A 72,089-nucleotide genomic window follows, 5' to 3' on the forward strand; every position below is an offset into this window, starting at 1 on the left:
ATAAGAAGATACAAGAAAAGCTGTTAGCAGATGCCCCAGATTTGTAACAGGCTGTGGATATAGCCAAAAGTATTGAGCACACAGCCTTCTGCATGAGTGAGATGAAGGATGCTGTTGAAGTAAAGCAAGTGCGTGATGATGAAGTAATGAAGGTATCTGCAAAGCATGAAAAAAGCAAAAGTGTATCAATGGGAAGTTCTGTTCATAAGGCTGAAACCCAAAAGTTAAAGTGTTTCCGTTGTGGCAATCCTAACCATCTATCAAATAATGTGAAGTGTCCAGCAAGGAGTGTTATATGTAGGAAGTGTAACAAACAAGGACATTTTACCAAGGTGTGTCATGAAATGAAAAAAGATGTGACCCATGTTATTTTTGATGAAGAGGAACCCCGAGGTGACATTGTATTCCAGGTGAATGAGCTTCTTGAGAGCTCTGAGTGTAGTTACCCTGAGTGTGAAATTTGGCTTGACAATGTACCTTATAGTGTATATGCTGACTCTTGCTCACCTTATACACTCATAAATGAAACCACCTTTAAGGCAAGGTCTGTTGACAAAGAATATGAGCTATTACCCCCAGACATTAACCCAGGTGGATACAACCATGACACCATACCCTTGGTAGGAATGGTCATTATGCACATAAAATTCAAGGATAGAGTCACTGTGGGCAAAGTATATTTAACCAAGAGGGGATCGTGTTTACTGGGGTGGAAACATCAAAAAGACCTTGGCATCAAGTTAGATCCCAATGCCTCTGAGCCAGTGTACTTGGTGGAGCAACCAAGTGTAGGTACAGAAGTGTGTCAGGACTTCCCCGAGGTATTTTCAAATAAGTTAGGACTGCTGAAGGGTTTCCTCCATAAGATAAAGTTGAAGAAGCATTGCAAGCCCACTGTACATAAAGCAAGGTCTGTACCGTTAGTGGCGAGAGATTCTCTGAAAAGTGAACTGGAGAAGTTGGAGTCCATTGGGGTGATTGAAAAGATTGAGAGCTCAGAGTGGCTTGCCCCATTGTAGTAGCTTCAAAAGGAGGTGGCAAAGGGATTTGTTTGTGTGTGGATCTAAGGGACCTCAATGCAAACATCCGGGTGGAGAGGCATCCTCTCCCCAGAATAAAGGAGATGCTTAGCGTGTTACAAGGTGCAAAATTCTTCAGTGTTTTAGACCTCTCAGCAGCTTACCACCAGGTCGCCCTTCATCCGGAGTCTAAAAGCCTGACTTCTTTTATTACGCCCTTTGGAGCATACCAATACAATCGTATGCCGTTTGGATTGGCGTCTGCGGCTGCCATGTTCCAACGAATTATGCAAACAAAACAGGTGATGGACAGAATGTGGATCAATGTCACACATTCACCCCAGTCCAAAGATCTGGGCCCAAATCCATCGTTTTTTTGCACTCCACACCACCCTGGGTTAGACAATGGCGATATGCAAATCAGCTCTGACCCTGTGCCCCATGGGAACAGTCCAGTCCGAACTACAAAAGCCATGTCCTTCCCAGAACGGAATCAAGCATCCGAGGACCGGACCGGTTTCGAGGTAACACCTCTCATCAGCCCGGCTAGCTTGACTCCAGTGGTGTGGAGTGCCTGGGACCCACGTCTGAGCATCCCCAGCGCACTTATGGCGGAATTTGCAAACAAAACAGGTGATGGACAGAATGTGGATCAATGTCACACATTCACCCCAGTCCAAAGATCTGGGCCCAAATCCATCATTTTTTTGCACTCCACACCACCCTGGTTTAGACAATGGCGATATGCAAATCAGCTCTGACCCTGTGCCCCATGGGAACAGTCCAGTCCGAACTACAAAAGCCATGTCCTTCCCAGAACGGAATCAAGCATCCGAGGACCGGACCGGTTTCGAGGTAACACCTCTCATTAGCCCGGCTAGCTTGACTCCAGTGGTGTGGAGTGCCTGGGACCCACGTCTGGGCATCCCCAGCGCACTTAGGGCGGAATATGCAAACACAACAAGTGATGGACCGAATGTGGATCAATGTCACACACTCAAACCAGTCCAAAGATCTGGGCCCAAATCCATCGTTATTTTGCACTCAAATCGCTCAGCCACCTTCCAATATCCAATATTCTGCCTGCACTCCGGAGACGTCCAGAGCCAAGAGACTGCTCCGGGTTACTGCCGCAGACTCCAGGCCACCCCAACGTGCTTCTCCAAGCCTCTCACCCAAGTTCCCACAGGTTCGGTTTAGCTACCACTCTTGGGGTCTTCAATAGAGCCACCGGGCCCATTCTCTGTCCAATTGGAGGGGCCACCACAACCAGTGTATTTCAGTGTGACCAGCCGTGTACGTCTTGTTGGTGCACAGCTGCGTGTCGTCTGCCCCCAGTGGGTTGCGTTCACCCTTCTGCCCACCAGGACTGCAGCACCGTGCCTCAGAACTTCAACTGGCCACCAAGTTCAGCGCATCAAACATACAGCAGGGTTCCCACTAGGCTTTCACTCAGCCCAGCGTGTGATTTTAGTCTCCGCTCCATTTCTGGAGACTCTATTGCGTATCACAGCTCCACTCTGCTGTCCTAAGGCTGCGCAGCTTGATTTGTCGCCGCAGGTCACCGGGGTCCATCAGTGCTCCCCCAGCTGCAGTGTCTTGGGGTCCAATCACAATGGACCCATCCCCTCAGGGCCGAGGCCCACAGCCAGGTTGCCTCCCCGTCGGACAGCTCAATCGTGTCTCATCGTGGGTCCAAGCACGGGAGTCCAAGCTCTGCCTCCCGGCCAAGCTGCATGTCGCCGGCTGAACCGTGACACTCCCAGGTGTACCGGCCAACTCCTCACAGGCAGTGTGTAGGTAGGTTTCCGGTGCAGCCGGCCCGTCACTGTCAGCCTGGGCCTCATAGTTGCGCTGTGTCCACCACCACGTAGTTCCCGTGGGCCCGCCCAGTCCAGCATTTGAGTCCAGGGCTTCAGGCCACGCTGCTGTGTTCGGCCGTTATTCCACCAGCCAGGCACGCTGCATGCCAGATCTTCCTAATGAGGCAGAGCTTCAGGTTTCAGCAGCCAGCAATGTATGCAGTGCTGCCAGCTCACCGGTTGGAGACCTCTTCTTGCATGACCTCCCCAGGGGGGGCCTCCTCAGCACAACGATGCACCTCTGGCACACCGGGGGTCCCAAGTAGCCCACCTCGCGGTCTCCTTCAGGCGGTCCCAGTGGGCTTCATCACGCCCCAGTCCCGAGGCCAGCAGCCGGCACCACAGGCGTCTTCACTCTTCCCCGTCGGCTCGGTCCACGGTCCAAGCAAGTATGCGCCTGGAGACAGGGCCCAGATGCTGCTCCTCACCTCAGGCCCGCACTCATAGATAGGAGTCTGGGGTAGGCTCCGGTGAAGATATCGCTCAAGGGTGGAGCTCCCGTCCACTCTACTGCACATGGCCATCTCTCACCAGCAGGGTCAGGGCGCCTGTTTACAGCTCGTGTGCTGCTCCGTGGTGTTCTGTGTCGGGGACTACCCCATCCGGTGAATCAGGCCAGGCTATCCCCTCCTTTTTATTCAGCTCATTGCTGGGGTGATGCGGAGCTCAGGGCTCACGTGTCCGCCATCTTCGGCTGCTCGCCATGCCTCCAAGTATGTATAGATAAGTGCTAAAAATATGGGCTTCAGGTGATTTTGCTTATTTTGGTTCTGTATGGGACATCAAAATACCAGTGCAGGTAGAAATATGGTCAGCTGGCAACCCTAATCACAAGACTGAAAGTTTGTTGTAGGATTAGTAAATTATTTATTTCCTCCACATTCCATCCCTGATTTATGCCATAACAGCAACAGTTTATCCTATATCTGAAACCCTACGACAGCCGTCAATACAATGCCGAGTTACTCCAGGTGTCTGGGAATACATCCTCCATTCAGACAACTCACTCCTCATTCTCACCCCTCACCCTTCACTTTCCCAATCACACTGCACTCCCACTGCTCACCATGCACTCACTCCATTCACCCTCCTCCTACCCTGCACGCACACAAGCACGCCGCTTACACTGCACACATATGGCACTCAACTAACTTGAAACTTTCCCTGCTTACATAACACTCACAGCGATTACAGTGCATTAATGCCCCTACCCTGAATGCACAGCTTCATCCTTCTCTTACCCTGCGCTCACATTAGCACGCTGCTCACCCTGCACTCCCAGCGACCACACTGCACTCATGCCCCATGCCATGAACATACTCTGCCCCCCCACATACCCTGCAGTTACATGAGCACACCTCTCACTTGCACTCACAGTGATCACACTGCACTCACACCATTCACCATGCACTCATGCTTTTCACCGTTGACTTACACAAGCACACTCATGCACTCATGCACTCATGTAACGCTTCAATCACCTGTCACTTTAACGGCTAACTCTGTAATCTCAATCAAACAAGCACATCACTCACCATACATTCGTTCCTTTCACTCTGTACTTTCTCCTGCACTCAAATTCATCTATTACATGACTCACCCTTCAGTCACTCCCCTCACCCTACTCGCACACTGTCACATCCCTCACTGTGCACTCATAAGCATCCTGTCTCTCACACAGTTCACCTTTCACTGACATGGGCACAGCACTCACCCTGCACTCACACCACGCTAACAAGCACAACACTCATACTGAAGTCACACCTCTCACCCTGTACTCAGACAGACAAGCCTCTCAGCCTGCATTCATACAGGCTCTCTGTTGTTCATTTTGCCTGCACACGGGGACAATAGTCTGCCAAAATTCATAGGAACACACCACTTACTCTGCACTGACTCCTTTCATCATGCACTTACCAGGGAAAACAGCGTTTACATCGCATGCGCTACAACCCATGCGATTACAACGTGGTCGTTACAACGACTGCGTTGTTACAACGCAAGCCATTACATCTCAAGTCATTTCTACACCACCTTTCCTACTGTTGCACACGCTAGAGTTGGAATTGTAAATCATACTATTCCTAAGTCCAGCGCGCCCCTACGTCTAGTCGTAGAAATAACTTGCGATGTAATGGCTTGCGTTGTAACAACGCGGTCGTTGTCACTTCTCTCATGGATTACTACAAAGGCATCCACAGAATACATACTCTGTCTGTAGTACTAGGTGCTTACTTTGTTTTATCTGCAACAACAGGACTGGTGCAAGAGGGGAGCGTAGACTAAGAATGTGGGATGGCACAAGGGAATGGCACATGATCCTAAGTCCAGCACCATACCCCAAAGCCTCAGCCAGAGGCCTGAGGCTTTTTGGTATGATGCTAAATTAAGGATCGTATCCACCTTCAGCGGGGAACATCCTTTACAACAAATGTTTTACAACGCGGTACCATTACCATGCAAGTTTTACAACTAAAGTTGTTACAACAACTTTTGCTGGAGGGCGCTCTAGGGTAGGGAATAGTTTAATTTACTATCCAACACCTTCCCTACTATCCATGGGGACTGGAGTTGGAATAGTAAATTAAACTATTCACTATCCAGTGCCCCCAACACAAGTATTTGTAACGACTTAAGTTCAAAATCCTGCGTCGTAACGGTACACGTTGTAAAAGCACGCGTTGTACCGTCATACATCCCCTTCAGCCATTCCTGGCTTTACATTCACCACAGTGCTACCTTTCAGGACATATAGTTTTGCTTACATTGTAAGTTGGGTCTCAAAAACCCACAAATGAAAAGTGTTACTGAAAAACGTGAGTCGCAGTGTAATTGACAGCGCTTGAATGAACTCTCCAGCGAATATTTTCTGAGACAAAGCTTAATAACGCAAAGCGTATATGTGAACGCGTCCGCGTTGCGCTTTTTGTCTCGCTTCGTGAAGCCAATAGACTTTACTTAGAAGCAGCGGCGAGGGCGAATTACCCAGCTGGGATAGTCGGCGAAACGTGAGCGCGACGTTACCACGACTTATGATGAAGATAATGTGAGGTGTATCCAAACATTGAGAAGGCGATCTGTGTTCCCTGAAGTAAGCCAGTTGTGTTGCGGTGAGGCTTTATGAGGGAAAGTGCCGTAATTGAACGCGTATGAACTCTGTCAGCGGTTGAGAGCCAGGCGTACCTCGGAGTTCTGTCCTCTGCGCACAGTGGAATGTATGAGCGTGTGCGAGTGAAATTCAGCCAGGAGAGGGCGAACCAAGAATATCTCGACGCACGAAGTCAGTCAGAGTTTGACAGCCAGGGGTCCCTCGGTTTCCAGTCAGCTGAGCATAGGAAGCTAGTAGAGTGTGCGAGCGCATTCCAGCCAGGAGAGGGCACACGGAGAATATCTCGACGCACGGATGGTGGGGCGGGTGTACTCTTGGAAGTGTCCGATCGAGGAGAGAGAGCGTGGGCACATTTGAGGTGGAGGCTTTGTGTTATTGATCACGCTGATAGGCACAGCTGAAAGGAAGCCTATTGGTGTTAAAAAAATAAAAACACGCTGACAGGCACAGCTAAACGCAGGAAGCCTGTCAGGATCAACATCCCTGATAAATCACGCTGATAGGCACAGCTTGTTGGAGGACTTTAGATGAAGTGTTTTGACATTTACATTGGAAACTGTGTGCGCTGATAAGCTTAGTATTAATTCTAAGTAAACTTTTTCAGCCTGTATTCTTGCAATCCTGTGAAGGGTGTGGAAGTGTAAAAAGGAATGTAATTTTCTTGTTTCCCCACAAGTTTGCGAATTTAAGTGTTATTGTATAAGTAATTGAGTCTGTAAAAGCTGTAAAAGCTGTACCCTTATTGCCGCTTTCCTTCACCATCCCTCTTAAATACATATTGTCAGCGTTGCTCAAATTTTTACTCAAATTATGGCAACTGCGATGTCAATGTCCCAACCACCTCCCTTCCTAAATGAAGACGGGGAACCCCTCACTCCCTGGAAAAATTGGGTAAGGATATTTGAATCCTATTTAATAGCTATTGGTGGGAATAGATTCTCATCTGTAAGAAAGCTACACATTTTGCTACCTAATTTAGGAAAGCATGCTAGAGAGATATATGACAATTTACCTGACATTGCTAGCGATAGCAGCAGTGGAAGTGTGGATGGTGATGCTCCACCTGATATATATCAAGTTGCTTTAATGAAACTAGAAGCTCAATTTGGGAAGAAAATTAATGTGGTTTTGGAGAGACACAAATTCTTCTCAAGGTCTCAAGGGAAGTATGAGAGAGTGGTAAATTATATAGCAGTACTTAGAGGCCTATCTTCCACTTGTGATTTTGGAAACCTTACTGATTCTCTGATCAGAGACCAATTGGTTAGATGTACATCAGATAAGAAGATACAAGAAAAGCTGTTAGCAGATGCCCCAGATTTGTAACAGGCTGTGGATATAGCCAAAAGTATTGAGCACACAGCCTTCTGCATGAGTGAGATGAAGGATGCTGTTGAAGTAAAGCAAGTGCGTGATGATGAAGTAATGAAGGTATCTGCAAAGCATGAAAAAAGCAAAAGTGTATCAATGGGAAGTTCTGTTCATAAGGCTGAAACCCAAAAGTTAAAGTGTTTCCGTTGTGGCAATCCTAACCATCTATCAAATAATGTGAAGTGTCCAGCAAGGAGTGTTATATGTAGGAAGTGTAACAAACAAGGACATTTTACCAGGGTGTGTCATGAAATGAAAAAAGATGTGACCCATGTTATTTTTGATGAAGAGGAACCCCGAGGTGACATTGTATTCCAGGTGAATGAGCTTCTTGAGAGCTCTGAGTGTAGTTACCCTGAGTGTGAAATTTGGCTTGACAATGTACCTTATAGTGTATATGCTGACTCTTGCTCACCTTATACACTCATAAATGAAACCACCTTTAAGGCAAGGTCTGTTGACAAAGAATATGAGCTATTACCCCCAGACATTAACCCAGGTGGATACAACCATGACACCATACCCTTGGTAGGAATGGTCATTATGCACATAAAATTCAAGGATAGAGTCACTGTGGGCAAAGTATATTTAACCAAGAGGGGATCGTGTTTACTGGGGTGGAAACATCAAAAACACCTTGGCATCAAGTTAGATCCCAATGCCTCTGAGCCAGTGTACTTGGTGGAGCAACCAAGTGTAGGTACAGAAGTGTGTCAGGACTTCCCCGAGGTATTTTCAAATAAGTTAGGACTGCTGAAGGGTTTCCTCCATAAGATAAAGTTGAAGAAGCATTGCAAGCCCACTGTACATAAAGCAAGGTCTGTACCGTTAGTGGCGAGAGATTCTCTGAAAAGTGAACTGGAGAAGTTGGAGTCCATTGGGGTGATTGAAAAGATTGAGAGCTCAGAGTGGCTTGCCCCATTGTAGTAGCTTCAAAAGGAGGTGGCAAAGGGATTTGTTTGTGTGTGGATCTAAGGGACCTCAATGCAAACATCTGGGTGGAGAGGCATCCTCTCCCCAGAATAAAGGAGATGCTTAGCGTGTTACAAGGTGCAAAATTCTTCAGTGTTTTAGACCTCTCAGCAGCTTACCACCAGGTCGCCCTTCATCCGGAGTCTAAAAGCCTGACTTCTTTTATTACGCCCTTTGGAGCATACCAATACAATCGTATGCCGTTTGGATTGGCGTCTGCGGCTGCCATGTTCCAACGAATTATGCAAACAAAACAGGTGATGGACAGAATGTGGATCAATGTCACACATTCACCCCAGTCCAAAGATCTGGGCCCAAATCCATCGTTTTTTTGCACTCCACACCACCCTGGGTTAGACAATGGCGATATGCAAATCAGCTCTGACCCTGTGCCCCATGGGAACAGTCCAGTCCGAACTACAAAAGCCATGTCCTTCCCAGAACGGAATCAAGCATCCGAGGACCGGACCGGTTTCGAGGTAACACCTCTCATCAGCCCGGCTAGCTTGACTCCAGTGGTGTGGAGTGCCTGGGACCCACGCCTGAGCATCCCCAGCGCACTTATGGCGGAATTTGCAAACAAAACAGGTGATGGACAGAATGTGGATCAATGTCACACATTCACCCCAGTCCAAAGATCTGGGCCCAAATCCATCGTTTTTTTGCACTCCACACCACCCTGGGTTAGACAATGGCGATATGCAAATCAGCTCTGACCCTGTGCCCCATGGGAACAGTCCAGTCCGAACTACAAAAGCCATGTCCTTCCCAGAACGGAATCAAGCATCCGAGGACCGGACCGGTTTCGAGGTAACACCTCTCATCAGCCCGGCTAGCTTGACTCCAGTGGTGTGGAGTGCATGGGACCCACGTCTGAGCATCCCCAGCGCACTTATGGCGGAATTTGCAAACAAAACAGGTGATGGACAGAATGTGGATCAATGTCACACATTCACCCCAGTCCAAAGATCTGGGCCCAAATCCATCATTTTTTTGCACTCCACACCACCCTGGTTTAGACAATGGCGATATGCAAATCAGCTCTGACCCTGTGCCCCATGGGAACAGTCCAGTCCGAACTACAAAAGCCATGTCCTTCCCAGAACGGAATCAAGCATCCGAGGACCGGACCGGTTTCGAGGTAACACCTCTCATTAGCCCGGCTAGCTTGACTCCAGTGGTGTGGAGTGCCTGGGACCCACGTCTGGGCATCCCCAGCGCACTTAGGGCGGAATATGCAAACACAACAAGTGATGGACCGAATGTGGATCAATGTCACACACTCAAACCAGTCCAAAGATCTGGGCCCAAATCCATCGTTATTTTGCACTCAAATCGCTCAGCCACCTTCCAATATCCAATATTCTGCCTGCACTCCGGAGACGTCCAGAGCCAAGAGACTGCTCCGGGTTACTGCCGCAGACTCCAGGCCACCCCAACGTGCTTCTCCAAGCCTCTCACCCAAGTTCCCACAGGTTCGGTTTAGCTACCACTCTTGGGGTCTTCAATAGAGCCACCGGGCCCATTCTCTGTCCAATTGGAGGTGCCACCACAACCAGTGTATTTCAGTGTGACCAGCCGTGTACGTCTTGTTGGTGCACAGCTGCGTGTCGTCTGCCCCCAGTGGGTTGCGTTCACCCTTCTGCCCACCAGGACTGCAGCACCGTGCCTCAGAACTTCAACTGGCCACCAAGTTCAGCGCATCAAACATACAGCAGGGTTCCCACTAGGCTTTCACTCAGCCCAGCGTGTGATTTTAGTCTCCGCTCCATTTCTGGAGACTCTATTGCGTATCACAGCTCCACTCTGCTGTCCTAAGGCTGCGCAGCTTGATTTGTCGCCGCAGGTCACCGGGGTCCATCAGTGCTCCCCCAGCTGCAGTGTCTTGGGGTCCAATCACAATGGACCCATCCCCTCAGGGCCGAGGCCCACAGCCAGGTTGCCTCCCCGTCGGACAGCTCAATCGTGTCTCATCGTGGGTCCAAGCACGGGAGTCCAAGCTCTGCCTCCCGGCCAAGCTGCATGTCGCCGGCTGAACCGTGACACTCCCAGATACCGGCCAACTCCTCACAGGCAGTGTGTAGGTAGGTCTCCGGTGCAGCCGGCCCGTCACTGTCAGCCTGGGCCTCATAGTTGCGCTGTGTCCACCACCACGTAGTTCCCGTGGGCCCGCCCAGTCCAGCATTTGAGTCCAGGGCTTCAGGCCACGCTGCTGTGTTCGGCCGTTATTCCACCAGCCAGGCACGCTGCATGCCAGATCTTCCTAATGAGGCAGAGCTTCAGGTTTCAGCAGCCAGCAATGTATGCAGTGCTGCCAGCTCACCGGTTGGAGACCTCTTCTTGCATGACCTCCCCAGGGGGGGCCTCCTCAGCACAACGATGCACCTCTGGCACACCGGGGGTCCCAAGTAGCCCACCTCGCGGTCTCCTTCAGGCGGTCCCAGTGGGCTTCATCACGCCCCAGTCCCGAGGCCAGCAGCCGGCACCACAGGCGTCTTCACTCTTCCCCGTCGGCTCGGTCTACGGTCCAAGCAAGTATGCGCCTGGAGACAGGGCCCAGATGCTGCTCCTCACCTCAGGCCCACACTCATAGATAGGAGTCTGGGGTAGGCTCCGGTGAAGATATTGCTCAAGGGTGGAGCTCCCGTCCACTCTACTGCACATGGCCATCTCTCACCAGCAGGGTCAGGGCGCCTGTTTACAGCTCGTGTGCTGCTCCGTGGTGTTCTGTGCCGGGGACTACCCCATCCGGTGAATCAGGCCAGGCTATCCCCTCCTTTTTATTCAGCTCATTGCTGGGGTGATGCGGAGCTCAGGGCTCACGTGTCCGCCATCTTCGGCTGCTCGCCATGCCTCCAAGTATGTATAGATAAGTGCTAAAAATATGGGCTTCAGGTGATTTTGCTTATTTTGGTTCTGTATGGGACATCAAAATACCAGTGCAGGTAGAAATATGGTCAGCTGGCAACCCTAATCACAAGACTGAAAGTTTGTTGTAGGATTAGTAAATTATTTATTTCCTCCACATTCCATCCCTGATTTATGCCATAACAGCAACAGTTTATCCTATATCTGAAACCCTACGACAGCCGTCAATACAATGCCGAGTTACTCCAGGTGTCTGGGAATACATCCTCCATTCAGACAACTCACTCCTCATTCTCACCCCTCACCCTTCACTTTCCCAATCACACTGCACTCCCACTGCTCACCATGCACTCACTCCATTCACCCTCCTCCTACCCTGCACGCACACAAGCACGCCGCTTACACTGCACACATATGGCACTCAACTAACTTGAAACTTTCCCTGCTTACATAACACTCACAGCGATTACAGTGCATTAATGCCCCTACCCTGAATGCACAGCTTCATCCTTCTCTTACCCTGCGCTCACATTAGCACGCTGCTCACCCTGCACTCCCAGCGACCACACTGCACTCATGCCCCATGCCATGAACATACTCTGCCCCCCCACATACCCTGCAGTTACATGAGCACACCTCTCACTTGCACTCACAGTGATCACACTGCACTCACACCATTCACCATGCACTCATGCTTTTCACCGTTGACTTACACAAGCACACTCATGCACTCATGCACTCATGTAACGCTTCAATCACCTGTCACTTTAACGGCTAACTCTGTAATCTCAATCAAACAAGCACATCACTCACCATACATTCGTTCCTTTCACTCTGTACTTTCTCCTGCACTCAAATTCATCTATTACATGACTCACCCTTCAGTCACTCCCCTCACCCTACTCGCACACTGTCACATCCCTCACTGTGCACTCATAAGCATCCTGTCTCTCACACAGTTCACCTTTCACTGACATGGGCACAGCACTCACCCTGCACTCACACCACGCTAACAAGCACAACACTCATACTGAAGTCACACCTCTCACCCTGTACTCAGACAGACAAGCCTCTCAGCCTGCATTCATACAGGCTCTCTGTTGTTCATTTTGCCTGCACACGGGGACAATAGTCTGCCAAAATTCATAGGAACACACCACTTACTCTGCACTGACTCCTTTCATCATGCACTTACCAGGGAAAACAGCGTTTACATCGCATGCGCTACAACCCATGCGATTACAACGTGGTCGTTACAACGACTGCGTTGTTACAACGCAAGCCATTACATCTCAAGTCATTTCTACACCACCTTTCCTACTGTTGCACACGCTAGAGTTGGAATTGTAAATCATACTATTCCTAAGTCCAGCGCGCCCCTACGTCTAGTCGTAGAAATGACTTGCGATGTAATGGCTTGCGTTGTAACAACGCGGTCGTTGTAACGACAGCGTTGTAATCGCATGCGTTGTAGCGCATGCGATGTAACATCACATATTCCTCACCAGTTACTCTCACAGTTGACCCTTCACTCTCACCGCTCATGCTGCACCACACACAGGCACACCACTCACCCTGCATTTACACACTCACACCAACCCGTACCCACTCCTCTCACTCTGCATGCACTCCTCTCACCCGACACTAACATGGGCCCTCCACTCACATTGTATTTATGCAGCTCACCCAACACTCACATCAGCACATTTTTCACCCTACACTCACACCACTCAAATTGCACGCACTCAAACTATTCACCATCAGCCAGCACTTACATGAGTACTTCTGTTACTCTGCACATATAAAAATGTCACTTCTCTCATGGATTACTACAAAGGCATCCACAGAATACATACTCTGTCTGTAGTACTAGGTGCTTAGTATGTTTTATCTGCAACAACAGGACTGGTGCAAGAGGGGAGCGTAGACTAAGAATGTGGGATGGCACAAGGGAATGGCACATGATCCTAAGTCCAGCACCATACCCCAAAGCCTCAGCCAGAGGCCTGAGGCTTTTTGGTATGATGCTAAATTAAGGATCGTATCCACCTTCAGCGGGGAACATCCTTTACAACAAATGTTTTACAACGCGGTACCATTACCATGCAAGTTTTACAACTAAAGTTGTTACAACAACTTTTGCTGGAGGGCGCTCTAGGGTAGGGAATAGTTTAATTTACTATCCAACACCTTCCCTACTATCCATGGGGACTGGAGTTGGAATAGTAAATTAAACTATTCACTATCCAGTGCCCCCAACACAAGTATTTGTAACGACTTAAGTTCAAAATCCTGCGTCGTAACGGTACACGTTGTAAAAGCACGCGTTGTACCGTCATACATCCCCTTCAGCCATTCCTGGCTTTACATTCACCACAGTGCTACCTTTCAGGACATATAGTTTTGCTTACATTGTAAGTTGGGTCTCAAAAACCCACAAATGAAAAGTGTTACTGAATAAAATCCTTGGTTGCCAAAGAAGTCCAGCATTTCATAAGATCAGTTGGATGCTGTGATATTACATTAGAATGTGGTTTAGGTCTTTTCCTATACTGCAACTGCTTGATCCACACGTTCAACCAAATATAAGCCCGTACAGCTATTTTAAGGAAGTGATATTTTCATTCACATCATACTTGTAACAAACATTGACAAGGCAATATATTATTATTTTTGAATAGAGAATATGTTTTTATTAAACTTCACTAAAAAGAAATGCAGGTATAGCAGAAGCAGTAGGGCAAGCTTTCCTAACACAGATCGACTAACGGAAGTGTGAGTGGCAGTGTGTCTGCATGTGAGTGTGACAGTAAACATGTACGTAAGAGTGCAAGAGATATAGTGGAGAATATGTGTGTGTGAGAGAATATGTGTGTGTGAGTGTTAATGTGTTATTCGTTTAAGTGTGCTCCTGGTTTGGCATTCTAGAAGTTATTCTTGCCTTATGAACAAGGGCACTAGCATATGGATGGGAGGTGTTACCCATGGCAAACTGCAGGTCCTGACATGCTTCTATTAAGACACCATCATTGGCTGTGCACTGTCATATTGAATATACTTTTTGCCAGAAGGGCCTCACCCATGAAAGGATGTTGACTTTGGTGTAATGGAAGTAATTTCTGATTTAAGACATTTGAAAAAAAACGAGATCTGCTCCTAGAAAAGGCAAGGTTTCCCTGTTGCACCATGAAAGTACTGGAATATTTCATGAATGCCCTATAAGGGTCTGCGGCGTTTTAGCAAATTTGATCCCAAAAATTGTAAAACATTCTCAGAGGAGAAGTCTACGCTTCCTTAAATCATCCACAAGAAATCAGTTAAGTTGTTTTGCTTGCTTGAACTTGGGGAAAGTATCACACCCCACCACTTACATAGATCTTTTTCCTCATATAATGGCTATGAGATGAGCTCTAACCCCATTTCTGGAAATGCTTGGCCTGCCCCATTGCTGGGAGCAGGACTGGCTGTAGGGCAGTGCAACCAGTGCAGCTGCACCTCACATTGAATTTGGGGGGATGGGGCTGTGTTTTTGTCTAGTGGCAGTTTTAACTTATCGTAAAGGATCACAGAGGGTTAATGAGCCTGTTGCAAAGAATGTGCACCATGCAGATCAGGGAAGTGAGTGTGAGTGAACTATGAGTAGCATTATAAAAATAATGAATGGTATGTCAGAGAGGCTATGGAGAGATGGAGTGTGCTGTTGGAGAGTGGCAGTGAGGGAATACCTGGAGGTTTTTCCGGGGGAGGAATCCACCAGAGCTCAAGCCAGACCTGGCTGGGATTCTGAATCCCGCCTAGTCTAGTTACACCCATGGCTGCGTTCATGGTGCAGCTATAATCCTGAGTTACTCAGATTTTTGAATGAATGTTTGTGCACATATCTACGCTGATTGTGTGATTGCAGTCTGAGTATAAATGCTAGTGACCTCGTAATATGTTTTCTCTAAGACTCACAGGCCAAAAGTGGCTTATAGAGATGAAAGGGCAATGGGTGTGCCATGAAAGATTTCCAGAGAATGACAAAAACCCCTCAAGAAAATCTCTAAAGCAGATGGTTGGAACCATGGAATAGGTGAGAAACTTTATTCAGGCCGTATATGAGGAATTAGGAAAACCAGCATCTGACATCAGCCGCATTGACTCAGCTAGTGTCCTAACGAATACCCACTGAACATCTCACAGCACATTCAGGGAAGGGATATGGAGGGGAGCACAACAGAAGCAAAGGGAGGTAATAGATGAACGAAAAACATAGAGAAAAGCATTTAAAATGTAATGGTCTCAGCATTATTAAAGGTAGAGCTATTGGCATTGCTCATGACATTTTTTTAAAAAACCCATAAATAAATGGTATTGTCATTTACAATGGCAATAGGTGAGCATTAGAGAGTATTAGAGAGTATTCGCGGACACAGAGCCACACACACAGAAAGCCACACACACACAGAGAGCCACACACACAGAGCCACACACACACACACACACATACCCACACACACACACACACACACACACACAGAGCCACACACACACACAGAGCCACACACACACACACTCAGAGAGCCCCCCCCCACACACACAGAGCCCCACACACACAGAGCCCCCCCCCCCCACACACACATAGCCCCCCCCACACACACAGAGACCCACACACACACAAACAGAGAGCCCCCACCCACACACACACACAGAGCCCCTCACACACAGAGAGAGCCCCGCACACACACAGAGAGCCCCCCACAAACACACACAGAGAGCCCCCCCACACACACAGAGGGCAATGGCAATAGCTGTGCATTGATGTGTGTGTGCTCATACTGCTCACATCTCACTAGTGGAGAAGCTATGGCATGAAGCATGCATGCAAAGGGACATGGGGGTGGGCGTTCTGATGGACTTGAAACAAAACAGGAGTTACAGGTGAACCGAAACGGGGCACAGGAAAGGTGCCCAGTGCACATCAACACCATTCAAACAGCGCAACAGTGCGAAATAGTTAGAAGGAACAACCCCAGAAGACGTGCAGGGGAGACAGTGGGAGCTTACACCGAGAAGAGCGACTCGTCACTACCCCCGTACAGCATTCACTACATATAGCACCAAGCCCGCTGGAGCATAGCTCCTCGGGCGCAAAAAATTAACGGAGAACTGGGTGAAAGGCCCATCTACACTCCTCTATCAAAATACAAAAAGAGTCACTAAAATGCGCAGTGAGGCCACGGCCCTCTAGTAAGAATGGCGAAAATTGAGGAGACCGGCCCCCTATAAAGATAGCAAGAGTGCCTTCTGTGGGCGCTTTACCGAAGAAATTAGCACAAGTTATAAGCAGAACAGGATACACAGTGGTAGGGGGAAAAAGACTCTGACCTGATTGCGCCTACGAACGACGACTCCGCCACAGCCGAACCCCAGCCTCGCGAGCCTACAGGAACTTCCGGTGCGCAATTGGCGTCACACAAAGCGTGCTGGAAGAGGCTGAACTACAAGTTCCAGGAAGCGCCACTGTAGGATTTGGCACTGCCTACCATCCACTGAACACATTGAAGAGACAGAAGAGCCGTGCGGGCGATATATGACAGGAAATGTTGGGGCATATTATCAAGGGGGTTTATCTCCGCTTTTTTGGCTTTAAAAGCCAAGAAAGCGGAGATAAAATTATCTCCCTATTACCAAGCTGTCGCTAACACCAGTTAGCGACAGCTAGTAGGAGATAGCGACCATCTTGGGCCCCACTTTGCATGTCAGTGATATTTATCACTAATGAGATGCAAAGTGGGCGTGCCAAGATGTTAGAGACTGAAAACAGTCGCTAACATCGCTATCTCCTATTACCAACTTTTGGAGATATTCGCGCTAAGCGGGAATATCTCCAAAAGCTAACACCTGCCCTGAGCAGTTCTTAGCCATGTTATCCAATGGGAGGTGGATAACATGGCTAAGAGCATTTGCTCGATAATGCATGAATATCGCTGACTTTTCAGCGATATTCATGCATTTCGGCCGTTTTTTATCGCATTTGCGATAAACCTTGTTAATAGCAAGGTTTATCTGCGATAAAAATCGCCGATGTGCGGCGATAATTTTTGTCTCTAAACAAGTTAGAGACAAAAATTATCGCTAGTTGTTGGTAATATGCCCCGTTGTTTATTGTTTGTATGGACTTACTTATAAATATACCACGTATACATGAATCTTCACCGAAGTCTTTCAACAGTCTGTGGCACCCATTCAGCCACAAAGCCACCATAACTGAAAATATAGCCCCTTCACCAGGAATGACTCATTGAAGACACCGTGTCAATCAGTTGATTTTCAAAGGAGGGTGAGGTTTAATGCAACTGGGTGTTCCCAATAGGTAATGAAGAACAAGGGCCGGACGCGGTCGGGCATAAATGGCTGCCGCAAAGCTCGGAAATTTTCGGAATCGGGGGCGTGTTTTTTGTTGAGTGACGGATGACGTCACAGATAGAAAGAACCTAAAAAACACGCCCCCGAATCCAAAAAAGACGGGGCTTAAAGGGAGTGACGCCCCTCTCCTCCAATGGCTGGCCAGCATTTACGAGGCCAGCCAATGGAGAAGAGGGGCGGGTTCAAGCCCCCTACACTAAGAAACATAAAATCTCGGAGCTCCGCCCACTGCTTATGCAGTGCGACGGAGTCCTCAACCTAAAAAAACAACATAAGTAGCATGTAACAAAAGCTGTGGGCAGAGTTTTTTTTAACTCTAGCTGGAGCTCACCCCTACTATTCTTGAGAGGGCCTAGGCTCCCTTGTTCATGGCCTTACCTCACTGAGACATTCTATTAATTCAGTCAAAATGCGCTGTTGATGAGAGAGCTTCTAATGAGCTGTTAGGATCTCTTGAGGTGTCAATGAAGAAATACATGCAGTCTACGTGGAGAAAATCTCCTCCCAATAGACGCCTGTGAGGGTGGCGTCCCAGCCAATCACAACGCTGCCATTGCAGCGTTGTGATTGGTTTAGGGGAGGGGAGGAAAGCTTGCTGCTTCGTGTTGCAAAGGACCATGCGGGCCGACGACGAGGGACCGGCCTAGCAAAGGTACATTTTTTATTTTGAAAATTAAGCCTCCCCCCAGGGCGACCCCATCCCCCTACCGCCTCTGACCTGCGAGGCATGCCGGCTGCGACTGGCAGCACAAGAGTGGTGGTGGCAGCATACCGTGTAGTGAGCAGTAGGAGTGGACAGGTCCTTTTCAACTGTGTCACTAGAGTGAGGCCTACACACGTAGGGCCTCTGCGCCGCTGGAACGTCACTTTTTTTACGTTCCAGTGGCGCAATGTGCCCCAGCATATTTACAAAGTCATGCAAAGTCACTTTGTGTGGCTTTTCAATGCCTTGTATATATGTGCCCCTTTCACGTAAAACACTGTGTGAAAGGGGTGTTACAAGAGTGTTGCTGTGGATGTTCCCACGCAACACCTATGGAATCTTAAGCATTCCCATATTTACACCAGGGGTGGTGTTTGTGAGGCGCAAATAGGAGAAATGTTTATAATTTCTCCTTGTTTTTATCTTTTTTCTATGTGTGCTGCATGCAGCACATACAGAAAGAGGAAATCACCAGAATTGATTGATTTTGTGCAGTAAGGTGTCCCTTCCTGTAGAAAATATCAATCATTGCCGCAACGCAGACATCCTTTCACCATGGTGCAAGGGTGCCTGTGTTGGCGCATGGCAGCCCATTGCGCGCTGGCACAGGGAAATGGACTGGAATGTGCTGTATCTCATAGATACAACACTTTTCTGCCCTTTTGTTTTGACGCAGGGCAGTAAGATTCCTTGTGGGGCTGCCCTGCGCGAAGAGCTCATAAATGAGTTCCTTACTTTTTAAAGTTCTGCTCCTTGGCCTACATCAGTTAGATGTGAAGTACTGCTTAGTGCAGGGGTGGTGACTCAGCCCTGGATGAGAGCGCATGTACTGGGTGGATGAGTACCTACAAAAGTACAGTACATGGAGGGTATAGTGTTGTGCAGCTTGCACATGATGAATGTGTGTGCTGGCTGCATGTGTGCTTGTTAGTGGCTAGAATACTCAGCAGTGTGCACGGAGTGAATGTGCATGATGAATATATGTGTGTCTGTGGTGGCACAATGCATGGGGGTAACAGTAATGGATAGTGTGTGTGTGTGTGCATTGCACATACACTGAGTGCAAGTGTGCCTGTAATGATACATTATATAGAGGACCCTAGGTTCCATTTGGGAAGTCAAGGCCTGCCTGGTGAAGACATGAGGAGGTAGAAGAATCCCACTAGACAGACTTGCGTGTTGCTGCATTCCTCTGAGCTTGGTGGTATATACTTAAAGAGGGAGAGCAAAACTCCTCCAATACACTTCAAAGGGTTTTCATTAATTAAGTGAGAGATCACAGGAAAATGGACTGGGCACATCTCAGGGAGGAGATGGGGTTGATAAAAGAATCATAAACAGTAAAGCTGGGAGCCCGGAATTAACTTTTTGATGCACACATCAATGTGACTGACATCCAAGTGTAAACTCTAGTCGCTCCCATTGCCTGTGTTGTGGGACTATCAACTTCAGAGTCTCTCCTACTGTGACGGACGGCCTTTCAAGACGAAGAGAGAGAGGCGAATTATGTACTTCAAAATAAGCAACATCTCAACATATAACTTCAAAGACGCAGACCCAAAATCACATTTGGGGCCAGATGTAGGTCACCAAATACCGGTCGGTAACGGCCGATTTCGGCCGTTACCGACCGGTATTTGGTGATTGAGATGTAGGCGGCCTATATTTTACAGAATCGGTCAATTTACCGATTCAGTAAATTTACAGATTCTGTAAAATACAGAATCGGTATATTTACCGAATCAGTAAATCTATATGTAGGTGGCACAGGAAACAGTGCCACAGGCCCCTAAGTATTCGTTATTTACCATGTAATACTATTGCATGGTAAATAACAAATTCCTGTGTACATGCACATCTGTGCATGTACACCTGTGCCATGTGACACACATACATGCCCTCAGGGCATGTATGTGTGCCACATGGCACACAAGCCTGAATCAGGGGTGCAACAGGGTGTCAAAGTGACACCCTGTCCCCCTTGTAAATTCAGTAATTTTACCGAATCGGCCCACAGGAATCAATGGCAATTACTGAATCGGTAAATATTGATATGGTAATTATCGAATGTTACAGATTCGGTAAAAAATTCGGTAAAGATACCTACATAGCATTTACCGATTTGTAAATACCGAATCGGTAAAATTCGGTATTTACGAATCGGTAAATGCCATTTACCTACATCTGGCCCTAGGTGTCTGGAAATGGATTATAAGAAGGGGAGGTTGAGATCTCAATAATTGTCATCTGTCAAACAGCTGGACGGGCTGCGTGAGGAGGGGAAGCTCTGCAAGACTTCTGTCTGTGACCAAGACTAGGTGCCTGCTAGTAAGTGGTGTAGCAACGAAGGGGCCAGAGGGGCCGGTCCACCCCAGACTTGGCCCCTCCTACTCTTTTCGGGGGCGGCAATCATGGGAATATTGCGAGCACCCCCAGGCAGCAAAAGCATGGTACGCCATGGGCAACAAAGTGGCTAGCTATGCCACTCCTGCTAGTCTCTCTGCCAGGTGAGGGGAAACCACATAGGTGAACCAAGACCATCTACTATGGAGCACCAGTGTCTGCCTGCTTCAAGACTAGTGTACCCTGTGAGTAAGAGGAGAGCCCTGGAGGGAACAATGTACACACAGGAGCCCTGTGAAGTATACTCCCAATGTGAGGTGTGAGGAATAGGCTGCAGTTCTAATCAGGTCGTTTCCTTGTGCAGATTCAAGTCGGTGACCCATCTGTGCCATGAGAGGGCAGCTGTGAAGATAACCATGGTATGAGTGCCAATGCGGTAAGTTTGAAGCCTGTATGGCACCATTGCAGTGACCACATATGCCAGGTGGGGCCGCAGAGGAGGATGATACCGCCTGTTGAATAGGGCTGAAGCCAGGGTCTGTAGAGGCAACCCCATATGCCAGAAGGACCCCCATTGTGCAGATTGCCGAGCTGTAAGGACCAGCACCTTGGTTGACAGCAGATTGGCAACCCCGTTGGCCGGGAGGGGCTGCTGGAAACAATTGTACCTTGCAGACCAGGCCAGAGCCAGAGAACTGTGAACCATGGGGACCTGTGGATCATGAAGAGTAACGAGGAGTACAACTGATCCAACCCCATGGATCAAGTCAGGACACTGTGGACACATCATCTCATCACTGGGATCGAGATCAGGAGCATCAGAATCACACCACCATGCGGGGGAACACAGAAACTTACCTTGTAAGAGGAGCACTGAAAAACCTCTGATTGCTGCCGGAGGTGACCACATAGGCTCAGATGAAAGCTTGCCTCTGCCAAGTGCTGCCATGCCTCCAGTGTGCAGCCGACTTCCCAAACAGGACAAGTGCTGTGAGAGTGTTCACAGCCAGTGCACCCTCCAAGACGCTGCATGCTTCCTCTATGCTGGAGTGGGGAAGACTGAGTATGGGCCTCCCCGGCCCGGAGGACTTGCTATTAAGAACACTGCAGAGCCAAGACACTTTTGTCTTTTTGCTAAGAGTCAGAGTGGCCTGCTAGTGAACATTTTTTGGATGTTGTTACTAGTGAATTTGTGACTATCCCTGTTCACATTGTAAGGAGTAGATGGGACAGGGATTTGCCACTGAAACACTAGCGCGTCAACCGCAAGGGAGATTGTGTTGTTGTCTGTAAATGTCATAATCTTCCTTTGCATGAGTAGAGTTAGAAATAAAATACTTTTTCACTGTCAAAGTAAGTATTTGACTGGACATTTATTGCTACTGCTGTACGCTCTTTGAGTTATGAGTTGTGTTCAATAATCTGTATCCTCACCTCCCCTCGAGGGGGCCTCAGACTGCTCACTCACATCTACCACTAAAAGTCAAATGCAGAAGGGTTACTTGGCCCAGTTGCTCAGGATCCATAGTAGATCTGGCCTGGAACATCAGGAGGAACCCTTCGTGCCCTGTGGCCCTCTGAAAGGGATCTGACATATGTGTTACTCGGAGTCCCCAAAATCCTTAAGATGACACTGAGTGCCAGAAGTCCATGTGACAGATGAGTTCAGGTCTATAAAGACTTTTGGGATTATGCTCATTTTCCAGCAGGGTTTGTAGATTGCTTTCATATAGATGACCTTGCCTCAGATTTTGTGTCAAAAGCAGACCTGCAGTGCGCAAATGATTGTGTAATGACTCCTCACAGTACTAATTGTAACACTAGTAGCTGTGTCTACTTGAATGGAAAATTCTATGTTTTCCATGTATCCATGTATTGACATTTGAAAAAATAATGCACTACTAATGGTAAGTGTAATGTACCAAATTTAGTGGCATGTTTGCCAATCTTTCAAGCAACAAAGGGAAGCAAGCAAAGTTGTTGAGCCCCGTTGAATGGAAAATAGAGAGATGAAATGGTCTATATTTTAAAACGTTTATGAACATTTCTGCTCTCCCCTTGCGCTGGCCCATATTACAGTCACTGGGCCACAGGAACTTTATATGGGGGGGGACTTTAATACAGTACTGAACCCCAGCATGGATAGGTCACACACCACTGCGGCGCACTAAACCTCCTCACAACGCACCCTGCAGGATATTGTCGATACCGAAGGCTTGATAGACACTTGGCGCCTCCTACACCCCTCTGGGAAGGAGGGTACACATCGCTCCACCGTGCACAATACCTGGCCCCGATTGGCCTATGTGCTCATTACTAAAGGCATGATACAGTGGGTGGAAGGGGCGAGCCACATGGCTAGAACATTCTCGGATCACTCCCCAATAAAAATCACTGTAAAACCCCCGGTAGACTTGGCCCCTTTCAGTAATCGGAGGCTAAACCCTCTGCATCTACATGATGCTGTTTTTAAGGCGGAGATAGGGCAGGAGATAAAGGACTTCTTCCCCAAGAACACGGGCTCTGTGGCCAGCCTCACAACAGTCTGGGAAGCATTTAAGGTGACGGTGCGGGATGGTGTATCTCCAAGGGAGGGGGAATTTTGAAAGACCTGCGGAGGACCCTGAGTACTCTGGAGGTTGAGATGAAGGCTCTGGAGAGGGAAATGAAAGGCCGTGACGAGATAGGTCCCTTGAAGGCTAGCATGAGGGAGAAGATGACGGAATATATGGAAATGGCGGAAAGGGAGTGTAAGTTCCGAGGGAAGCAAGGCACGGCCAGGATATATGGCGAGGGGGACAGGCCTGGAAAATCATTAGCGGAAGCAGTACGTCCCCCCAGATATCGCAACTACGTCACTGAACTACAAAACGAGCAGGGCACGCCCTGCCCGTCCTTTCCGGACCAAATGTCCATCCTTACTACATATTATAAACAGCTATACACGTCACAGAGACGCTCCACACTGAATCTTGGGGACTACTTTGAGGACATGGCCCTAGCATGGCTGGGTGACATGCAACGTAAATTCTAAGCTCATGACCTCGAAGTCGACGAAATCACTGAGGCCATCATGGGTATGAAATCAGGAAAATCCCCTTGCTCTGATGGGATCCCTATAGATTTCTATAAGACATATGTTACCACACTGGCTCCCATCCTCAAGGCAGTATTTTATGAGGCGCTGGAGGAGGGCACCCTGCCTGAGACCATGAGAGAGGCCCATATTCTGTCACTGCTTAAGCCCGGTAAGCCACCCGACCAGTGCGACTCGTACCGCCCCTTGTCCCTCTTAAATAGCGACACTAAAATCCTGGCCAAAGTGCTGGCAACCAGGTTGAATCTCTTCCTAGAAAAACTGGTGCTTCCTGATCAGGCGGGGTTTGTGCCAAATCGTGCGACAGCCCATAATCTCCGGACCCTAGTATCAATCATTCAGGACATAGACCCAAACAGTGCAGCGGTGGCTGTCTTTCTGGACGCCACCAAAGCATTTGATTCAGTAGAATGGGACTACGTGGTGGGCATACTGGCGTACATGGGGATGCCGGGCTCGTTCTTAGGCTGGATTAAGCTCCTTTACATTGCACCATGACCCAGGGTCCTCCTGAACGGGTCCCGTTCGGACCCACTCTCTATCACCAGGGGAACGAGGCAGGGATGCCCCCTATCCCCGGAACTGTTTGCCATAGCGGTCGAACCCCTGGCAGCCAAACTACGGAGACACCATAATCAAAGGGTCTTATTTATCCCTCCAGATCAGTCTTGGTTTCCCTCTGTGCGGATGACATTAACCTTTACATTCGTAAGCCACACGAGAACCTGAATCCTGTATTGCGAGAAATAACTAAATTTGGTGCAATCGCGGGGGTGTAGATAAATTGGGGAAAATCTGCAGTATTCTCCCTGACTGAGCGCACGCCCACGCATTCCCTGGACTACCCATTGCAAGGGGAGGAGTCAGATTTTAAATACTTGGGGATCTACATCTCCAGGGATAAGGAAGTCCTAATGTGAACAAATTATGGGCGGGCCATGACCAAGGTGACAGATAACATTACGAGTTGTCTCAAGCTTCCCCTGTCAATGGCCAGAAGGGTTTCACTAATTAAGATGGTAATTGTTCCCAAATCTTTATATTTGTTCATTAACATCCCTTATCACCCGAGAGCTCATTTCTTTGCAACTCTGAAAGCACAAATAGTAAGATTAATATGGGGAGGGAAGCAAGCACGGCTGAAACTGGATACCCTTACGCTCTTGTACCAACACGGGGGCTTTGACGTGCCAGACTTCGAACAATACTACAACAGTGCACAGGCGCATTTCACAGTTTACTGGTTTCAACCCCCTCCCTACATGCCACACCTTGCGGTTGAGGATGTTTATATGGCTCCGGTCCCGCCGTCAGGGTATGTGTTTGTGCCATATAAAGAGAGAGACAGGGACCCGACTACGGTGGACTGCACGGTCAAAGCATGGTACTGGTTAGCGAAAATGGAAGGGATCCCCCAACTGTACTCCTGTAGAATTTCACTGAATACCTGCCCGTATTTGCAGGTTACAGGTGAAAAAATCTGCCAAAACTTAATAACTAGGCTGCAGTACTCCACATGGGGGGACTTGTACCTCGGTGGGGAATTCCGAACTAAGGAACAGTTCTTTGGTGAAGCCCCCTACACCTTTATGGACCTGTTTCTCTACACTAGGCTCCGGCAGCGCATACGGGCCAAATCCCCGGACTTCCCGAAGGAGCCGGAGAGGTTCACCTCCCTCCATGTGTTGTTGCAGGCTGACGCACCTGCTCATGTCATCTCCATGTTGTACGCGCGGGTCCGCTCTGTGCCTTCTACTTCGCAGGTTAGAGCCAGGTCGGAATGGGATGGGGACCTCGCTGAGCCGCTGTCTGATGAACAGTGGGAGATGGCATGTCAGCAAACAGAGCTGGTGTCTGGTAGTAGCAGGTTGTGAATGCTTCATTTCAAATTTCTGCACAGACTGTACCACACGTCAGCACGCTTGTATAGATTGGGTCTCAGGGAGGATGACAGATGTCTTAGATGTAAACAAGGCCAAGCGGGATATCTGCACCTGGCATGGACATGCCCTAAAGTCGCTGAGTATTGGGGAGAGGGCCCTTCTGGGACTAGTTGCGGATATCCAAATACTACATCGTAAATTTCTAATTATGGGAATACTCTTAGCACAAAGGCAGGTGGCATGCAGATGGGGCAGGGGCAGAGCGCCTAAATTCAAGGAGTGGATACAAGACATGACCACATGGCAGGAATATTTACAAGTGATTGCTGAACAATTACCGATGAAGTCAAGGCCGAAGATATTTGGGGCCCATTGATGGCATTCCTTAGGGGACAGCAGGAGGAGGAAGATACCTATAACGTAGGAGCAGTGAGTGAGTCGACTGCTGAATAAGGAGTGAGTTTAGGAGGCGCGGGAGGGACGCAGGGAGATGGGAAGTGTGGGGAGGAGGTGGAAGTGGGGGAATGGGGCCTAATATAATGTTGGGAATTATTGGGGAACCTTAAGCCTCAGGGCAATTGTCGGACGAACTCAGGGACAATGAGTTGCGCATGCTAGACTTATACACGGGACATGCTATTGCAATATACTTAGCTCACGTTGCTGTGCCTTTTTCTATTTTGAAGAATGGGGGTCACTGGGGGGGTAAGGAGGGGAGGGGGGAAGTTGGGGGGGCCACTATAGGATGTGGACTGTCCTTAATGTTATGGAGCAAATGTTGTAACGTTAATTGGTATGCATATTATCCACTGCTCTATACTTTGGTGAAAGGATATAAATAAAGTAAAAAAAAAAGAGGAAGTAACACCTTCCTACACAACAACAATGCTTAGTGTCATTTTGATCTTTCCATGTGTGCTGCAAAATGCAACACATGTGGAAAGAGGAAATAATGAGGAGAAATAAAGATATTTCTCCTCATGCTTCATTGAGGAAGGTGTAGCATTTTTGACACATTCCCAGGTGTACTAGCTTTAGTAAACAACAACAGTGCTTAGTGGCATTTTCGCCTTTACATGTGTGCTGCAGAATGCAACACATGTGGAAAGAGGAAATAAAGAGTAGAAATATAGATATTTCTCCTCATTATGCTTCACTGGGGAAAGTGTAGCATTTTTGACACATTCCCAGGTTTACTAGCTTTAGTAAACAACAACAAAGCTTTGTGGCATTTTTGCCTTTACATGTGTGCTGCAGAATGCAACACATGTGGAAAGAGGAAATAAAGAGTAGAAATAAAGATATTTCTCCTCGGTATGCTTCACTGGGAAATGTGTAGCATTTTTCACGCATTCCCAGGTTTATTAGCTTTAGTAAATCTGCAAATGTGCAAAAACACCATGGGCGGAGAACGCCTACACTCCACCCATGGAACGCCTCCCAAGTTGAAATTTAACATAACGCAGCGCAGTCAGCAGCATTGCATTACATTTCTTTAGAAAGATACGCATGTCCACACAATTCAGGCTTACTTGGCTTTGTAGCTTCCAAATAAGCCTTTGTGTTGCCCTGCATCACCATGTGTGACGCAAGGGAGCCTCAAAGACTTAGTAAATCTAGGTCTTAGTTCTGTCAGCTGGCATGGGTGTGTGACATTTGAAGAGTATTTAACAGTGATAGCTTCTTGGAATGCATTAGACTACAAGTATGTTATGCAATAAAATATCGTGTTTTGTTTTTCCTAAAGCAAAATACAAAAATAATTCTGGTTTTAAGCAATAATAAATCATAGAGTCCTGGACAACAAAAGTATTTTGTAGATTGGCGCATTAAAGAGCCAGTTAATCAGACAAAGGGTCATCTTTATCAAAGAAACGAAATAGAAAATGGACACGTAGGAAGGGGGGACCCAGGGGAAGCCGTCTCTCCCCTGGGTTGGTTCGCGCGAGGGAACTGGCCACAGTTGCAAAGGGGGGGGTGATTAGTTAAGTGAAGCGGAAAGGAAAAGGGATAAATAAGGGTAGAAAGGGCAGGAAAGGAACTGTGCGGGTGGGAGGCGGGTGGCAAAGGTTGTTTTTGCACCAGTGCTAGCTTATTTAGTGCTACAACGCGTACCTGGCTGTTGGCTGCGGTCATGGAGACGTCATTGGAGGTGAAGAGGGCCATTCAGGTCCTTTGTGCGGCGGGTCGGGAAGACCTTCTTCTGCCTGATGTCCCGGGGAGGCGTGGGCGGCGCTATCGCGCCCTACCCGGAAGGTGGCCGGTGGAGTGGCGAGGGCGGTGTCTGCCTGCGTATCCCTGCAGGCAGACGAAGACAACTGCGTTGGGACCATGCCGGCGGGGGCCGAGAATGGAGAGGTGGAGATGGTGGACCCCCCGAGCTTCCGGGCGGCCCAGCGGAGGTAACTGTGGCTCCCTCGGGAGTGGTGTGCAAGTCTGGGGTGGCAGGCGGGAGCGGTCCACAAAGTTGTGGGGCGGGGCCATGGGCCGCACGTCTATCCGGGCTGCTTCTAATGGGAGGGGAAGGCGGGGGAAGAGTGAGGAGGTGCCGGGCAGCTCTGTTGATGTACCGAAGGAGGTGCTGCAAGCCCCGGCGGCCCCGCAGGCTGGCAGGCTTCGGCAAGGGCAGGCACAGTTCATATATATTAACTGGCAGCAATATCTGGTGAGTCCTGCCCCGTTAACACACGGTGATACTGACAAAGATGTGCGCGGGGAGGACACAGGGGCTGGGCATGTGAGGCAGTGTCTCCTGGAGGTCGGTGTGGTGCATTTGGATGGGGCCACGTCCGGCAGGCGCTTCAGGCTCCCCGGGGCGGACAGTGGGTTTGGTTGGGCCCGGGTGCTGATTCAAGGTCAGTTTTGGTTGACAATGTGGGGGATTCTGGGTCTTCTGGTCAGGCACAGTCTGGCATGAGCGGCCGCAAGGGCAAGGTTCCACCTACAGTGAACAGGACATCGGCTGGCAAGAGTAAGTTGCGGGCTGAACACGCTGCGGTTCAGTCTGGACTGGGGTGCAAAGGAAAGGGATCTGGAGCGGATTTCTTTTCCTCTACAGGTGGCAAAGTGGATAAAAATGACATTCAATGGCATTTCTATGATGGTGGAGTTGGTGATTGGGAAATGCCTGGTGGCAGTGGGAATTATGTTGGATATGGAGACGCATCCGTTGTGGATGTTGATGATGATGACCTGGAGGAGGGTGAATTACGGGATGGGGACTTTAGAGATGTTGGAGTACAAGAACAGAGGGATGTTTCGGGGAAATTTAGTGTTTTTAGTATTTTGCAGGAGTCAAGTGCGGACCAAGCAAAAGTACGGGTCTCCGCGTCCATCAAGTCAAGAGGTAAGACAGGATGGTGGGCTGTTTGGCAACAAGGGGAGGGTATACCTACTAAGCATACCAGGTCTATTGGCATTGCAGATGAGATGATTGTGGAGAAAGTTGCTGAAGGAACGCTGCCTGTGCGGCATGCTACCGAAGGGGCGAAAACTGGTGTGGACACTGTCGCAGTGGGCCAAGGGCCTACAGGGGGGTATTCTACATCCAAGGAGAAGGCAGAAGAGGATAAGAACATACATAAGAAATTGCCTTACATGGGAATTGGCATGCCCTTAGGTTCTCATTTGATGGACAAGACTAAGAATAGAATTTGGCGGCATGAATTTGTTGATGTATTTAAATTGCTACATCATGATATTCAAGCCAAGGAGGGATCTAATGAGGAGGAGTGGGAGTTAGCTCAGAGTCCTAGGGTCCCGAAATCGATTGAGAATTGGACTTCTGCTTTCCTTATATATGCCGGTGTTTACTGTGAACAGCACCAAGATAGGGCGATAGCTATGTTCAAGTATATGGATATTATCAGAAAAGCGCAAAGTTATTTTGGGGGTTATGCCTGGCTCTCATATGATGAGGAATTCTGAGCTAGAATGAGTATTTTTCCTGATCGTTCTTGGGGTGATGTGGATTCGGAGTTATGGCTACAATGGATGGCTTCTTCCCAGCCGCCTGCTACTACACACACTGCTAGTGGGTTACCTGTGACATATCGGCCCTTTCAATTTCGTCCCGCTCAGTCTGGGGTGGGGGTCGTTGGCAGGGGGCAGGCTGCAGCCTCTGGAGCATGTTGGCATTATAACAAAGGATTTTGCACTCAGCAGTTCTGTAGATATAAGCATGAGTGCTCGCAATGTGGAGGTAGGCACCCTCTCACTCAATGTTTCCCCGGGCAGCGGTTTGGTGATCACGGGCGGGGACAAGGGGGCCGAGGCCAGTCTTTTCAGTTTGTCCCAAAGGGCTCCTACACCTATTAGGGTGGAGGTTTTGGAACGATGGTTGGCAGACTACCCAGACACTGATGCGGCAAAAAGATTGTTTTGGGGCTTCCAGGTGGGTTTTAAGATCGGGTATCGTGGTCCACGTCAGAGCAGGTGGTCGGACAACTTGAAGTCTGCTAAAGAATTCCCCCAGGTTGTGCAGAAGAAGTTGAGGGCTGAAGTTGAGGCGGGCAGGGTTGCTGGTCCTTTTGTGCGTTGTCCGGTGCCTGATTTGATTGCTTCTTCCCTGGGGGTGGTGCCTAAGAAGAAAGCAGGGGAGTTCCGCTTGATCCATCACTTGTCTTGGCCCGAGGGATCTTCTATTAATGATTTTATCGCACCTGAGGATTCTAGTGTGTCTTACGCATCGGTGGATGATGCTTTGAGGTTGGTGAGATCTGCAGGCGAGGCGGCACAATTGGCAAAAAGTGACATCCAGTCGGCATTCCGTCTTCTGCCCATTCATCCGTCTGACTTTGGTCTGCTGGGGATGCATTTCCAGGGGGAGTTCTATGTGGATAAGGTTTGGCCCATGGGGTGCTCAGTGTCCTGTGCTTTGTTCGAAACCTTTAGCACTTTTTTACAGTGGCATTTTACTTCCATCAGTGGCCATGGGCTAGTTTACCATTATTTGGACGATTTTTTGTTCATTAGTGTGCACAATACTGGTCAGTGTCAGCTGGCATTGCAAACTTTTCAGGCTATGACTCAGGATTTTGGTGTACCTTTGGCTCATGACAAAACAGAGGGACCGTGTACAACCTTGACTTTTTTGGGGATAGAATTTGACACTCTGGCCATGGTAGCAAGTCTGCCAGCAGACAAGGTTCAGGAAATTTCTGCCTTTTTGTTATCAGAGGTAGAAGAGCGTAAATTGGAGCTCAGAAAAGTACAGAAATTGTTGGGCTACCTGAATTTTGCCTGTAGGGTAGTTAGAGCTGGTAGGACATTTTGTAGGAGGCTTGGTATGTCATTGTCTGGGGCCTCTTTTCCACATCATCGAGTGCGCATTTCTGCAGCAGTCATGGCGCATCTGTCCATCTGGCTAACTTTTCTCAAGGATTTCGATGGAGTATCTTTGTTTTTTGCGGACGAAGATATGATTTGGCAAGTACAGGTTTACACGAATGCTTCTGGCACCAAAGGCTTTGGCATATTCTGGTAGGGGCGATGGTGAGCTGAAAGTTGGCCTTTACACTGGCAGCTTCAAGGTCGCAGTATTGCTTTTTTGGAGTTGTTTCCACTGCTGGTGGCTTTGTATGTATGGGGTGAGGAATTTCAGAACAGAACTGTTTTATTCCATGTGGATAACTTGGCGGTGGTTGATTTGATTTACAGGCAAAGGGCAAAGGACTTGCGAGTGTTGAGGTTGCTGCCTGCTTTCATGCTAAAGTGTTTACAGCTGAATATTATCTTCAAAGCGAGACATATTCCAGGAGTTAATAATTGTATAGCAGACGCTTTGTCTCATTTTCAGTGGGAGGAATTCCGCAGGCTGGCTCCTGGGGCAGAGCTCAACAAGACTCAGATCCCACAGTATGTATGGGCATGGGGGAATTGAGGATTGTCCAGTTGGTGGAGAATTCGGTGGCTGATTCTACGAGACGGAGTTATCTACAAGCATGGCAGGAATTCTTGAATTATGGTAACGGCTTTCATTTGCATGGGGGGATGTCTGAGGAGCAGTTTTTGTTGAGTTTTGTTTTGCACCTGATTGATAAAGGTCTTTCCCATACCACTGGCTGGCATTTCTTTTTATGGGCAGCTGCGGTTGGGGAGGGATCCTGTGGGGATGGTTTTGGTGAGAAAGGTGCTGAAGGGATTGGGTAGGCAACAGGCTGGTTCTAGGCAGTTGCGGCAGCCAGTGACTTTTGGTTTGTTGCAGAGGATGTTGACTCAGTTGCCCTCTTGCTGCTACGATGTTTTTGAGTGTGGGAAGTTTAGGTTGTGTTTTTTATGGTTATTTTTTGGGGCATTCAGGGCTTTGGAGCTACTGGGTTCGAGGAACAGGGCTGGGATGACTAGTAACGTGGTCTTTGTGGAGGGCAACAGGAAACAGTTGAGACTTTGGCTGAGGGCTTCTAAGACGGACCAGTTGGGTAGGGGCAAATGGGTTTTCTTGGGCAGGAGTGGTTTTGATTTTTGTTGCCCGGTTCGGGAATGGGAGGTTTTCAAGGACGCTTCTTTTTTCAAGCCTGGTATAATATTTTGTCATGCTGAAGGGAGTCCAATTTCTATTGCTCAGTTGTTGGCTGTTTTGAGGAAGGAGTTGCTGACTTTGGGGAGAATCCAGTGCATTTTGGAATGCACTCTTTCTGTACTGGGGCAGCGACTGAGGCTGCCAGATTGGGGTGGGACTGGTCACCAATCCACAGAATTGGGAGATGGAGGTCAAAATGTTAGGAAGTAGTCAGTTGTCTTCTTTTCTTGTTAATACCTGTTTTTCTGCCTAGGTCCATTGCACAGGCTTGTAAAAGGTAAACGGACAACTTGGATTGTGGGACACTCCTTTGTTAAATGGGCTGCGGTTTATGCCGAGCAACAGATTTGTGGGAGATCACTTGGACTCAACAGTGTTAACCACAAGGTGCTATGGAATGGTAAAGGGGGAATGCGTTGGGGAGGTTTGTTTCCTTTGTTGTCAGCGCTATGCGTAGGGGGCCCTCCAGATTTGCTGGTCCTTCACCTCGGCGAGAACGATCTTGTAGCCTTTTCTGGCCTGACTTTGCTGAAACTAATGAAATTGGATCTGGCGGTCATCAAGGACACCTGGGAGAGCACCATGGTGATTTGGACGGCATTCATACCGCTGCTGCACTGGCGAGGAGCACGAAATCACACAGCTATTGAAAGAGCAAGGAGGAAACTTAATAGAGCTATGCACATTTTTGTGAGGGAGTGTGTGTTCACATTTTATCTCACACTCATCTACAGCTTACTGAGGGACATCTTTTCCTTGAGGATGGGGCCACCTTTCTCAGATGGGGCAGGCTTTCTATTTACTGGAATTGCGGGATTTGATTTCTAAGATATTGGATGAACATCTGTGGTGCTCTGCGGGACGGGCTTGGCGGCTTTCTCTTGGTGGGGCATGAAAACTCTATTCGGTTTTCCTGGTTGGCGGTTTCTCTGGGGGGTGGGCAGCCTGGAGCGGGTTGGTCCATCCTCAAAGGACAGTTAAAGGAAAGGAGGGGGGTATCAACAAGAGTCAGTAGCTTCTGGGTTTGTTTGGTTTAACTTGGTGGGGGTTTCATCTTTCATAAGGATGCCAAGATAAGTTGAGGGAATGTTTGGTTTATTAAATAATGAATTGCAAGATGTTTGATTAGAATTTAATTTGCACCTGTCTTAATAAAGTGGCCTTTCTTGCTAACCAAGAAGTTGTGGATAGTAAGTTATTGTGCGAGGCACTGTCTGGAAACAGAGCGAGAATATTTACTCAGCTAACCATACTGCCTGATTTTAGCTTCTTGCTTCATCCGTGGAATAGCAGAAGGTGAAGAGGTGTGAACTGTGCCAGAGCAAAAGGGGAAATGCCAGGAGCGGGTCCTCCTCTGAGCGCTGGGTTAGAAAGACAATCCCTCAGCTCTGTCATTCTTGCGTGGGAGGTCAGCTGATGCACAAGCGTTCCTTCCAGGCCTCGAGGCAGAGCTGAGAAACAGGCGGATCCGAGAAACGATCTGGAGGTGGGTGGCTACGAGCCTAACAAGGCAATCTGCGAAATAAAAGAATTCCTTTTAACAGTCTCTTAAAAGTCAAAAGTGTGTCCACAGAAAATATTAAGACAGTGGACCAGATTCACAAGGCGTTTCTCGCACGACCTGCGCCAGCACAATGCAAATTTCCGAAGCGAGAATCTGTGAATGCGCAAATGAGATGCGTGTGTGCAAAGTGGTTTGAGCAAGGGCAGGTTGCCTCGTGGAGATCTTGCACTTGAAGGGAAATCCCTGGGAGCGCATGCGCAGATAGGAGCACATATCTCACTGAAGAGAGATGCTCTTCAATGTGCACCTGGAGCACGTCCACGTCCCATTTCCTTTTGAAAGTGCAGAGGCCTGCCACAGGAGTGTGCACAATGGAGGACATGTCAAATGTCTGCATTATTGACCTCACACTCTCCCGCTCTTGCAATACATGAATGGCAGTGTATGGGGTACGTTCCCTCCTCTGACACAGAGATAGACATATAAATCAAATAATTGACATATATGAACCCTTCAAAATCTGTACCAGCCAATACTGCTCTCATGGGTGACGTGGATGTGAATACATGCCACTACCCATCCTGCCATTGCCTCTTCTACTATTACAACACAACTTTCACCTTGTCTAGAATTAACTCGATAGCCTATTTTTTCGATAATTACAATTAACTATACACATTTGCCTTTTTTTAACCTTCACCTCGTTACCAATGCATAACTCTAACACAATCCTTTTCGAAAACTAAATAATTGCTTAAGAATTAATTCAATTATTTTAAATTTAATTAAATTAAATTAAATAATGTACTCGTGCCTTAATCTTGTAGCTAACCTTAACTCTACCCCTCTGTTATGATAAATGTATTTAAATGTATGTAATTTATCATTGTTAATGAAATGTGATTAAGGTAGCTTAAAATTAATTTTCTTATCCCAAACTCGATTCTAACCCGTTCGCTCTCCCTTATCAAAAAGTCTAATTATACAGTATTAATAAAATAAAATTAAATGAATAAGAAGCCTTTACTTACCTCAACCTTGACGCTAATATCTATTTAAATAAAGAAATCAAATTAAATTAAACTCAATGTAGTTTTTGTGCAGTATGGTGGTTTTACCACAGTCCTAATACTAACAAGTAATTATTATCTAATATGATTATTTTAATTAAATTAAAATCACATTTTTTTTATCTTTTTTTATCTTTTTGCTCGAGCTCTCAAAAGTCAACATAGATAGCGGCCTGACTCTAACGGGTGATTTATCAGAAAGGTATAATGCCCAATACCAAAACAGCTGTTTAAGCATATTTTATCTTACAATATTGAAGTTTCAGGCTTCTACCTCATACATACAGGTATAAGACCCAGGCTTATTGCAGAGTGGGGGTCAGGATATAAGGAGAAGAGGAAAACTTGGAATATTAGCAAATGTGGCACATTTTACCATCTCTAACGTGTAGTTGCCGATCCCTATATTTGGAGAACAACTTCCAGTTCCAGCCAATTCCAGCATTGACATCGACATGCTGCTGTGCTGGATCCACATTTAAGTTTCAAGTTGACTACTCTCCTGTTGCTTCGCGGAAGTAATGAATTTCCTCCCATATGCTGCATTCCCAAAGACCATGGTCTTTCTCCTGACCTGAATCTTCAGTTTTGAAGGAAACCAGAGGGATACCTTCATGCAAAGGGAAGAAAATCCCTTCCTAAAGGGCTCTAAATCGTGTTTTCTCCTCAGGGTTGCTAAGCACAAATGTGGCACAGTGAGTGAAAAAACATTGAGTATAATGCACCCCGAGTGATCACCAGTGGATAAGAATAATTCAAGCATCCCTTCCATCACTTTGTTGCATTTTATTCCCTAAGTGTGACAGGTATGAGTACAGTCAAACATGAGTACTGTGCTTACTGTACCACAGGCCTCAAGTTATACCTCACTGATGAGGATAAAGTAGGTTGAAACTTGCCTGTGATTGTTTATGTTCCTGTATGGAAGGCATTTAGAAATTTGGGCTGTAATGTTCCTACAGGAGCAGGAGCAAGACTAATGTGAATGTGGCAGGTCTCGCTCTAGAGGGGCATATCGGCTGAAATTATTGGGTGTACTTTCTGCACAGATCTGTGTATAATTTGCAGCTAATCCATTAAAGGTGTCTGCTGCAATGCACTGCAAGTCACCTGAAAGTCATAAGTATGAACCAGATAAGATCAATCAGTGGGTTTTTCTCCTGCATGGAAAATCTGAAAGATCAGCATGTAACCTGTAAAGCATGTGTTGGAATCCCTGCAGCAAACAACAAGGTGATGGAAGGAATGCTTAAATTAATCTCAGCCACTTTCGATTGCTCAGGACTGCATTTAAGTCACCCCCCCCCCATGTCGATCACAAGGGTAGGGCAGCCAGGCCTCTTTTCCCTAGGCTCCTCACAAATTGGGTTCCCATGTTCCTGTTACACTTTTTACAGAAACAGCAGGCCTGACCTGTTACTTCATGAGACAACTAATACATCAACACACTTTGGTGGCACAATATACTGTGCTTTCCATTTCTCAAACTTACTTGTTTACTTAATTACGGGTTGCAACTTTAGATGGGAAACCAATAAAGGCGCCACAATAAATGTGGTGCCTTTCTCCACTAAAACGTCTGATAGGTTTCAAACTCGGCTATTTTACCAGTTTTGGAAGCTGTGACTTCCAGCCTAAACTCAGACTCTATACACAGTAGAGATGCTGGCCAGAAAGATAGCTAAATAGGTTAATGCTACTCCTGCACTAAATCGTGTAAAACCTGATGGTCAAGGATTGAAATCTCACTGGAATCCATTTTGAGTCAATTGGTGAATGCTCTGCTATGGATAATTCCGGGAAATGAAATTACAGCAAAATTATGGGCATTCTCCTAAAAACCCTGTTGTAAATGGAGAACTACATCAGAAATTAATGGTACTGCCCCACTTTCCGCTTGCCATTCCTGAATTCCTAGCGTTATTGTGGTCCTGTTTGACCAGGACATCAAAGCCTTCCTACATGCAGTACTTCCACATGTAGTTTTACTGCATGTGAAGCCAATGTGGGTGAAACATTTTGTTATGCGTCTTGTACCTCACTGGTAAAGTTGTGTGTTTGCCGGATAACATAAACATCAGGATTGTGCCAGCCTTATTTCATGCACACACTCAGAATATCTTGGCCTCTTTCCCTGCTAGCCCACAGTGCAGCATCTGGACCACTAACCTTGCAGGTAGCAAATATATGTGTAACAGTAGAACATGATAACCCTAATCCCCAAGAAAATTGCGCTAACAGATCTAGAAGGATAAATTACTTACCTGTAATCCTAGTTCTCTTCCAGTTTTATATTCATCAAAGTCATAAGCACTGAATAATACCACCCACGTGCGGGGACCCCAGACGTGTATATATGTATGTTTAACCAAATTTTAAGTATGTAGTAGCTTTAAACATACACATACTGGATGTAATTACTGGAATTGAATTGATCAGAATTTGTGAACAAATGAGTTTGAACTGCTAAGAAACCACTGGGTTTCATTTCTATGTGTGCACACATCTCTGTGAGAAGGTAACCCTCCTCACTCCACGTTGACTGTTCATAAGGCACGGCTAGACTACGTGCGTCAGATGTGGCGCCAACTGGATTGTGTTTAATTATTTAAGAGTACTTCACCGTAGAACCTCGAGTGCACAGGGATAACCGGGCCTTATATATATATGTACACACATATATATATATGTGTGTGTATATATATATATATATATATATATATATATATATATATATATATATATATATATATATATATATATATATATACATATATATACATATATATATATATATATATATATATATATATATATATATATATATATATATATATATATATATATATATATATATATGTGTATATATATATATATATATTACCTAGTAGGTATATATAGTTAGGATTTTTTCCCTATGGGATTTTTGAAAATTCTATGTCTAATAACTTTGGCGTTTGTGGACGGAATCGGCTGAAATTTTCAGGAAAATGGCACATTTTGTTTCTGAGCGCCCCTTGAAAATTTGGGGGGGTTTCGTTAAGGGGGGGCCGAGAAAAAAGGGGGGTCCCAAAACGCGTTTTTCCCATGTTAATTTCCATAGGGCGGTTGGCCTCACTTTTAGCTCGAACGGCTGAATGGATTTGCACGAAACTTGGCAAAATTGTAGGGACTGTTAGCCCGATGTGCCTTTGCTAGGTCTCAATATATGTGCTCCAGTGGATTTTGAGAAATTAACGTTCAAAACAAGATATATATCTGTAACAGCGCTCCGGGCTGCGCTCCAGTCCGCTTACTTTTCGCGAAACGGAACTTTGCGATGCGAAGCTGATTGGCTTTCCGGTGTCTGTCAACATTCTAAACAGTCCGGAGCGGCCGCCATCTTATCTCTCGGTAGGATCGAGAGAGAAGAAGAGGTGAAAAACGAAGGGGGAATTTAATGAAAGGGGGCAAGGTAGACCCCTCTTGACCCCCTAGGAATGATGTTGGGGTTATTAAAGGGTCCCGTGGGGAAAATAAAAAAAAATTGATTTTTCACGGTAGAAGTGCTTCTCGGGCCGCGAACTGGGCCGCAAACTGGTAGCGAAACGGGAATTCGCCATTTTGTGTTTCGTTGTAATTAAATTACTAGGTATAAGGGGGTGCGGGAGACGTATCCTGATCCCTTATGTTTTCTGAGGGTGGCTGAGGAGGCTCATATATGTTGATACATGTCTTCCAGCGGCTGTGCGTGACCGTTTTTTTTTTTTTTGCTGCGTGACGTCTGTTAACGTTCGATTCGATGGAAATCAGGAAGTGTTGACCGCCAATTTGTCACTGCGATAAAATATTTTGTTATAAATGAATCCTTATTGATAAACATTGTATGCGCCATCTTGCCTTTTTTCCAATGGCACAATTTTGTCGTGCACGGCAGCCATTTTAGATGCCTTGACCAGACCCACTCTCTGCACGCCGTCGATTCTCAGCACGGCTCCCCACCCTCGCAAGCATCTCCCCCACACACTGGTCACCCCCGCTCTCTCTCTCATGCATGGGCCATAAACTTCCCCCCATCTGCGCTGCTCTTCCCTGAGAATCACACCCTGTGCCCGCCCGACACCTCCCTTTCACCCTATTCACTACCGCACCCTCTGACACTCCTCTTCCTCTGTGTCCGATTGTCCAGGCCGGTCCCAGGCTATCACCTAGCCCTGCGGATGTAGTTTATGGCCCCAGCTGCAGAGAACCCAGACATGCCAACCCTCCCGATTCAGGCGTGAGACTACCGATTTCAGTGCTAGTCTCCCGCCTCCCGATTCCTGCAAGCAAAAACCCGATTCCTCGGGGGTTTCAGCTGACAGGGCTTGGTATTGTGTTACGTGCTAATTCTTCCAGGAAACGTCAGAGGGCCGATGCAGGGGCTCTAGAAGGGGTGATAAACCATTTAAGCCTCATAAACAAGCGCATGGTCTTTTAAAGATATGTGAAGTACTCGGGGCGGCGGTGTGTGTGTGCCCTCTTTCAGGAGCGGGCGGGGGGGGTTGGGGGGGGGCACTGCCAGTAACTTGCCAGGCCAGGCAGTGTTCAACACTTGCATCACCCTTTCTCTGCCTGCTATTGCGCTCCATGCTTCGGAAAGGTAAGAAAAAGAACGTGCATTTGAGTTTGAAATGTCCGATCCTGTAGCAGCACACTTCCAAAGCCCACACATGACAATAACCCGATTCAAGGCCCCATTCACCCGATTTTTAAAAAATATATAGTACTCCAACAAAGTAGGATTATAAAACTTTATTAACTTTATAAATATAACGAACGCAACAAAAACTGTAAATACATTTAAACATTTTTTGGCAAAAAGAAGCAACAATGGTCAGTAGCTGTCTTTTGTGCGAATAGTCCCAAGGCAGCACAACGTGCTGAGTTCTGGACGGCACCCAGGTGATGTTACCTGGGTGCCGCACTGGTTTTTGGTTTCCTACAATGCAGCTCAGAAAAACAGCGTGGGGCGTCCCGGGTGGTGCGGGGGGAGGCCTCGTCAGTAGCGGTCTGTTGTGCGAATAGTCCCAAGGCAGCAGAACGCGCTGAGATGTGGATGGCACCCAGGTGATGTCCAGTAACTTGCCGCACTGGTTTTGGCATTCTACAATGCTGCTCCGAAAAACGGCGTGGGGCGCCCCGGGGGGGGGCGTGGGGGAGGCGGCGTGAACGGGCCTCCCCAGGTGGAGGCTCGTCTGCTGTACTGGGGCGCCCCTTTACCGTTTCAGTTGCCATTCCGCCCGCTTTTGCTACACTGTGCCTCATCCTCCATTCAGCTGTTTATCGCCCGCTCTTGCGGCTACAGCGTCCCGCTCACCATGTAGTTGAGTTGCGCCCACTCTTGCGGTGCAGCGATAGGCGGCTGCCATTGGATTCTTAAAATGGCGGACGGCTCTTCGGATTTGGGCCTGGTCCACTAAAATGGCCCTGGGACACCTTGGAACTCGGACGCTTGCCTGCTAGGGCTTGGGCTCCATTCTCGAAAGCGTCCTCTCAGCCGTGAAGATTCTACAAAAGTCTTGGATGTGTGCAGGGGGACGTTATTGATTGAATCAAAATGGCGGCTTGACACAAAGCTGACTCAAGCGTTGCTGTTGATGCTATACAGACAAAAATTGGTTTTCAGTTTGTACATTCTTCAGGATTTTTTTTTCCATCCAAGGCTGATTGAGAGTTTGTAGAAAAATGGCTTCAGATTTTCCACATACTACTCTTCAACATTCTTCCTAAATGTAACAATGTGAGACTCACTAGGAGAACGGCTGTTTATCTTTCCTTTCAAAATGCTGCCAACAATATTTTCTGAATGGAAGACACCATCTTGTAGCATAAAGGGCCGAAAGGGGTTCTGGTCTGGCCGATGGTTGGTGGAGACATTTTGACTATATCTTGGACCTGCCCGGCCTCGCCCAAAATGGCGCCGGTATAAATGGGACTCGTAACTCCTTGTTGTGTACTGGTTGAACAACCTTGATATCACGAGATATGAATGCAGTTTTGATGCTCATGGCGGGCGGGGACGAGAATTGATTGAATATTTCGACATCCCTATTGATATTAAGTTCTGATGTGTTATTGATTACTGTACTATTGAAAGTTCGAATTAACGTCACCCATGGTACTTGCCCGCAAATGTATATCTAGATAATTTTTTTGTAAGTGGCCCTGTCGTATTTTAATTACAAAATGTACGTCCACCGATTCCGCAACTGTTAGACACCTTAGTTCTTGCAACCTAATGGCCCGCTCGTTACGTTCCTCTATAATGTAAATGTCTCCTCATCATATACGATTTCAGTTTGCTCCGTGGCCGGCCCACGTGGTTATAGGCCCGTATTTTATACTGACATTTTCACAATAAAGGTTTTTAAAACAAAACATGGTAGTAGTATTTACATTGGTAAAGTTTTTACTTTTAGTCACTGTTTTCGAATCAGTAAAAGGCAAGTGAAATAAAGCAGTCCAATTACATGACGGATAAAAGGTATAATACGTAGGAACGCAGTAAAGATAAATGGTCAAGGGCAGTTGTGTTTTCCACTCCTGCAACATAAAGTGATCGATAAGAATCTGATAATCAGGCGTATCGGTGACTAAGACAGCAGGCCGAGCCTCTTTTACTCAACGGCCCCGTCATGGGACGAAGAAACGCCCTTTTTCTCGAAAAAGGAATATATTTTACTTGCAGGACAGTTGTAAATTTTCCGGGAAAGTACATTAGCCTGGAATATTATAACATATATGTTTAAAAAATGTTTTTTTTCTAAATCAATAAAAAGCGTATTTTTTAGGTCATATGACCAAGCTTTTCATTATTAAAATAACAAAAGTAAAATGAACCAATAAAAAGTTTTATTAACAAGTCACATGACCTGTTATGCTTACGTTACGCGCTGCGCGCCGCGCCCCGGATCACTTCCGGGTGCGCTAACGCGGCGTGTCATATAACGCATTACGCGACAGCGTAGGTCAAGAATATAGTCAAAATGTCTCCACCAACCAGCGTTCGGAACACAACCCCTTTCAGCAGTCCAAAAAGTTCTGTTAAATGACAACAGAGGGGACAGGCAACAAGAACCATCAGTCAAAGAGGGGACGGCAAGTTCTTCTCTACCGGGTCATGTTGGGGCACTACCGGAACTGATCGAATTGGTAGTCTACAGTGTTTCTGGATGTTTCAGACTAAAGCTGGCGTCAGCATGAGAGCACCACCATCTCGTAGCTCCGTCGTGGCCATTCCACGAGCAAACATGGCAGCCGCTCCCCACCAGAAGCCTGCGGGAGTCGGGGGCCCCCAAGACTTTTGTAGAATCTTCACGGCTGAGGGGACGCTTTCGAGAATGGGACCCAAGCCCTATCAGGGAAGCGTCCGAGTTCCAAGGTGTCCCAGGGCCATTTTAGTGGACCACGCCCAAATCTGAAGAGCCGGCCGCCATTTTGAGAGTCCTGTGGCAGTCGCTTATCGTTGCATCGCAAGAGCGGGAGCAACTCAACTACATGGTGAGCGAGACGCTGTAGTCGCAAGAGCGGGCGGTAAACAGCTGAATGGCGGAAGAGGCACAGTGTAGCAAAAGCGGGCGGAATGGCAACTAAAACGGTAAAGGGGCGCCCCACTACAGCGTGTCTTCAGGTCAAACGGATTGTGGGACAAGGTCCAGAATAGAAGAGTCATCAAAAGGCAAAAAGTTCCGCCGGACCCCGGGAGCCGGCCGCCTATGTCGGGGGCGATCTCAGGCTACACCAGTGCTATAAGACTTGGGGAGGGGGTCGGAGCCAAGCGTCTTCTCCGAGTCCGTGCCATCACACCGCCCCTCGGGGGCCTCCGTCAAGCGGTTTAGGGAGGTACCATATCACATTGTTTTCAAATGCAGTCAGGTCCACAAACGACCCTCACTTACTTTGAGAATAGTGAAGCTGCAGTAGGTGGAAATAAGCTTCAGACAGTGTTACAAGCGCTGCTCAGAACTCTGAACTATGGCACCCAACATCCAGAACTTATGCCATTTGAGAATGGCAGTGACATCGAAGCAACTCAGGGACCAAAACCATTAACGTACTTTCACGTATGAAAATCTTACTTGGGGAGGGGGCAGGAGCGAAGCGCCCCCTCCCAGTCCGCGCCACCACACCGTATGTTGAAAATCTGAAGCCATCGTTCTACAAACTCAACCAACCTTGGATGGAAAAATCTAGAAAAATGTACAAACTGAAAACCAGTTTTGGTCTGCATAGCATCAGTAGCAACGCTTGCTATCAGAGTGCATGAGTTTCATGCTCGATCGATTGAGCTAGCCGGATCGGGCAATAAAAAGTATAAAATAGTTATGTAAATAGTTATTTAATAAAATGTTTTACCCTGTTACTTTGCTGGTGTGTTGTCTATATTTTTAATATTTGCATAGGGTTTGTCGTTATTTTGGGCGGGGTGGGTGACGGAGCCGAGCTGTCTTGCAGCCCTCATGGTGTGGAGCTCAGTTTATCTCACTATTTTCGTATTTCTCATGAAGGGTTGTTCCTAATATTTCTATTTTAGCGAGGTCAAAAAGAGATCCAATTAGTGGCCTACTGATTTTGCTCGATTACTTTTATTTTTTTACACGATTGTTCACGATTTTTCACTATCTGCAAAGACTAAACAGAGTATTGCGACTTTGTGCTTGTTTGTAAATAGAGAATGAACCAAAGAGAATCAATTGTAAAACAGTAAATGCTTGGATAACAATCAATCAAATGGAGAGACAAGCAGGCACGACGGATTACAACGGGGGTAAAGGCCTGCGTTAACTACTCTTCACTATCTGCAAAGAGAGAGTACTACTAAGAGAAAAGAGGGGAGGGGGGGCAGCGTTCAAAGCACATCAGCGTGCATAAACACGAAAAAGTTTTTACCTATCACGTACTTGACATTTGACAGCTTTTGATATTTGCTATTAAAAAACCATTGAAATTCACAGAAAAAACCATAGGTTTTAGGCCATATATAGTTAGGAATTTGCATTTACAAAACCTTGAAAATTCCCTGAAAAAACCATTGGTTATAGACCATATATAGTTAGGGATTAGCCTTTTCAAAACCTTATTTTACTCACACAAAACTATTGAAATTTCATATATAGTTAGTTGCACTAACTATATATCGCGCACCCGCAATCCACTGCTGATGATGTCACATATTACATCATTCATGACATGGTTAGTGACATCACTGATGACATCACTGATGACATCTCAAATGACATCACTGATGACATCTCAAATGACATCACTGATGACATCACTGATGACATCTCAAATGACATCACTGATAAAATCACTGATAACATCTCATTTGACATGACTGATCACATCACTGATGATATCATTCATGTGATAATACCATGAACCTCTTCAGACTCTAATATAACCTTAGATACAATCAGTGTAAACAGACAGTCACAGACTATCACTCATCCATGGAGTTACTCACACACCTAGTCAATTATGCAAAAAATCAATCACACCTCCATTTTCTCAACTATACAGTTATACACACCTTACTTATTCAAACATATACTAACACGTATTTACTCTCTTATACAATCCCTGATACATGTTCACAATGATCCATACAGCCACTCACACATTCACTGGCTCTTATGCACAGTTATTTATATATGTCAACTCTCACATGTACTGTGTTTTACATATGTACTTACTTTGACATGTAGCACTGAGATATCCATTCACTCACTAATACACTCATGCACAGTCAACCGCCCATACAGCTGTTTCCACATGCACTTTTGAACCCATACATATAGCGAATCAACTACTCACACATCTATGTACAGAGTCACACACCTCCCAGCCACCCATACACACACACTCAGTTTCCCATACAAATACTTGGACAACCAATGAATAACCCATACAGTTACTCATATAGCTACTGATCAACACATGCAGCAGTTTGTAGAACAACAGATATAATGATGCACAAATTAAGACAGTTTAGTCACTAAGCCATGCACTCAGTGAGACACATTTAATCACTCACTCATACAGTCAGTCATGCACCTACTAAATCCTTCATCCAGACACTTATACATCCACTCATTCTTCAATATGTAAGACATATTTTAACTTTACAGAAACATACAGTCACTGGATGTTGTCATCAGTGATGTCATCAGTGATGTCATTTGAGATGTCATCAGTGATGTCATCAGTGATGTCACTAACCATGTCATGAATGATGTAATATGTGACATCATCAGCAGTGGATTGCGGGTGCGCGATATATAGTTAGTGCAACTAACTATATATGAAATTTCAATGGTTTTGTGTGAGTAAAATAAGGTTTTGAAAAGGCTAATCCCTAACTATATATGGTCTATAACCAATGGTTTTTTCAGTGAATATATATATATATATATATACATATATATATATATATATATATATATATATATATATATATATATATATATATATATATATATATATATATATATATATACATATATATATATATATATATATCAGGAACCTCCTTCCCATAACAAAAGGAACAGAGACCCGGGGAACATTGGAGGCCTTTATTGTGATCCGTGGCGAATGCATTTCCGGCTCGCTGTTAGCCATCATCAGGGCCCAAAAGCCTCCCAGGATTAAAATAACACAACGCCAGTGCGTCCCACCTTTTTAAGCCTCGATGTTGCTGGCTCGCTCCGCCTCCTCAGCACACCTGTGTGGCCTCCCTAGTGTGCCGAGAGACTACAAGTCCCAGAATCCCCAATGTTCGGATCCACGGAATGGTGTTGCGGGGGGGTAACAACAGTACCCTGGTGGTTGTACTCAGGTGCAGGGGAAGGGAAATATATATACACACACACATATATATATATATATATATATATATATATATATATATATATATATATATATATATATATATATATATATATATATATATATATATATATATATATATATATATATATTCACTGAAAAAACCATAGGTTTCAGGGATGTTATACTTAAAAATTAGTATTTAAAAAACCTTAGAAATTCGCTGACAAAACCACAGGTTTCAGGGACGTTATAGTTAGTCGGACATTTCACTCATACAAAACCAGAGAAATTCAGCTGTTATAGTTAGTTAAGCTAACTATAACTCGCGACCCCGCAATGCAGTGCTGATGACGTCACATATTACATCATTCATGACATGGTCAGTGACATCACTGATGACATCATCCAGTGACTGTGTGTTTCTGTAAAGTTTAAATATGTTTGATATATATATATATATATATATATATATATATATATATATATATATATATATATATATATATATATATATATATATATAACCTAGTGGCGGTCGCCAGTAGGTAGTTATAGTTAGGAACTAGTTTCCATAGGAAGAGTATTTTTTGTTTTGCTTATAACTTTCGCATCGTTTGATGAATCTTCATGAAATATTCCAAACAAATTCTTTGTTCATATCAGCTCCTATGTTGAAGGTTTGGGGGTGATTCGTCAAGGGGGGGGCTGAGAAAAAAGGGGAGAAGGGTCTTGGTCTAGAAGGCACGCTTTTGTTTATTTGGTGTAAATCCGTTCATTAGTTTTTGAGAAATATCGAAATTTACAAATATCGATATTTGGGAATTCTGCCATCTGATTGGCTGAGGCGTTAAGAGCACGAGCTTGCTGCCTATTGGTTACGAGCGGTGCGAGCGGTTGCAACAAGGAAGTGTTGGCCACCATTTTGTGATTCCGTTGAAGCGAGTAAGGGGAAAAAAGGGCAATAAAAGTAGGAAAGGAGAGTAGGAGCACTGTAAGCTCTGTGGCGGAGTGTGAAGCGAAGTAGTCACTCCCACTGGTCTGAAAGTGCAGTGTTGCTCAGAGTGACATGGTGCTGAGATGATATGCTGCTACACTGGGGTATGAAACCGAGAGCCTAAACCGTGAGCTCATTGTTGTAAAGTGATGTGCTCTGGTCTTTGTAGCATACGTGTGCAAGTAGTGTTAGTAGGCGTTTATACCATACAGGGAGTGGGAAGCGAACTACTGACCGCTATCGTGGGTTTATACTATATCGGAAGCGGGAAGTGAAGTACTCACATCTACCGGTGTGAAGACTTGGGGATCAAACCGAGGTGATTGCTGTAAAGGGATGGGCTCTGGGCACTGTAGTATATGTGTGCAAGTAGTGTTAGTAGGCATTTATACTATACAGGGAGTGGGAAGCGAACTACTGACCGCTACAGTGTGTATATACTATACCGGAAACAAAGTACTCACGCCTACCAGTGTGAAGACTCAGGGATCAAACCGAGCTGATTGCTATAAAGTGATGGGCTCTGGGCGCTGTAGGATACTAGCCACTGTAGTATAACTGTGTAATAAGTGTTAGTATACGTTTATAGTATATAGGGAGTGGGTAGCGAACTACTTTCTCCTACTGGTCTGAACACTCGGGGATTAAACCATGAGCCTAATTTGGGAGCTCATTGCTGTAAAGTGATGTGCTCTGGGCGCTGTAGTATACCTGTTAAAGTAGTGTTAGTTTGCGTTTATATAATACAGGGAGTGGGAAGTGAATTACTCACCCCTACCGGTCTTAAGACTGCTGGATGAAACCATGAGCTCATTGCTGTAAAGTCATGTGCTCTGTGTAGTATTCCAATGTAAGACATAGTAGAATATTAGTATGTAATTCTACTGGAATGTAAGTATGTAATGTTAGAATGTAGGGCTGTCATGAGGGGAACCTTGGGGAGTTTGTACACTGTGCTGGAGAAGATGCTTGCCTTGCTGTCTGCTCCTGTTGGTGGGTGTTTAAGGTGTCTTGTTTTCCTTCAATAAATCTAGTTATCAGATCCACTGCTGTCTGCCTCTTCACTACATAAATTTGGCGACGAGTGGGAGAAGGTAAAAAGAAGGCAACAGTCACCAATACTTCAAAGTTACTTGCGTTGTGCTGAGGACCCGTTTTCTTTGTGTAGCTGTTTCTACTCATCCCAGGGTTGTTGGCCATTGAACTATGTCATCCGACCTCTGGTAGGATTTATATTTTTAGATTTTGCGCTTCCTCTGCCTCTTCACTACACTCTGGTCGCTGTACTACACCTGTGTAAGTAGTTTTAGTATACGTTTATACTAACCAATGCATCATGCTCCTAGGGAGCGTGACCTCCCAGGCGCAGATCATACAATGTCCCGGGTGTGCATTTTCGGGACATTTATGTTTGGTATTAGAGGGCCGGTGCATGGCTTCTACCCTGTGATAGCAAATCCTTGTTTGACTAGTTGAAGCGAGAGGAGGAAAACCTTGTATCGCTTCAATAGAACGGATCTGGATGTTAAAAATAGAGAAAAAAAAGTGGGGTCCCACTCGTTGATTTAAATTAGGCTCCTGGTGGCTAAGGTTCCATGACTAATCCTATTATTATATTGCAGGGTCTCTGTAGGACTGGGGATCTTACTGTCACATGTAAATTAGGTGCGGAAGGGCACAGAGACGTTTCATAGCCTAGGGGATTGCCACCTTCTCGGGTATTGTTTACTTATTGTTCGGGGGGCTTCGAGGCCAACTGAAGTCCGGGGATGGCCACCCTCCGGGGCTTTCCTTAAATATGCAGGGCGGGCCTCGGCAGTACCTGAAGTCACAGTGGTCCTAGGCAGTGCCTTATTGGTTCTGTAATCACACGGGCAGCACTCATGGTGTTATAAAGTGATACACGCATAGAACCCTTGCAGTTGTAGAATTACGCAGGCTTCATTTATGTAATAGTCTATTGGTTTATATTTGGTAGGTGCACCGCAAAATTAGAAATGTTTTCTCTCATAACCTCCTATAAACAGACAATTTTCACAATAAACTACAGACAAGTGTTGTCAGAAAAAGAAGACCTATACACTCACTTATTTATTGTAAAAAAATAATCTATATTAAAACAACACAAATAAATGGAAACGCAAATTTATTAGAACAAACAACAGTATAACATGAAATAGGTGGGTGGGACTCCTCCGGAAGCAGCGCACAAAACCTGAAAGACAAAAATGAAACATAAGTATGTGTGCCATGTGGAAGAGGAAAAGAAAGGTAGTCAGAATGAAGGGAAGATATTGAGAATGGGAGGGAGAGGGAGAGGGAGTGGGTAGAAGGGAGAAGGGGAGGGAGAGTCAAAAGAACAGAGGGAGGAGGAGACAGAGCATCGGCCTAATGCACTCAGCCCTCAGTGTTTACATCCAGTCACCAGTTTGTCTAGGACTCTGGGTTCCACGAGAAAAAGTGTGGTCCAGCAAGTCCTTAAAATGAGACATATGAATGAGGCCAGAGATTACATTATTAGCTACGGGAACATCGCTTGCCCGCACCTGTGCAGCCAGGGTGCTGCACCCCAGAACCTTCTCCCGCACTGAGCTCAATTGCAGGTCCTGCGCACAGAGGCTTTACTGCTCACCTGACACCACTCGTGTGTCCAACGACGGGCCGGTACAAGCTCCGTCTCCAGGGTACCTTTGTAGGGTAGGAGAGCAGGTCTCCGATTGGGGACGGTGTCTTGATACCACAAGGCGCTAGAATGCCAAGGGCATCATTATGTTGTGAGCACCTGCTCGTCCCATTTTGGCTCCATCAACTCAGTGTCTGAAAAGGGAGAAATAATTTAATGGTGGAAATGTCTGGAGGTAAATGAAGGTTTATTTCAAGCTTAATAGAAAACACCAGTTCAGTGCATCCTTCGTTTTTGAAGTATGATCTACCAAATGTTAGTGGTAATTGTGCTTCAAAAAGGAGTTGGAGTGCACGGCAATACACAACATTAAATAATAATATGTTATAACAAGGATTCACATGCAAAGGAACAGGGCGCATGCTAGAAGCATAATGTACGTGCGTAATGCAGTGGCGAAAGCCTGTGTGCATGTGCACTTAGTAATGAGCTCACTACAGTGCAATAAAAGCCAACACCACGTGTCTGAAGGGCAGTGCTGCCCGCTGGCTCAGGCCTACAGTACGGTCCAGCAGGTCTTTAAAATGAGACAGAGATGTGACTGAATGAGGTTAGAGATCACATCATTACGCAGGGAACTTTGCTTGTTGGCACCTGCGCACTCAGGCTCATGCAGCCCACCCCTCCCGCAGCACCGTGCTCAATCGGAGCCACTGTGCACCCAGGCCCCAATGCTCACTTACTGTCATTGTTGTGTGTGCAAACACTACGGGCAACAGTATTCACAATTTAGTTGTAGTGTTGATTGGCAGGATGGTGTGCACCTTATGGATCCCTTTCTTTACTAAATATTATGATATGCGAGGTGGATGCGGCCATATCACCTGAGGTAGTGTGGAAGAACTGGGACATGTGGCATCGTCGTTATCCTATTTATACGTACACAAAGTGGACTGGGCTTGCGTACGCCAGGCCAGCGTAGGGGTGCAAATAATTGTTCCGGGGATCTGTGCGCTGTTGAGTTCCTGCCTGGCCAGGAAGTGTAGTTATGTGTGTTTCTTTTGCAGTTTTGACGGCACAATTTATATTAATGTAGCATGTATCGGGAGGGCGGCAACTATCACTAATGAGATGCTGTTCGAAAAGATTGAATGGCGAACATTACATGTCGTTGTCAAGGTTGTGGATATGCGCAGACATGCATGCAAATGGTTTGCGGTATTATTAAAAGTGTTGCTATCGTGAAGCGTACACATGTGAATGTGCTCAGATGGAGGGAGGATCAGCAGTGAGGCTATGTCATACACAGTATAACGCTCATTACAGTAAAGCAATGCATGTCAAACGTGAATCTGAAAGTCTCATATATGACACACTACTATATTGGTTTAGCCTGACAACAGAGAGGACAGCAAAACAAATCTACACATTACTGTTTACTATTTGTCACATGTGATCTAAGATGTGCACTCTGCCTGTGGCTGATGATACTCCTTAGAGCCACCAATACCCAGGCCGAAAGGCAGCACAATAATGTGCACACACACACACACTAGGGGCATCGTGTAACACACATTTGTTTTTTGATGTAACATTTCAGATGCATGGCCATCACACGTGGAAGGTTTAATGTACAGACCATGAATATTGATCGAGATGATCGTTGCATGCTGTGTGTAGTATAAAATATGTGTACACAGAAAAAAAACTTTTCAAAAAAGCTGTTTAAGGTGAAGTGGTGTCTCTCATCAAACGCTGTAGAGAGAATGACTAAAATGGGTGGGGTCCTCCAACTGTTACAATGGGAAAAGTTATGAAGCAATCAAATGCTTTTTTTAAAGTCACATGGCAATCGCGCACCGAGCATGCAAGGAGGGCGCACCCAATGCGATTTTGAGAAAATATATTTATCATAATATAAGTTTATTACAGTTAGCCCCACGTTGTTTAATCTTTACGTGAGACCGCTGGCTGATGTCGCCAGGCAGTGGGGCCTAACTTTGGTCTCATATGCCGACGACACACAGCTGGCGGTTACTCTCAGCGGGGACGCGGAACAGGATGCCCCCAGGTTCCAGGATGGACTGAAGGCGGTGGCTAGCTGGTTGACGGGAAACTGTCTCCAGCTCAATGCCACTAAAACGGAGGTAATGGTTGTCGGAAGGGGTGTGGAATTGTGGGGTGACAAATGGTGGCCACCAGAGTTGGGACCTACCCCGACCCCGGTGTCGGAGTTGAGAAATCTGGGGGTCTGGTTGGACGCTGGCCTCTCATTTGTGGGACACACTAAAAGAACAGCAGCCTGTTGCTTCGGCCTGTTGAGAGGCTTAAGACCTGTGCTCAAATTTTTTGATGCACCAACCAGACAGCTGGTAATCCAGGCTACTATCATCTCTCGCCTGGATTACGCTAGCTCTCTTCTGGTCGGGGCTAACCAGGCCGAGTTTACTCGTCTGCAACGGGTTCAAAATGCGGCGGCCAGAGCGATTGTTGGCCTGCCCAGATTTTGCCCGGTGGCGAGTGTTCTCCGCTCCCTACACTGGCTCCCAGTGAGGAAGCGTATTCTCTTTAAGGTCCTTTGTTTGACCTTTAAAATCCTGAGAGGTATAGGCCCCGACATTCTGTCCAGCTGTATCTCCTTCTATGTTCCTGCACGCGCCCTCCGCTCTCAAGGTCAGGCTTTTGCTGTAGTCCCAAGATTTAGGCTCAGCCGGATGGGAGGTCGCTCCTTCAGCGTAAAAGCTGCACTTGCTTGGAATTCTCTTCCGGTTGATATCCGGCTGCTGGAGGACCTCATGACCTTCCGGAAAGCAATAAAAACGTATCTGTTTTAACTGTTCTTTTTAGTCTTCTTTTTCCTGTTGTGTTATGTTCTCCTTGTCTATGCGCCAGGACGCTCCTTGGCTGGAGTAGCTGTGCGCACAATAAAAAACTTTAACATAACATAACAGAACATAACAACATAAATGTTTAAAATATTTTAGATTATCGCTTGCTGCCATATACTCTTTAAAGTTATTTAGATATACTTTTGAGACAAAAAAAAGAGGGAATGGCATACCCGGCGCAACACCATACGTCTTTGATGTAACACAGAGCCAGGCAGCGTGTACTCGTCGCATACGCAACACGCAGCGGGCGCAATCCCATACGTACATGATGTAACGCATGGCTTGGTACTGCGTGCCCGTCTGATACCAAAGTAGCAGCTGGGGCGACTTCATGCGCATATGATGTTCCGCGGGACGCGGTGTCACGAACCAGTTGGATACGAAGTGCGCATAATTTACGAGTTTAGCAATATGGTGGATCGGATTCGCTTGGTGATGGAGCTTGGTATGCTACCGGTATGGGAGTGCAGTTTTCTCACCCAAAAAAAAAGAGATACATTTTTTGGGGGAAGATATAAAACATTACATCATTTTTAAAGTTAAAAAAAAGAAGTATAATAGAGTTCCAAAATATTTAAAAATATAATAGAAAAAATATAGGTTTTATAAACATTAAAATATGAAATTAACATTTAAAAAACCTTTGAAATTCACTGAAAAAACAATAGGTTTTACAGACGTTATAGTTAGAAATTAGCATTTAAAAAACCTTAAAAATTCGCTAAAAAAACCCTAGGTTTCAGGGACGTTATAGTTAGTTGAACATTTGACTCATATAAAACCAGAGAAATTCTCCTGTTATAGTTAATTTAGCTAACTATAACTCGCGCGCCCGCAATGCATTGGTGATGATGTCACATAGTACATCACTCATGACATGGTTATTGACATCACTGATGACATTAGCTCAGCTAACTATAACAGGCAGACTTCTGTGGTTTTATGTGAGTCAAATGTTCAACTAACTATAACGTCCCTGAAACCTATGTTTTCTTAGTGAATATATATATATATATATATATATATATATATATATATATATATATATATATATATATATATATATATATATATATATATCGACAGCTGAATAAAAAATAACAGCATCTGAATTACCTGGTCCGTGACTGTGTCTGAAAGGCGTTGTTGTGGGAGGACGATCGCGCAAAGGAGACTGAGGTCGTATATATATATATATGTATATATATATATATATATATGTGTGTGTGTGTGTGTGTATATATAGGTGCATTGAAGTATGAGTGGGTGTATGAGTGTCTGAATAGATGATTTAATAGGTGCGTGACTGACTGTATAAGTGAGTGATTAAACGTGTTTTACTGAATGCATGGGTTAGTGAATAAACTGTTTAAATGTCGGTATCAGTCTGTAAGTCAAGTCAAGTCAAATATCTTTATTCGATTGTTTGCATTTAACAATCATAAAAGTACATTTCAAAACATATACATTTGACACAGATAAAATTGTAATAAAAAGACATTACCAAAAAGGGAAGGACACAAGCGGAATATGTAGTTAAAAATATAAATATACGATTAGATAAAAAGATATAACTATCAGTAGCATAATTAATTAACCTTCCATACTTTTTCTAAACTTAAGTGCTAATTTTAAAAAGCTTCATACAAACATGGTACAGTCGCAGTTTAGCATTTGAAGGTAATAAAGTGCTGGTCTGATTTGTGCAAAATTCAGCTGTTTAAGAAGAGGTTTTAAAAACAATTTACGAGGTACTGTATAATAAGAGCAAATGAATAAAAAGTGGGCCAGGTCTTGCGGAGACTTACTGTCGCAGCCGCAAGCTGGCAGCACTTGACCTCTGTGGGCCCCACTTGGTACAGCTAGCAGTAGGTGAAACAGATCAAAATGAAACCTTGACAACAAGAAGCGTTCATAACCAGACATGGGCCAAGATAAAAAGGGTTCCATTTGTAGACAGGTTTTTGTCAAAACATGCTTCCTCACACTGTCTTTCTTAAGCTCTGTCTAAGTACCTAGATGAAACAAGCATTGGAAATGCAATAGGTCTCGCACCATTAGAGTTAGTGCTTTTAGAATTGTTTATGGGTTTTTTTGTAAATGTTTAGCATTTTTGTTTCCTGTAGCCAATGCGAAAGTATTACAAATAAAAAAAGCCATAAACATTTCTAAAAGCTCTAACTGAAATGGTCTGAGAACTATTGCACTGTGTGAGGGTGAGGGTGAGTGAGGGTGAGGGTGAGTGAGGGTGAGTGAGGGTGAGGGTGAGTGAGGGTGAGTGAGGGTGAGGGGTTGAGGGTGAGTGAGAGTGAGGGTGAGTGAGGGTGAGTGAGAGTGAGGGTGAGTGAGGGTGAGTGAGGGTGAGTGAGGGTGAGTGAGGGTGAGTGAGGGTGAGTGAGGGTGAGTGAGGGTGAGTGAGGGTGAGGGGTTGAGGTTGAGGGTGAGGGGTTGAGGTTGAGGGTGAGGTGTTGAGGGTGAGTGAGGGTGAGGGTGAGTGAGGGTGAGGGTGAGTGAGGTGTTGAGGGTGAGTGAGGGTGAGGGTGGGTGAGGGGTTTTGGGTGAGTGAGGGTGAGGGGGAGTAGTTGAGGCTGAGTGAGGGTGAGTGAGAGTGAGGGTGAGTGAGGGGTTGAGGGTGAGGGGTTGAGGGTGAGTGAGTGAGGGTGAGGGGTTGAGGGTGAGTGAGGGTGAGGGTGAGTGAGGGTGAGGGGTTGAGGGTGAGTGAGGATGAGTGAGAGTGAGGGTGAGTGAGGGGTTGAGGGTGAGGGGTTGAGGGTGAGTGAGGGTTTGAGGGTGAGGGGTTGAGGGTGAGTGAGGGTGAGAGTGAGGGGTTGAGGGGGAGGGGTCGAGGGGGAGGGGTTGAGGGTGAGTGAGGGTGAGGGGTTGAGGGTGGGTGAGTGAGGGTGAGGGGTTGAGGGTGAGTGAGTGAGGGTGAGGGGTTGAGGGTGAGTGAGTGGGGGTGAGGGGTTGAGGGTGAGTGAGGTTGAGGGTGGTTGAGTGAGGATGAGTGAGAGTGAGGGTGAGTGAGGGGTTGAGGGTGAGGGGTTGAGGGTGAGTGAGTGAGGGTGAGGGGTTGAGGGTGAGTGAGGGTGAGGGTGAGTGAGGGTGAGTGAGGGTGAGTGAGGGTGAGTGAGGGTGAGTGGGTGAGGTGTTGAGGGTGAGGGGGTGAGGGGTTGAGGGTGAGTGAGGGTGAGGGTGAGGTGTTGAGGGTGAGTGAGGGTGAGATGTTGAGGGTGGGTGAGGGTGAGTGAGGGTGAGGTGTTGAGGGTGAGTGAGGGTGAGGGTGAGGCGTTGAGGGTGAGTGAGGGTGAGTGAGAGTGAGGGTGAGGGGTTGAGGGTGAGTGAGGGTGAGGGGTTGAGGGTGAGTGTGGGTGAGTGAGGGTGAGTGAGGGTGAGGGGTTGAGGGGGAGTGTTCGAGGGTGAGGTGTTGAGGGTGAGGGGTTGAGGGTGAGGGGGTGAGGGTGAGGGGGTGAGGGTGAGGGGGTGAGGGTGAGTGAGGGTGAGGTGTTGAGGGTGAGTGAGGGTGAGTGAGGGTGAGGGGTTGAGGGTGAGGGGTTGAGGGTGAGTGAGGGTGAGTGAGGGTGGGTGAGGGTGGGCGAGTGAGGGTGAGTGAGGGTGAGGGTGAGTGAGGGTGAGTGTGGGTGAGTGTGGGTGAGTGAGGGTGAGTGTGGGTGAGTGTGGGTGAGTGAGGGTGAATGAGGGTGAGGGTGAGTGAGGGTGATGGATTGAGGGTGAGGGGTTGAGGGTGAGTGAGGGTGAGGGGTTGAGGGTGAGTGAGGGTGAGGGGTTGAGGGTGAGTGAGGGTGAGGGTGAGTGAGGTTGAGGGTGAGGGGTTGAGGGTGAGGCGTTGAGGGTGAGTGAGGGTGAGTGAGGATGAGGGGTTGAGGGTGGGTGAGGGTGAGTGAGGGTGAGGGTGAGTGAGGGTGAGTGAGGGTGAGTGAGGGTGAGTGAGGGTGAGGGTGAGTGTGAGTGAAGGTGGGTGAGGGGTTGAGGGTGATTGAGGGTGAGGCGTTGAGGGTGAGTGAGGGTGAGGCGTTGAGGGTGAGTGAGGGTGAGGGGTTGAGGGTGAGTGAGGGTGAGTTAGGGTGAGGGGTTGAGGGTGGGTGAGGGTGAGTGAGGGTGAATGAGGGTGAGGGGTTGAGGGTGAGTGAGGATGAGTGAGAGTGAGGGTGAGTGAGGTGTTGAGGGTGAGGTGTTGAGGGTGAGGGAGGGTGAGTGAGGGTGAGTGAGGGTGAGTGAGGGTGAGTGTGAGTGAGTGAGGGTGAGGGTGAGGGGTTGAGGGTGATTGAGGGTGAGGCGTTGAGGGTGAGTGAGGGTGAGGCGTTGAGGGTGAGTGAGGGTGAGGGTGAGTGAGGGTGAGGGGTTGAGGGTGAGTGAGGGTGAGTTAGGGTGAGGGGTTGAGGGTGGGTGAGGGTGAGTGAGGGTGAGTGAGGTTGAGGGTGAGTGAGGATGAGTGAGAGTGAGGGTGAGTGAGGTGTTGAGGGTGAGGTGTTGAGGGTGAGTGAGGGTGAGGGGTTGAGTGAGGGTGAGGGGTTGAGGGTGAGTGAGGGTGAGTGAGGGTGAGGGGTTGAGGGTGAGTGAGGGTGAGGGGTTGAGGGTGAGTGGGGATGAGGGGTTGAGGGTGGGTGAGGGAAAAATGTGCAATAGCCAGGAAAATCAGCATAGATACTTTAAAAATGTCATTGAAGTGTTGCACAATATACGTGTTATAAATTGCGGACTAGTGCTTTATGTTTTGATAGGACGAGAATAATCTTAGGCAAATAATTAGCATCTCAAACTCAAATGGTAAACTATTTTAAACGCGAAAGGGTCTTATCGAGGTCTATATGTAGTCATCAGTTTTCCACAACGGGCTAAAAATAATACCCGCAGATGCAACCATTACACACAAAAGAGCATATGCCTGGCTGTTGCAGTAAAGAAAAGTTATTTTTTTCGATCTTCATGTTGTAGAAGTATAAAAAGCACAAAAACAGTATACAATGGCGGCCTGCAGACACTACAAAAAGAAGGTGTCATCACTGAATGCTTGTATAAGCTAACAAGAATATGTAGTGAGAGGGTATCAGAAAATTCAAGAGCAAATAAACACCATGACAGTGACATGTTAACATTACATAGCGGTCCTCTCTCTCGAGATATCACGATATATACGTGCCGTCTACAGTCGTCCTCCCCACTATGCTATTTAAATACAGCCAGATCAGTCTACAACTTCTTAGCAGCCCCGTATAACTACTCAAAGACGGAGAAAAGCCGGGGTTGCTTAGATTGCAGTGCTGCGGCAGAATACATTACATGCTTGCAGGAGCATTCAAAGCAGCGTTAACGTCGAGCTCGAAGAGGACAAAATGGCGCCAGCTGCTGCAAACGCCCCATGTGTAACAACCCATGCCGCACCAGATGAGTACTGCTGCATGAGAACCAAACCACCTCAGGGTTTGAGCAATCGCCCCTTACAAATATGACTCAGACGAAACAAACGCCTCGAGTGAGGCGGGAGTAGATGTCGCAATGCAGACTAGGAGCTGAGCTCTGTATTCAAGCTCAATTCCGCGCACACAGTGCAATTCACACATGCTATGCTACTAGTCGTGGGAGGGGCTGAAAGCTCGTTTATATTCAGTTCGTACATATATCACTGAGCTCTTAATTCATACAAGGAAGCACGTCCTATAAAAAGAGCAGTCGACTCCCCAGGCGCCGCTGGGTTTCACTGCAGTGAATTCCACTGCTGCTCAGTCTTCCGTCAAGCCAATCCCATCACAGGGTTAGCCACAGCACCGAAACACGTACCAATGGGGGCAGGGTGGGTTGCTATGGCAAACATCCCAATGAATCAATCTAAAATAAATAGACGGTAACCGCACCAAATATTAAATGAAAGAAAAATAAACCAGTGTGCTATCCAACATCAATGAAAAGCTGAAACCCACACCATACACGCTTCGCTGATCCATTAATTAGAAAAAACCCAGGGGGTGTGTCAATTGCCTAGAATGGAAGGAATGAGAGTTACTGCTCGTGCGAGTAGCCTCGACTTATCACCGGAAACATGATCTTCTAAGTAAAGACAGCTGAATAAGGAAATCCATCTATTATTCCACTTCACACGGCCGGCCGGTCGTGAAACTGAAAGCATGGCCGGCCGGCCGTGAAAGCCTTTGATGCGGCAGGGGAAATGCGAGACGGCGGGAAGGGGAGGGGGCGGAGCGGGTAAACAAAGACGGACGTGCACGCGCTTTTAAGCTCAATGCGCATGCGCATTGAGCTTAAAAGTCACGGGCATTGCAAGGAATCGCCACGATTCCTTGCAGTGTGGATAAAGAGTGGATAAGTCCCAATACTCTCGCTTGCTCGATGCGCATGCGCATCGACAGGCGAGACCTAATAAAGGTGTTCTTCACATAGGTTACATCTAGTTTAGTTATTGACTCCGGGGCTAGGAAGAGATCCAGCCGTCCCATTTCAAGAAGACATTTTCTAACATATTTTATCCAAAGGATCTTATACCTCCCTTCCCACAATAGTGCTTCATGTAAGATGTTTTGGGTGAGGGGTATGTCTGCATTCAGCCAGCAATTTAGCCAGCACAGCAAGGGATTATCAGCTATTCTGTCGCTTAAATAGGGCAGTAGCTGGTGTGTAAGTGACTGCATGGGTTGGTGAGTAACTATATGAGTGTCTATATGGGTTATTCATTGATTGTATTGGTACCTGAGTGTCTGTGTGGGTGGGTGGGGGGTGTGTGACTCTGTACATAGATGTGTGAGTAGGTAATTCACTGGGTGTATGGGTTCAAGAGTGCATCTGTGAAGGGTTGTATGGGTGGGTGAGTGTGTGTATGGATGTGTTGGTGAGTGAATGGATGTCTCAGTGGTACATGTGTGAGTAACTACATATGTGAAAGGCAGTGTATATATACGTGTTGGAGTATATAAATCACTATATGTAAGAGTGGGTGGTTGTGAGAGTGGCTGTATGGATGAGTTTGTGCTTCAATCATTCAATCAATCAATCAAGCAGGTGTTTGTTGTGCGGAACTACTCACCCGTGAGGGTCTCAGGGCACTGGGGGTGGTGGGGTGAAGGTCCTGGTCCATCAAGGAGGGGGTCTGTCGCAGAGCTTGGTCTTGAGGTCTCTTACGAAGATGGTAAGCAATGTTGTCTGTCTGAAGTGGAGCGGAAGGGTGTTCCAGGCCTTGACCGCGAAGAAGGAGAGGCCCCCCGATCTGGTTTTTCTGGTGCGAGGGACCACAGCGGGGGAGAGCTGGGCTGATAGTAGGGTCCTTTGGGGTACGTGGAATTTGAGGCGGCTGTTCAGGTATGCTGGTCCGATGTCGTGGAGGGGCTTGTGTACGTGGGTGAGCATCTTGAAGGTGACTCTTGCCTCGATGGGGAGCCAGTGGAGTGTGCGCAGGTGCTGGGAGATGTGGTAGTGTTTTGGGAGGTTGAGGACCAGTCTTATGGTGGCGTTCTGGATGTTCTGTAGCTTGCGGGTAAAGTTTTTGTTTATTTCGGCATAGAGTGCGCTATTGTAGTCGAGTCTGCTGGTGACCAGGGCATGAGTGACGGCCTTTCTGTGTTCAAGGGGGATCCATTTAAAGGTCTTGCATAGGAGGCAGAGGGTGTGGAAGCAGGTGGACGAGACTGAGTTGATCTGGCGGTCAATTTTGAGCATGGAGTCCAGGATGATTCCCAGGTTGTGTGCATGGTCCTTGGAGGTGGGCGGGTTTCTGAAGGCAGGGGACCACCAGGTGTCGTTCCAGGTGTTGGGTTTTGGGCTCATGATGAGTGCTTCTCTCTTGTTGGTGTTGAGTTGTAGGCAGCTGTTTTTTATCCATTTGGTGACAGCTTCCATGCCTTCTCTGAAGTTGTGTCGGCCGGTGTTGGGTTCATTGGATAGGGAGAGGGTGAGTTGGGTGTCGTCTGCATATGACACGATGCTGGGTCCATAGGTTTTGACGATGGGGGCGAGTGAAACCATGTAGACGTTGAAGAGCATCGGGCTGAAGGAGGACCCCTGAGGGACTCCACAGGTGGTTGGCATAGGGTCTGAGAGGAAAGCTCGGAGTCTTACCCGCTGCTTTATGCCAGAGAGGAAGGAGCTGATCCAGTCGAGGGCCTTGCTCTGGATCCCTGAATCATTAAGTCTGCGTATTAGGGTGCGGTGGGAAACTGTGTCGAATGCCGCTGAGAGGTCGAGGAGGATGAGGGCTACTGTTTATCCTTTGTCCAGTAGGGTGCAGATGTAGTCTGTTGTGTTGAGTAGGGCAGTTTCCATACTGTGGTTTTTCCTGAAGCTGGATTGGGAGAAGTTGAGGATGTTGTGCTCTTCGATGAATGTGGCCAGTTGAGTGTTGATGGCTTTCTTGATAACTTTCGCTGGGAACGGGAGCAGGGAGATGGGTCTTTAGTTTTTGAGGTTGGTGGGGTCCGTCGAGGGTTTCTTCAGGAGTGGGTTGACCTCGGCGTGTTTCCAGTCGTCGGGGAACGAGGTGGTCACCAGGGATGGTGTTGTTGGCTCTGTTGAAGATGTGGTGAGGCAGGGGTCCATGGGGCCCCGGAGTTGATTGACTTCATCGTCGTCAATGTGTCATCGGTGGTGAGGGCTGTCCAGCTGTCAATCGCTGGCTTCAGGGTGTCGGGTGGTAGGTGGGGGTTCCGCGTGTTGGTTTTCTTTGTCAAAGTTGTTGTAGATGGTCTTGATTTTGTGGTGAAAGAAGGTGCTGAGTTTGTCGCAGAGGTCTTGTGAGGGAGGGATGTCAGTCGATTCGCTGGTGGTTTGGGTGAACTCCTTGATGATGTTGAAGAGTTCTTTGCTGTTGTGTGTGTGTGTAGAGATTCTGAAGTTGTTGTGAGTTTCTGTGGATTTGGTGTCCCTCCAGGCCTTTTTGAGGCATCTGCAGTTGCATCTGGACTCTTGAAGTTCGGTGGTGAACCATCTGGCTTTCTTGGCATGTGTGTTGTTGTTTTTCTTGAGATGGGCTGTGGTGTTGGTGCTGTTGGAGTTCCATCTGGGCAGGGTCCAGGCTACTGTGTTGCGGTCGTCGTTTTCCACGATGGTTGGGGTGGAGTTGCTGTTGCGATCGTGGTTCATCCACTTCGAGGTAGGGCTTCGGATTCACTTCTTCATGTTGGTAAAAACCACAGAATATACAATACACATCAGAGGCCACCGGGGGGCGCATGGAACACCATGCACTACAATCCCCAGAAGCCTTGTATGCACCGCGCTGGAAGAGGAAGCCCCGGGCAAAGCTACAAAGCCCCTCCTGTTTACAGGAGCAGGGCTTGACAATCCTGATCCAGGCTGGTTATGGACGCGACCGGCAAACTTCTGTGACCAAGAACAGACGTTTCTTCCCGGTGTTTCCAACTCCGTGACTCGGGTATTTTCAGAGCCTTAAGCGGAGAGCAGCGCAGGAGCGCTTAATGGTTCTCTGCACTCCCGTGTGTATTTAACTCTCATTTGAACACTGGAGCACCTTCTGTTTTCGAGTCCTTGTCTAACGCAGGAGCGCTTGTTGTTTTCGCTATACCTTTCTGAATTGGTGAGAACGCTGGGGCGCTTTATGTGTTCTGTTTCCTTGATGATTTTGTGAAAGCGCTGGAGCGCTTTATATTTTCTATATTACCTTGCTGATTTTGCGCATGCACTGGGGCGCTTTATGTTTTCCTATTCCTAGCTGATTTTGAGCCTGCGCTGGAGCGCTTTATGTTTTCCTATTCCTTGCTGATTTTGAGCCTGCGCTGGAGCGCTTTATGTTTTCCTATTCCTTGCTGATATTGAGCTTGCACTGGAGCGCTTTATGTTTTCTTATTCATTGCTGATTTTGAGCTTGCGCTGGAGCGCTCCATATTATCTATGCCTTACTGATTCTATACATGTGCTGGAACGCTTTATGTTTTTGATTTCATTGCTGATTTTGTTCTAGCACTTGAGAATAAGAAGTGCAGGAGCACTCGTATTTCCAGAACCTTGCTGTCCTGACTCTGTATATTCTCTTGCACAGAATCACTGCTATGTTATGTTTGTGGGTGTAGAGCTATTACTTAATCCTTTAGTCTAGTGTGAAATGTATCTCTGTTAAGATCCTTAACCCCGGTTCTGTCTCTCCGTATATGCCACTCGCCCAGACAGAGGGCTCCTACTTTTCTGTGACGATCATCTATGGTATATGAACAGAAACAGGACTGGAGGATCTGTCCTTCCGGCAGTGTTTCTTATTTTATCCACTTCCCTTTTCCGTGGGGTACGATGGCGCATAGTAGTGTTAAACCACTCTGTGAGTGGGCCCGTCCAGGGGAATAAGGGGGACTTTCTGCACACCATCGCTCCTGCTGACCATCTTCCGAGGTTAGTGGCTCCCTTACGTTGTTACCACTGGAATCGCAACAGACTGTCAAGCCCACGAATACAGTTAGCATGAGCGATGGATACCAATGTGGTGTTGACTTCCTTGATGGAGAGTCTTCCGGCTCTCCAACAGGAAGTGCATACTTCACGACAAAAAAACCAAGAGCTACGTAACGAAATAGAAACCCTACGTAGAGAAGTAGCGGGTATCACTAGAAATGGTAAAACCTATGCATCAGGAAAGGGCTCTTACATCAAAGAATGGACTCTCCCCCCGTGTCATCCCCGGGAGGGTTTTCCCAGGGTTTTATTTCCCCGTCAACGACAAACCCACCTTCCCCTAGCACTACTCCCGCTCTTCATGTGATACAGAACCCTGGTATACCTTTGCCCCCCTGAATCAAGGACACCCAACCAAAACCAAGACCGTACTACTGGCTTCTGGATGTGAAGATGGAGGGTACTGCTGTACCACAGCTCTCCCAGACGTATATACAGAATATCAAGCTGTATTTGATAAACAAAAAGCAACCCAACTCCCCCCTCACAGACCCTACGATTGTAGGATAGACCTCGTTCCAGGAGCTGACATTCCCTGTAGCCGAGTATACGCCCTCACAGAACCCGAGACACAATACCTCAAGATGTACCTAGACGAGAACCTTGCTTCTGGATTCATTCGGCACTCCACCTCCCCAGCTTCTTCTCCTCTTTTCTTTATCTCAAAGAAGGACTGCGATGAATTGAGGATGTGTATAGATTACCGAGCTATCAACAAAGTGACGATTAAAAACAGATATCCGTTACCTCTCATACAAGTGTTGTTAGACCAATTGAGGGGAGGATGTGTTTTCACCATGTTGGATCTCCGCACTCCCGTGTGTATTTAACTCTCATTTGAACGCTGGAGCACCTTCTGTTTTTGAGTCCTTGACTAACGCAGGAGTGCTTGTTGTTTTCGCTATACCTTGCTGAATTGCTGAGAACGCTGGGGTGCTTTATGTGTTCTATTTCCTTGCTGATTTTGCGCATGCACTGGGGAGCTTTATGCTTTCCTATTCCTTGCTGATTTTGAGCCTGCGCTGGAGCGCTTTATGTTTTCCTATTCCTTGCTGATTTTGAGCCAGCACTTTATGTTTTCTTATTCATTGCTGATTTTGAGCTTGCGCTGGAGTGCTCTATATTATCTATGCCTTGCTGTTTCTATACATACGCTGGAGCGCTCTATGTTTTTGATTTCATTGCTGATTTTGTGCTAGCACTGGAGAATAAGAAGTGCAGGAGCACTCGTATTTCCAGAACCTTGCTGTCCTGACTCAGTATATTCTCTTGCACAGAATCACTGCTATGTTATGTTTGTGAGTGTAGAGCGATTACTTTATCCATTAGTCTAGTATGAAATATGTCTCTGTTAAGATCCTTAACCCTGGTTCTGTCTCTCCTTATATGCAGCTCCCCAGACAAAGGGCTCCTACTTTTCTGTGATTATCATCTATGGTATATGAACAGAAACAGGACTGGAGGATCTGTCCTTCCGGCAGTGTTTCTTATTTCATCCACTTCCCTTTTCCCTGTGGTACGCTGGCACATAGTAGTGTTAAAATCACGGTGTGAGCTGGCGCCTCCAGGGGAAGAAGGGGGACTTTCTGCAAACCATCGCTCCTGCTGACCATCTTCCGAGGTTAGTGGTTCCCTTACGTTGTTACCACTGGCATCGCGACAGTTCCTGAGTGAAGAACTCCATGGGAGTTCGGTGGTGTGGCTGAAAGTGATGGAGTTTCCTGTTGTGAAGAGGGAGTTCAGGGTGTGTCCTGCTGAGTATGTGGGTTCAGTCACGATTTGGAGGAGTCCAATGGTGTGGAGGTTGTGCAGGAGAGATGTGGTGTTGGGTTCCAGTTGGTTTTTGATGTGGAAGTTGAGGTCTCCCAGCAGGGTATAGTTGGTGGATGCGATGGCATGTGGGGAGATAATGTCCGTGGTGGAGTTGGTGAACGGTCCGCGGGGTCTGGTGGGGTCGGAGGGTGGTGGTAGGGTTAGTGTGTATCTTGAAGTGTAGATTTTCTTGTATCAGTGATTGTATTAGAGAGTAAGTATGTGTTAGTATCTGTATGAATAGGTGAGGCAGTGTGTGTATAACTGTATAGGTGAGTAAATGGGAGTGCATATGATAGTGCTTTATTGATGAGCGATTGCATGTATGAGAGACTATATGGGCGAATGAGTGTGTAGACCTAGGAATTAGTGAGTGTATATGTGGTAACTGTTATTGGTTTGCCTATGGTTTTGAAAATGGTAGTTTATATTTTAGAGTGGGTGTATCCAAGGTTATATTAGGGTGTGAGGAGGTGCATCAGATTATCATATGGCTGATGTCATCAGTGATGTCACTGACCATGCCATGAATGATGTAATATGTGACATCATCAGCAGTGCATTGCAGGGGTGCGAGTTATAGTTAGCTTAACTAACTATAACTGCCGAATTTCTCTGGTTTTGTACGAGTGAAATGTCCAACTAACTATAACGTCCCTGAAACCTGTGGCTTTTTCAGTGAATTTCTAAGGTTTTTTTAAATGCTAATTTCTAACTATAATGGCCATGAAACCTATGGTTTTTTCAGTGAATTTCAAAGGTTTTTTAAATGCAAATTTCCAACAATTCCTACAGAGGTAGGAAATGTGCAGAAAAGGGAAGAAAAGTGCAGAAATAAGCAAGAGAAATGCAAAAAGTGCCAACAGAATTCCAGACAGACGAAGAAGGGTGCAGAAAGAAGCTAGAGATATGCAGAAAGAACCAACAGAGGTGCAAAGTCATCCTGTGCCCCCAACTTTTTGCTGACTGGTACTGGTGATAACTGGCTCTGACAAACCAGGCCCGAAGTCAGTGCTACCCCGAAAGACACTTAGAATACAGTAAAAACACCTACATACACTATGGTACACTATGGGTTGGGGTTGGCATGACCTCCCCTGTAAGGCCCTAGTACATAATAGGGCAGGGGGATTAAAACTACCTCTAAGTCAGGGGTGCCAAAAGAGGCAAGAGAGGTGCAGAAATAGGTAAGAAAGGTGCCGAAAGAGGCAAGAGGGATGCAGAAAGAGGCAATAGGGACACAGAAATTTGCAAGAGAGGTACAGAAAGAAGAAAGAGCAGTGCAGAAAGAAGCAAGAAAAGTGCAGAAAGAAGCAAGAGATGTGGAGAAAGAGGCAAGAGCAGTGCAGAAAGAACCAACAGAGGTGCAAAAAGAGGCAAGAGGAGTGCAGAAAAAGGTAGCAGAGACTCACAAAGAGGCAAAAGAGGTACAGAAAGTGGCAGGAGTAGTGCAGAAAGATGGAAGAGAAGTACAGAAAGAAGCAACAGTGGTACAGAAAGAGGCAAGAGAGGTGCAGAAACAGGCAGGGAAGGTGCAAAAAGAGGGAACAGGGATGCAGAAAGAAACAAAAGAAGTAAATAAAGAAGAAAAGAGGAGTGCAGAAAGAGGCAAGGGGGCTGCAGAAAGAAGGAAGTGAGGTACAGAAAGAGGCTACAGAGGTACAGAAAGACGGAAAAGAGGTACAGAAACAAGCAAGAAAAGTGCAGAAAGAAACAAAAGAAGTTCAGAAAGAAGCAATAGAGGTACAGAAAGAGGCGAGAGGAGTGCAGAAAGAGGGAAGAGGGGTGCAGAAAGAGGCTGAAGGGTTGCAAAAAGAAGGAACAGAGGTGCAGAAAGAAGCAAAAGAAGTGCAGAAAGAAGCAACAGAGGCGCAGAAAGAGGGCGAGGGGTGGAAAAAGAGGCAAGAGGAGTGCAGAAAGAAGCAACAGATGCATAAAGAGGGAAGAGGAGTGGAGAAAGAGGCAAGCAGAGAGAAGCAAGCGATCTATAGAAAGAAACAAAAGAAGTACAGAAGCAAGGAACAGATGTGCAGAAAGAGGCAAGAGGAGGGCAGAGAGAACAGGGATGCAGAAAGAGGCACAAGGGATGCATAAAGAAACAAAAGAAGTAAATAAAGAAGAAATAGAGGTGCAGAAAGAGGCAAAAGAGGTGCAGAAAGAGGGAAGAGGGGTGCAGAAAGAGACAAGAGGGGTGCAAAAAGAAGCAAGAGAGGTACATAAAGTGGTAACCGGTGCAGAAAGAGGCAAGAGCGGTACAGAAAGAGGCAAGAAAAAGTGCAGAAAGAAGCAAAAGAGGTGCAGAAAGAGGCAAGAAAACTGCAGAAAAAGGCAAGAGAGGTGCAGGAAGAGGCAGAAGAGGTACACAAAGAGGCAAAATGGATACATGAAGAGGCAAGAGGTAGGCAGGAAGAAGCAAGAGAAGTGCAGAAAGAAGCAACAGAGGTGCTGAAAGAGGCAAGAGAAGTGCATAAAGAGGGAATAGGGTTGCAGAAATAGGCACAAAGGGTGAAGAAAAAAAGAAAGAGAGGTGCAGAAAGAAGTAAGAGGTTTGCATAAAGACAAGATATGTGCAGAAAAAAGCAACAGAGATGTCGAAAGGATGGAAGTGGGGTGGAGGAAGAAGCAAGAGGGATAAGAAAGAAACAGAGACGTGCAGAAAGAAGGAACAGAGGTACAGAAAGAGGCAGCAGGTGTGCAGAAAGAGGCAAGAGGGGTGCAAAAAGAGGGAAGAGGGGTATAGAAAGAGGCATGAGGAGTGCAGAAAGAAGCAAGAGAGGTGCAGAAAGAAGCAACAGAGATGCAGAAAGACACAAGACAAGTGCAGAAAAAAACAACAGATGCAGAAAGAGGGAAGAGGGGTGAAGAAAGATGCAAGGGAAGTGCAGAAAGAAGCAACAGACATGCAGAAAGGGGGAAGAGGGGTGGAGAAAGTGGCAAGAGGGATACAGAAAGTAGAAAAGATGTGCAGAAAGAGGCAAGAGAGGCACAAAACGAAACAAGAGTAACAATTTAACACCCACATTTAGCAATAAGTAACAGGTGACTATTCTAGATTTACAAAGGACCTTCCACCACTCAGTACCACTTGTCACTGCTTTTTTGGTAACGTTTGATCCGTTTGAGCTAGAAACAATGATTTTTTGTTCAAATTTTCAGATTAGGCAGCAGATTATGAAATATGTGGTTAATGCGGAAAATGTATAATTGTGCAAAGGTTAGTGCAGCCAAACAGTCGCATATTTCCAGTGGCCCTGCTCATACCTCTGACTACGATTCAGAAAAGGGGGTGGTGATGAACAGAGTGTCTGAATTAAGCAGACCACTCTTACCCAGTCCAAAGATCAGGGCCTGATCCATCACCGTTATTTATCTCACTGCACCATCCCAGCTCAGAACCTGGCTATATGCAAATCAGTCTGTCCCTGGCCCAGTGCATCATGGGAACAGGGCAGACTAAACTACCAAGCCAATTCTTCACCAGAAAGGAGACAAGCTACCTTTGCTTGGTAGTTTGGTTTGCCCTGTTCCCATCATGCACTGGGAGAGGAACCGACTAATTTGCATATAGTCAGGTTCTGAGCTGGGATGGTGCAGTGAGCTAAAAAACGGTGTTGGATCTAGCCCTGATCTCTTGACTGGGTGAGAGTATTCTGCTTAATTCAGAAACTCTGTCCATCACCACCCCTTGTTGTTAAATATTTTGTCCACCCTAAGCGTGGAAGGGTATACTCAGATGTGAGTCCCTTGCTCATTGCACCATCAGGATTCAAGCAAGCCGGGCCGACGACGGCTGAAATGCCAGAAACCGGTCCCCGGAAGCTTGTTTCCTTCCCAGTGTAAGAATTGGCTTGGTAGTTTGGTTTGCCCTGTTCCCATCATGCACTGGGAGAGGAACAGACTAATTTGCATATAGCCAGGTTCTGAGCTGGGATGGTGCAGTGAGCTAAAAATACGGTGTTGGATCTAGCCCTGATCTCTTGACTGGGTGAGAGTATTCTGCTTAATTCAGAAACTCTGTCCATCACCACCCCTTGTTGTTAAATATTTTGTCCACCCTAAGCGTGGGAGGGTATACTCAGATGTGAGTCCCTTGCTCATTGCACCATCAGGATTCAAGCAAGCCGGGCCGACGACGGCTGAAATGCCAGAAACCGGTCCCCCGGAGCTTGTTTCCTTTCCAGTGTAAGAATTGGCTTGGTAGTTTGGTTTGCCCTGTTCCCATCATGCACTGGGAGAGGAACAGACTAATTTGCATATAGCCAGGTTCTGAGCTGGGATGGTGCAGTGAGCTAAAAAACGGTGTTGGATCTAGCCCTGATCTCTTGGCTTGGTGAGAGTATTCTGCTTAATTCAAAAACTCTGTCCATCACCACCCCTTGTTGTTAAACATACCTCTGACTAGGTCTGGAAGTGTTCCTCAGTGATTCCTTCTTTTTTTGTCTCATTGAGTTCATAGTTTTGCTTCTATGGAAACAAGGAAGACTAAACCTAAAGTTACCACTCCACAACACAGACTACCATACCACATAATTACTCTCCATAACACATTATCCCACTCTACATAATTCCTATAAAATAAATACCATATACTTTCTATCCACATATTTTCACTTCACAATTTACCACATAATTCCACAACACACAATGTACATCCACTCCACTCCGAAAAAAATGATTAAAAAACATTTACATCGCCAATAGCTCTAACTCTCGCTAATGTAAAACCTATTACATTGCAAACACTTCTTTAACTAGGAGTCGTGTTTGCAGAGTGGTGGAGAAAGGGTGCTGGGCCTCCGAAAAGGGCTCAGGAATTCTGCTGTGTAGGAATTATAGGAGGCACCAGGAGAGCTTCTTGGCCCCCAAAGTACCTCAGGAGCAAAATTGAACTTCATCCCCCATCCCACAGTCTGCCAGGAGGCGCGTGTGCAGAGTGGTGGAGAAAGGAGGGCATGACCTCCGAAGAGGTCTTTTTTTTTACACCCTTAACAGAAAATAGTCTAAATTCTAAATTAAACAAATTATACATTTTAGCCTGCCACACCTCAAATAGAGGGGGTTCAATTTGAAGCCACTTAGAAGCAATACACAATCGAGCGACGGTCATTGCTACAAACATCAAATAGCGATATTTATACAATGAAATACCTTTATCAATTTCCGATCCCATCCCTAATAACATTATCCCAGGTGTAATCCTCAGCCGGCTGTCAATAATTATACTCATACATTTCTCTATATCCATAATGAATCTGGTCAAGTTGCGGCAGCTAAAAAAACATGTAAACTATTAACATTATCTGCCTGGCAGTGAAAACATTTCCCATCATAACCCCCCCCACTTAAACATACGAGCAGGGTTATAATACAAATCAAACACGGTCTTCAAGAATTGCACATTCAAATTAGCAGACATTAACACAACCCTAGATCTAGCAATGGCCTCCTCAATATATATGTTCTGTTCTCCTAAAACCTTAGACCATTTGGCATTATGTTTCTCTAAATCATCTGCTCTATATGATAACATTAAATTGTACAACATCCCTATTTTGTCCTGCCGCCTTACCGCCTCCACAAGAGGATTGGGTGCAAGATTAACTTTCTTACAAGATAAATAATCCTGGATTTGATGAAAGTTAAAAAACGGAAGATTGGATAAATTATATAATCTCCCTAATTCTTCAAAAGACATAGGTCCCTCCCTTGAAAAAAATCCCCTAATATTCTAATACCTTGATTCCTCCAAACTTGGGCAACTTTATCCCAAAAAATAGGTGGGAGAACCTTTTCAGCGTTCATGGGTGTGTAATAAGATAATTTCTCCAATACACAAAGTTTCCGTACGTATTCATTGCCATACTTTAAAGGAGCCTTCTAAGACTTTAAATCTTGTTCTCTTAAAATAGCTTCCATCAATTTCTTTAAATAATCATTGTCGAGCCTCAGATCTTAGCAAGATCTCAAAAATCGAATGGGCCTCTGCTAAATTAGACATTCCTTTCCCAGTCAATAAAATCCGCATTTTTAACAAAAAACATACATACAAATACAAGGCAAAATCCGGTATAGCAAGACCACCTCTCTCCACAGGTAGGGTCATAAACCTGCTAGTTCGTCTTGGTTACCAGGGGCCCAGAGAAATCTTGTGCATACAGTTTGAAGATGTTGCAGCTGAGCTCCTGAAATTTCCAAAGGAATTCATCTGAATATATATAGAGCTTTAGGTAAAATGTTCATTTTGATAATGTTACTTCGGCCAATTAAAGTCAAATGTAACCTTGCCCATTTATCAAGCGAGTCTTTAACACTCTTTATCAGCGCAATCCAATTAGCATCAACCAACTCTGACATTAAGGCTCTAATTTAATACCTAAATAAGTCACTTCTTTTAGCACTCTTGTGTCCTGCAAGACAATACTATCTGAACAAAGCATCTGTGTTTTTGTCACATTAAATTTATAGCCAGATACCTGGACAAATGATATTGCTAATTGCTCAATCTCTTGGAGTGCAAGCATTGGATCAACCGAAGTCACTGAGATGTCATCCGCATAGGCAAATACAGAAAAAAGGATATCATTTACATAAAAAGGCTTAATATGAGGATTATTGGCTAACTGTTCAACAAAAAGATTAATGTACAAAGCAAACAAAAGTGGAGAGCAAAGGCAACCTTGCCTGGTACCTCTAGTAATTTTATCAGCATCTGATAATAGCCCCATAGCAGTAATTCTACCAATCGGTTCAGTATATAATACCTGTAGGGCAGTCAAAAATCCCTGTCCAAAACCAATACCACGAATCAATTGCCATAAATACACCCACTCCACCCGATCGAATGCGTTCTATGCATTCAATAAAATTAATCCTAAATCTTATTTTTCCGTATGAGCAACATCAAACAATGTAATTACTTTATTTACATGGGTAGTAGTCCCACGAGAAGGTATAAACCCATGTTGGTTTACAGACACTAACGAGCTAATAACCTTGGATAAACGATTTGCCAGTATCTTGGAGTATATTTTACTGTCACAATTCAGTAAAGAAATTGGGCGGTATGATCCAACCAGCTCCGGGTCTTTGCCCTTCTTACAAAACACCACTATAGTAGCTTCAGCCCATGATTTAGGGGCGTAACCCTTCTGGGCAGCTTGGAGCATATTCAACATTTCATCCTTTAAATGATGAAAAAAAAGAAGTTTGTAAACCTCGGTCGGGATCTTGTCAGGACCAGCCGCTTTTCCTACTGCAAGATCTTTTATTGCCACTTCTAACTCTTACATTGTGATTAAGCTTTCCAATTGTTCTGCTACTAAGGGATCTAGGAATAATATTCCCTCCTTCAAAAATACACTATCATCAACCCCCACCTTATCCTGTATAAGTGGGTATAGGACTGATGAAAAATAGATCAAATCTGTTGAGGATCCTGACATATTTGACCATTCTTATCCTTCATGGACGTTATTGCTCGAGATGACTCTTTATACGTAAGCGTAAGGCAAAGGATCTCCCCACTGTTTCTCCAAGCCTCCGAAGAGGTCTTAGCAATCCCACTGTGTGGGGCTTACTGGAGGTAACAAGAGGGTTAGTTGGCCCCCAAGGACATCCTTGGGGGCCAACTACTCCTCCTATTACCTCCAGTAAGTATCACACAGCAGGATTGCTAAATTGTCATAGCAGACCACACCACCTTTCCCCACCACTCAGGAATTGCTATACATGGTGTGCTCTTGGATGGGGATTAAAGTCCCTTTCGCT

The sequence above is a fragment of the Lissotriton vulgaris genome, chromosome 7, assembly GCF_964263255.1.
Source record: "Lissotriton vulgaris chromosome 7, aLisVul1.2, whole genome shotgun sequence".
Lineage (NCBI taxonomy): Eukaryota > Metazoa > Chordata > Amphibia > Caudata > Salamandridae > Lissotriton > Lissotriton vulgaris.